The sequence below is a fragment of the Vombatus ursinus genome, unplaced genomic scaffold, assembly GCF_900497805.2.
Source record: "Vombatus ursinus unplaced genomic scaffold, bare-nosed wombat genome assembly UNPS02007284.1, whole genome shotgun sequence".
In the NCBI taxonomy this organism is placed as follows: domain Eukaryota; kingdom Metazoa; phylum Chordata; class Mammalia; order Diprotodontia; family Vombatidae; genus Vombatus; species Vombatus ursinus.
In genome coordinates, this window is record NW_020947062.1 from 10251715 (window position 1) to 10322253 (window position 70539).

A 70539-nucleotide genomic window follows, 5' to 3' on the forward strand; every position below is an offset into this window, starting at 1 on the left:
TTCTCCAGGGCAAGATAATAGTTTGTTAACAGTTATGCATATAGCTGTTAATAAAGTGAGTCACTGGCCGCCTCAGCAAAGCCAGGGACCAGAGCATGATCAGTTTATTAATTAGACTAGCATTAGCCAATAAATTGGGTCAATGACCAAAGACCCTCAGTAAGGGTGACATAGGGTCTTTTAAACCTGTGTGTCTTCTGATTGGCCTGACCAATCAGATGACATCATTTGGACCTCTCTTGGAAAAGGGTAAGACAGTCCCAATGGGTAAACATTTTAATGAGCTTAAGAGTTACCTTAATTCCTCCCTATTACTTCCTCTTTGGGAGAGGGGAGTAATCTTCAGGTGACAGGATTGGTCTGCAGATATGGGTATAGTCTACAGTGGCTTTGATTGAATACTAGGATGGAGGTACAAACTAAAATAATAGAATTGAGACTCCAGTGACCAGAGGCTACCTGAGTGAAGGGTGGAGGCAGTTAAAAGACAAAAACTTGACCTTTAGGCAAGCTTCTCCAGAATGTAGGCGATGGGTAAAGTTACAGGGTAAGGAGTTTAGGCTCACATGACATGGGAGAATATTAACCGATGCCAGCCAAAATTAGAACAAAATTTTAATTTTATAATTGGAAAGAGATAGTGGAGTCCAGAATACCTGTTAGGAGGCTGTTGCAATAGTTTAAGTAAGTGCCATGTAGGTGGCACAGTGAATAGAAAGTTGGCCCTGAAGTTAGAAGGATCTGAGTTCAAATGTAGCCTCAGACACTTACTAACTCTGTGACCCAGGGGAAGTCATTTAACCCTGTTTGTGTCAGTTTCCTCATCTGTAAAATGAGCTGGAGAAGGAAATGGCAAATCACTTTTGCCAAGAAAACCCCAAATGGGGTCATGAAAAGTCAGACATGACTGAAACACAATTGCTGTATGTATTTCTGTAGGTATTGAAGGCTTGCTGAGATCATTATCCGGCTGTGACATAAGACAAAACTCCACACTAAATTTCATTTTATTTCTTTAGAATCACTATTCTTTTGTTTTAACCACATTAAAAAAAAATCTTCAATACTTCCATGTATTTTAAGACTGAGGCTAACTAAATCTTAAACTTTTAAAAAGCTTTGGAAAGGTGACTAGTATAGAGAAGAGAGTCTTAATTAGAGCACAGTATAGTGGAAAGAGCATTGGATTCCAAGCTAAAAGACCTGAATTCTGCCACTGGCTTATTCTGTGAATTTGGTCGAATCCGTTTCTGTTACACTTATCCAAGGCTTCAGTTCTGTTGCCCATTAAATACGGAGCTTAGACTACTTAGATTATCATTACTAGATGATATCCGAGTTCTCTTTCAGCTTCAGCTTTCTAGAATCAGTCACAGAATTGCAGAGCTGGGAGAGACTTCAGAGACCATTGAATCCAACCCATACACAAATCTATGTACCAAGTGCCCACCACCTCCCCCTCAGTGTCTGTCAAATCTCCAACAATTCTTTGGAGCAGGTGCTATTTTTTTTTATAAATGAGGCTTGAAAAGGTTATATGATGTCCCAGGGTCATACAGCAAATAAGTGGCAGAGGGGACTCAAACCTGGTTCTGCTCACTCCAAATTCACTACTCTTTCAACTCTCTAGCTACCTCCCTTTCCCATTCACTCACCATTCCCCAAACTTCTCCCAGTTTCCTACCTCTGCAGCTTTGCTCAAGCACAATTTCCTTTATCTGAAATGCCCTCTCATTTTCCTGTCTCCACCAGTACATATACCTCCACAAAACCTTCTCTGTTCCATTCCCAGCCAGAAATGATCTCTTGATTTCCCCTTCTAAACCCATAACAAGAGTAATAGTAATAACTTACTTTTATAATACGGGGTTTGTTCATGTGAAGCTTTTCTCATAATGCTATAAATGAGATTGTTGTTGTTAAGTCATTTCAGTTGTGTCCAACTCTTCGTGACCCCATTTGGTGTTTTCTTGGCAAAGATACTGGAGTGATTTACCATTTACCTTCTCCAAGTCACAAAGAGTTAGACACAACTGAAAAGACTGAACAACTATCAAACATTCAAATACACAAGCAAGGAGTTAGTGAAGGGGGAGTAAAGTGTGAGAAGACTAGAAAGGTAGGAAGGGGCAAAAAGGCCAAATTATGAAGAGATTTAAATGCCAAACAGAGGAGTTTATGTTTGCTCCTGGAGGTAATAAAGAGCCACAAGAATGCATTGACTAGAGAGATGATATACATCGATGAGATTACATTCATTAAAGTGAGTAAAGGGATGAATTAGAGGGGGGAGAGACTAGAGATAAGCAAACAAAATAGAAGGTTGTGATATAATAGTGCAGATCATTCCATTAGTTCCTTTCAAGAAGGAAGGTTCCCTATCTGTCAAGGGAAAAGGATGTTCAACTGTGATAGTCCCACTACAGGTAGATGTTAGAATAAGAGTGGTATGTAGTATATCAAAAAATTCCATTCCTAGCTTTACCAGTGACTTTATGTCTAAGCAAATCAGTATTCCCTTGTGAGACCGCAGAATCCTCCTATATAACATGCTGGACTGGGTCATCTCAAAGGCCCTCTATTCGGACTGCCATTTTATAGTTCTGTATCAAATGGATCAGACTGATTTTTAATTATCAGAAATCCTAGGACCCAAGCAATTAGTGTATTCGATTCATATATTTCCATTGGATCTAGAGCTGGAAAGAAGCTAAAGGTCATCTGGTCCAATTTTCTCATTGTACAAAGAGAAGGAAGCTAAGGTGACACAGAGATTGTGATTTTCCCAAGGTCCCATTTGCATTTTCAGGCACTCCAAGTCCCCTTTTGATTTGTACTTCGTACATAGGCATCTACCCTTTGTTTACCTCCTTGAATCCCTTTACTCAAAGAAAAATTAGTTATAATTAAAATTTGGGAGTAATAATGGAAGGGGGAGGATATTTATTTCCATGGTAAAAATAGTCTCTCATTTGTCATTGCTGCTGATGTCCATGACATTTACAGGGATAACCAGCCAAAACACAGAGTAACAGCTGCAGCTATGGGTGGAGAGTAGAAAAAAAAATGCTCATGAAGCTGAGTGATGGGAGTGTGAGATAGGCAGGATGCAGTTAAACCAAAGGAACAAAAAGTAAAGTTGCAGCTAAAAATGTATGAGATATAGGCTGTCTAAAGTGATTGTTTTAGCTCTGTACAACTTCGTGTTAATAATGGTAACCCAGATTTACTTCTTAATATATTGATTTTCTTCTTCTAGTAGCAATTTCCTACCCTCCCTTTCCTGTCATAAGCCTTTTCCAGAAAACCACAATAAAGGTCTTCCCCCAAGTGGGACCACTGTCCTTGCTCAGATCTCTCCCTTCACCAAAGGCAGTGATGACCTGGGTTCATTCTAGTAGAGGTGTCTCTTGAACTGAACCCAGGCTCTGACAGGTTCTTAAAAATGTTATTTGCCTAGTATGTGCAAGATAGTGGGCTACAAATATAAATATGGAATACTTCCTGAACTGAAGGAGCATATGGTCTACTTGGAGCTAAGAGAGAGAGGCCGTTTGGCACAGTGGAAGGGGCACAAGTGTTTAAGTCAGATGGCCAGGGTTCAAATCCCACCTCTGACACATAATGACTGACAAATCAGTCTCAGTTTCCTTATCTGTAAAATTAGAGAGTTGGCTTTAAATAGATGATTGTATGGCCTAGAGTTAAGTTCAGGGTCTTTGACATTTGGACAAATGACTTTGTGTCTTACCACTCCCATTCTAAAAACGGGGATGATAATAATAGTTGTACTGTCCATCTCATGGAGATCAAGTAAGATAATGTAAGCACAGTGTGTTATGAACCATACTGTGTTCTGTAAGACAAGTCAGATATCTTCTTTCATGGTTTGACTCAGCTGCCACCTCATTTATGTGACTTTCTCTGATATGGGGGATAAAAGGATGGGTATGTGGGAGATTTTTTCCAGTGACTCCAGCACAGCTTTTGCTGTCATACCCCAGTAACAAGGTATATAACTGCTGGGACTCCATGCAGAAGGGTCAAGTTGGAAACTTGCTCATTGGAGGGAGAAGAATGGTGTGGGGAGATAAGGATGGGTGTAGTTGTGCTAGAGACAAGCTCCATGATGGGCTACCATGGAGAGGTTAGAATACTGCTCATCTTTCTATCCTCCTGTTGATCACATAACAGGCAGATCACCTGTTGTGTTCAGGCCACAACTTAGGTGCCCCCTGCTTTGGAGGCCACTAACAAGGGCACTGAGAAGTTTGATGACTTGCCCAAGCTTATACAGCCATTGTTTCAGAAGGTGGGACTTGAATCCAGGTCTTGCTTGCTCCTAGGCTGGCCTTGTCCCCATTGCCACTTCCAGATTCTCCCCTTATTTCCATCACTCAGTAATCTCTCTTCTTTGAAGTTCATGCTATTCACATCTGCCATCTAATCAAAATCCTGATAGCTGTTTTCTGCAGACCCCAGGTCACTCCCCTTTCCTTCTTCAATGAGTTTGGTACATGGCTCACAATTTTTCTCTTCTGTGCAACTCCTGCCTCATATTAGGAGACTCAAATATACATCTTGACTCCCTCAAACACTATATAGACTGATTTTTAATTATCAGAAATCCTAGGACCCAAGCAATTAGTGTATTCGATTCATATATTTCCATTGGATCTAGAGCTGGAAAGAAGCTAAAGGTCATCTGGTCCAACTTTCTCATTGTACAAAGAGAAGGAAGCTAAGGTGACACAGAGATTGTGATTTTCCCAAGGTCCCATTTGCATTTTCAGGCACTCCAAGTCCCCTTTTGATTTGTACTTCATACATAGGCATCTACCCTTTGTTTACCTCCTTGAATCCCTTTACTCAAAGAAAAATTAGTTATAATTAAAAATTGGGAGTAATAACGGAAGGGGGAGGATATTTCTCAACCTACTCACTTCCCATGAGATACTATCTCCACCCCACCTCAGCCACACACAAAGATGGCCATGCCCAGAATCTTGCTGTCACCTACAAATGTACCACTTCCATGTTCAAGAATTCTGAAATCCCCTTATCTGACCACAACCTATTGACTTTTCACCTCTTCCTCTGCCTTCCCATATAAAACCCTACTTTGTCCACAGTGTGATCTCCAACCCCTTGATCCCTCAATTCTCTCCCAGATCTCCCCTGCAGTAGCCACTCTCTTCTCTCTTCCATGTCTTGATGAACCTTGGTGAACCTTTTCAACTCCACACTGTTCTCTCTTGAACCCCTACCTCTCATCATATCAGTGATTATGCCCAGCCAAGCCTCAGCCTTAGATCACTCCCACCATTCATCACCTTCACTCCTACACATGTGCTGCTAAAAGAAAGTGAACTTAGCACATAGTAGGTGCTTAGTAAATGTTTATTGATTGACTGGATTTTGATCAATTATGTCACATTGCCTCTTGTATATTTATAAATATGAGTTGCTGTCAATAACAAATTCCAGAGTATTGTGGCTAACTGAAGCCATGAAAATCACAAATTGAAATACATACATAGCTCACTTGACAAGAAACCCAGCTTTTTTTACTTTTAAGACCTATGCTCTTTCCAATGTCATTTTAGCTAGCATCTTCAGCCTTCTTTTACCAAAGTAGTAATAACAAATATTTATTAAACTCCTGCTACACATAAGAAACTGGAGGTGCTTGAGACACAAAGACAAAAATGAAACAGCCCCAGCTCTCATGCTTATGTTCTGTGGGGAAGACAATATATATACGTAGACATATATGCAAAATAAATACAAGATAATTTTAGTGTAGGGAGAGGCATTAGCAGTTGTGGGGAAAAGAAAAGACCTCATGTGGCATTTGAGCTGAACTTTGAATGAAACTAAGGATTCTGAGAGGCAGAAGTAAGGAGCAAGTGCATTTCAGGTTTGAGGGACAGGAAATGTGAAGGCGTGGAGACAGAAACACAACTCATAAATGGTGGACCTGGAATTCAGTCCCGGGTATCTGGTTTTATATCAAGTTCTTTTTTCTACCATACTAGGCGGCCTCCCTGTTCTGAGAAAGAATTGTTCTTGGAAGATTTGCCATTCAAACAGACTGTCTTTCAGTTCACTTTAGCTAACATTTATTAAAGGCATACTTTTTGCAGGTTATTATCTACTTAAGTCAGAAATAGGTTGTTAGAAGCCTGTTAGTCATACGCATTTCTTTCTTCCTGTTATCTGTAATGAACAGCATTTTGGCCACACATTCCTTATCATAGTTTATGTGCTGTTGGTGTAAATTTTTATTTTCTTATTGGGGAAGTTGAGGAGGGGAGGGCAGATCGATTTCAATTCATATCATGGGGTGATTGTGCTGGTCTGAGCCATCAGAGTGCTCATTGTGTCATCTGTGTCAGTCCAGTCAGACTGGAGGTTTGAGTCTGAGTCAAGGAAGGGGAGTACACATGCAGCTGATCGAAGCTCTTTTTTTCTTTTCTGGCATGGATCCATGAACTCTCATTGCCACCCCTGTCCCCCAGATGAGTTCCAAACACTGGAGTACATTTAGGTGTCTGCTTCTAATGGAAGTTAACAGCCCTCTCTTAAGTGGCATAACATTCAGGTGGGCTGCCTGCTGATAGGAAATTCAGAGTTAGAGCTTTATCTACTGCTATTGGGATTTTTCTCCAACTTTGACCAGACTTGAAGACTCACACTGTCCATGAGGAGGTGGTACAGTAGGCTGACAATGTATAGATTTTTAGTTTCTAATCAGCATGCATCAGCAAAAGTTACAGTGTGAATCAGTTAGACAAGAATCACAATTTTCTAATCAAAGGCAAGCATCATAGAACTCTTGAATAGAATCTTTAAAATGCAGCCATGCTTCTGCGTTACAAACAAACCAGCCAAGGTGTAAAATTATGTCAGTCAGATTACAAAAATATAGCCTCTCTTTTAAGGTAGGGTAAGCATTACATTAGGCTCCATTTGCTGAGGGGTGGAAGGGTGTTATCTGCACCAGATGGAGGTTGCAAGCACAAAAAAGGAGCAGTTCCAAGAAATATCTAGGGCAGAGGCTCATGAATGGGGGTATGCTCAGCCATGAAACACCCTGTTGAAATGTGTTTCATATACCACAGGGGCCTGTAATGACCAGGTTTTCAAGAATATTACATCTTTAGAATCAGAATATAGGAGTTTGAATGAACTAGAGATTACCTAGTTAAAAGTCCTTTCATTTTACAGATGAAACAGCCGAGGTCTAGAGAGTTAAAGTGATTTGTCCAAGGTCATATAGCTAGTAAGTAGCAGAACTAGAAATCTAATTCATGTCTTCTTAACTCTGAGTCCAGTGTTTTTTCTCCCATGTTGTACCGGCCGTGCCGACCTTGTGCCAGCCGCGCCGAACACTCTCCTCCTATAAGGAGCAGGCTGCCAGAGTCATACTTACCAGTCTTCGGAGCCTACCCGGGTACACACACAGAGACGGACCCATCGGGAGGCTGCCAACACCAGAGCTTTATTCAGAGGCCATCACAGCAAGCCATCACAGCAAGGCCAAGCAGGAAGGCCAGAGCAATAGAGCAGGAGCAAAAAGAGCGTGCGCTCCCGACGCCACCGTTCCTAAGTACCTACTTAGCCCCTCCTCCTCAGCCCGCCTACTAGCCAATGATTGTAGGGTCAGATACCGGAAGGGGCTGTCTGAGTTTAGCACACCAAGGGGGAGGGAGTCTGTAGGAGGCTAGGACCGGATACAGGAAGGAGGTGTCTGGGATTAGTGCATAGACAGAGTACGTGACCTAGGAAGTCAGACTCAGATACTGGGAGGAGGCGTCTGGGGTCAGTGCTGCACAAAGGGACCCAGGAAGTCAGGAAGGTCACAGGAGGCGTCTGGGGTTGACGTTGCATATAGGGAGGGGACTAAGCAAAGGGAACTTATCCTCTGCCGTCCCACTCCCACGTGGCACCGCCCCTTGCCTCAGGAGCACATGCTCCGGCTACTTCCTTGCACCCAGTTTATCTCACATAGCACTGCCCACTGCCTCAGGGCTTCTCCGAATCCAGCCCATCCCAGTACACCACAACTCCGCCTACCACAGCCCCTTCCTCGGTACTTCCAAATACCCAGATATTACCCCGATCTTGCCACAACGCTCACCTGGCAGCTGCCAACATCAGACAGTCCCTCACACCATGTCATGCCCTTTCTAGAGCAGGAGTTCTTAACCTCCAAAGAATATACGGATAGATTTCAGGGGGTCTATGTACTTGAATGGGAAAAAAATACATTTTTATTTTCACTAACCTCTAATTGAAATTTTAAATTTCCTTTAATTGTGAATTTCTCTTAAAAACATTATTTTGAGAAGAATCCTTAGGTTTTACCAGATTGCCAAGGGGGAAGAACAATATCACAAAAAAGGTTAAGAATCCTAACTCTCAATCAGCTGCTAAATAAACCCTTTGCATGTAAGTTATATCTTTGATAGTATCTTAGCAATTGACAAAGAACAATCTCTAAGCCCCTAGTCTGAAGAACAGAACTATATGATTTATTCATTTGGCTTTATATTGCACTCCTGTAGTGATGTCTTGAGGGCATGAGATAATTTAGTTTCCTCTCTCTTGTGAAATTAATATTTAAAGAAAATCTTATAATTTGAAAAATCCCTTTTATCTCTGAATAGGAAATCACTTTATTAATCCCTCATTCCTATGTAGTTGGTAGGTATTCTATACCCTTCACTGTACAGATTGGTACACAGAGATGTAGAGTGACTTCCTCAAGGTTAGCCAGTTTATTATCTATGATTACTATTTAATTTGTCAGATAACTACTTAAAGATCAGAGTTCTTTAAAAGTAGAAGGACTAACTCATAAGATACAGAGCTCCCCATCCCCTAGAGGTGTATAAAAGACTGGATAACTGTAGCAGGAACACTGTCTAGAAAAATTCTTGCTTAAAGTAGAGATTGTGGTAGATTACCCTCTGAGATCCATTCCAATTTAAAGATTTTTTGAGTATACAGTCTTTAAAAAAAATATATGAACCACATTTAAATATCTTATATACATTATGTTCACAGTTGTTTTATATATGTGTGTGTGTGTGTGTGTATATTTATATATATATATATATATATATATATACACATCTTTGCCTTTACCTTTTAAAGATTGTAAGAGACAGTAAATGAGAATGACATTTCTTTATATAAACTTTGAGGACTAACAGTTTAATTTTTTAAAAAGTTGGTCCTACTGCACAAAGTGCCTTGCAGACTACAAAAAGTTTTGTTTACCACAACCCTATGAAAATATAAATATTATCATCCTCATTTTAAAGGTGAGAAAACTTAGGCTGACACAAATAGGTAAGTGTCAGAAAAGGGACTTAAACAAAGATAATCTGACTCCAAGGCCGTTTGTTTTCCACTATATCATCGTGCCCTTGGTTTTATCCACAGACAGTGATCCCATTCCATCCTGCCCCCTCTGACAGTTTGTTTCCTCTTGTCATCTCCACTCTCTCATTTATTTTCAATCTACCTCACAGGTAAAACTTCATTTTTAAAAAAATTTGATCAGTTATTGGGATGTAGATTCTAATGCCGGCAGAGCACAAGCTTTGGTAGACCTTGCCAAGCTGGAAAGACTTGAAGAATGGGTCTATCAAAGGACTATGTATCTGCTGCCTAGCTAAGTGTAGACTGACAGATCTTGTGGTTGGCTCCTGGATGATGACTTTTTCAGCCACACCCACTCATGAAGAACATATAATTAAACAGAGGGGGTTGAAACTTTTTTGGTGGAGGGAGGATCGACACTGGCAGAGTCCCAAATCCTTGATGTATTAAAGTAAATATTGACCCCTGTTCAGTAGGTATTTGTTGTTTCCTAAACAGATATGCTTTATTAGCTCGAAATAGACCCTCAGAAGCTTGCTCACTTTACCTGAGTGATAACTTCTTCTTAACTTCCTATTTCTATTGAGGGCAATGCTCTTCTCTCCATTACCTAGATTCGTAATTTTGGAATCATCCTTAACTCTCCTCTCCCTTACTCCCCACGTCTAGGTAAACTGTGATGGCTCACTGATCATAACCTCCATGGAATCTCTCCTATCTATTATGTTCTCTCTGATTGCACATCTCCCACCCTCGTTCAGACCTTCATCTCTTCTCTCTAGGACTATTGCAATAGCTTCTTCATTGGTCTTTCTGTTTCCAGTCTTTCCCTTCTCCAAGCCATCCTTCATATAGGGGCCAAATTGATATTCTTAACTGTCTACACATGGCTAAACAGTTCTGATTCTGTTACTCACTTGCTCAGGAAACTTCAGAGACCTCCAAAGGCCTCATGATGGAAAATGCTGTCCACATCCAAAGAAAGAACTATGGAGTTTGAATGCAGATCGAAGCCATACTATTTGCTATTTTTTTTTCTTCTGTTGAGTTTTGTTTCCTCTTTCTGGTGGTTCCTCCTATTGGTACTAATTCTTACTTACAACATCACTAATGTGAAAATATGTTTAATAGGAATGTATATGTATAGCCTATATCAGATTGTGTGCTGTCTTGGGGAGGGTGGTGGGGAGGAAGGCAGAGAAAAATTTTAAACTCAAAAGCATATGGAAGTGATTGTTGATAAATCAAAATAAATTAATTTTAAAAAAGAAAGAAACTTCAGAGACTAACTAGTTATAAACTAGGGGTTTTTAACCTTTTTTGTGTCATGGACTCCTTTGGTAGACTGGTGAAGCCTATGGATACCTTTATCAAAATAATGGTTTTAATACAATATAACATATAGGATATATACATATAATATAATATACAATAAAATATATAGGATAATCAAGGAAACAAATTATATTGAAATAGAGTTATCAAAACATTAAAAATAAAAACAAGTCCAACATACAATTTCCTCTGTCATTTCAAGTCCTTACAGTTTGGCTCTGATCTACATTTCCACACTTATTTCACATTATTCTCCTTCATGCATTCTCTATTCTAGCGAGTCTCCTACTTGCTGTTCCCTATATGTAACTTTTTATTTCCCACCTCCATGCTTTTGCACTGATTGTCCTCTATTCCTATAATGCATTCCCTCTTATCCTCTGCCTCTTAGAATCCCTAGATTTCCACAAGACTCAGGGTACCCTCTTCTGAATGAATTAGTTGGTTAATCCATAAACATTTATTAAGTACCTGTTGTATGCCAAGTACTGCAGTTAGTACTGGAAATACAAAGAAAGGCAGAAACACGGTCCCTACACTCTAGGAGTTCATATTCTAATGGGGGAGAACAATGTCTAAACAACTATGTACGTAAGATGTGTACAGTGTAATTGAGGGGTAATCTCAGAGGGGAGGCACTTGCAGGACTGTGAAGAGGAGGGGGAGACTGGGAAGGCCTTTTCTAGAAGATGGGATTTGAGCTAAGTTTTGAAGGAAACCAAAAGATGGAAACTAGGAGAGAAAGCATTCCTGGCATGGGGTTGGGAGATGAAGTGTTGCATCTGAGGAACAACAAGAAAGCCTGTCATGGAATTATAGAGTGTTTGGAGGGGAGTAAAATGTAAGAAGACTACAAAGTTGTAAAGGGCTTTAAAAGCCAAATTGGACATTATATTTGAACCCAAGTGTAATAGAGAATCACTGGAGCTTTTGTTGAATGGGGTGGAGGAGTGGTGAGTGACATGGTCAGAGCTGTGTTTTAGGAAGATCACTCTGGCAGCCGATTGGAGGATGGACTGGGGGGTGGGGGAGCCGTGGGACTTGAGGCAAGGAGACCAAGCAGAAGGTGTTTGTAATATTAAAGTGATGAGAGCATGAGATGGCAGCTGTGTGAGCGGAGAGAAGAAAACATCGAAAGTTGTTATGAGTGGACAGAAGGGGACATAAGTGAGATGTTGTCAAGGTAGAAATGACAAGACTTGGCAACAGATTGGATATGTGAGTTGAGTGTGAATCAGGAGTCAAGGATGCCAGAGTTTCAAGATTGTGTGACTGCGAGAGTGGCGGTATCCTCCGTAGTAATAGGGAAGTTGAGAGTGGGAAAGGTCTAGGAGGAAATATAATGAATTCTGTTTTGGATACATTGAGTCTGAGATGTCAGTCTGGGGAGACAGGGTAGAGCTGGATAAATAGACCTGATAATCATCTCTCTATAGCGATCGAATCCATAGGAGCTGATGAGATCCTCAGGAGACATAGGGTAGAAAGAGACAAGAAAAGGGCCCAGGATAGAACCTTGAAGGGGGGCACCTACAGTTAGTGGACTTGGAGGAAGATCCAACGAAAGTGACCGAGGAGTTGTCAGACAGGTTGGGGGAGAACCAGGAAAGAAAGGTGTTCAAAAAGCCTAGAGAGGAGAAAAATATCCAGAAGATGACAGGCAGTGTCAAAGGCTGCAGGGAGGTCAAGAAGATTGATGACTGAGGAAAGTCCATAAAAATCAGGGAAGTATTTTCTTTAAGGGAAAAACTATCAAAAGAAACAGTTCTGTTCTAGTGTTTAATTTAAAATTACTGTCACATACCTTTAGAGCTGGAAGGGCTCTAAATTATCTAGTCCACCCTTTCCCACTTAGAAATGAAGAAACTGAGGACCAGACAGGGAGAAGACAGTCACAGTCGGGAGCAAAGTAAGGACACCTCCTGACTTCACTGCATTCATCTGCCATAGGTGTGATAAGTTTTGAATTTTGTGGAATCCTAAAATGGTATAATTCAGAGGTATAAGAAAGTTGGGATATGGCAACACTGAGAGGCATTGGGATTGGCTACTGTCTGCAGCCGTGGACAAGCTTCCTTCACAAGAATATGTCAGGTCTAGAGTTAGAAGAGCCCTTTGAGATCATCCCACCCTGAGCCTATGTTGTGCAGTGGAGAAACCTGAGTGGTTAAAGGACTTCTCCAGTGTCACATGGGCAAGAAGTAGCCCAACCGGCATTGTAGCCAGGTCTTCTGACTGAAAATCCAGGTCTCTTTCCTCTACCCAAAAGGCAGCAGCTGACTTCACTAGCATTTCCAGAAGGGCACATGGGGTGGCTGCCCTCATGCACATGGTTTGGTGGATATAATGATTAGCTATTATTTGGGAGTAACAATAGAGAAAGGGATAGAAATAGCTTTGTGAAGAGCTAGTTTTTGGACAGATTCAGAGGAGTAACTTGCAGAGCAGAGATGGTCAGACATCAGTGTCCACAGTTCTGGTCTTGGGTTATCATTGTGGTATGTAAAGGAATGTCCACAGAAGTCTATGTTGTCCCTGAGACTATGAGTGACAGTGAAACTGATCAATATCAGGACCAGGTAATCATTGCCTAGCTTTATTGTACCAGCTGAAGTTTCTCCCACTTCCTGACTCCAACATTCATAACTTGGACAGGATAACAGAAAGTCATTAGGAATCATCTGACCAACTCCTATCATTTTTCAGTTGAATAAACTGGTATCTGTTCCTTTTCAGAGAGGGAGGCAAAGGAGTTTTAAGTCCCTGACATGAGAACATTTTCATCTACATGTGGTTTTGTGTTAGGGCTATTTGAGTTAATAACTAATATTTATAATTTGAATAAATTACCTCTAATATGTTAAATTCTAAGTTCATGAAGTAAACTACTCCTTAACGAAAGCCAAAATAACAAAAAGAAAACTCTACTGAAGCTACTCCTGATACAAATTTTATTATTATTATTTCTAACAATAATGATAAAAAGAAATAGCTTATATTTGTATATTGCTGAATAGTTATGAGTTGTTTTGTGCATGGTCTCTCAGAAGAGTTAGCAGCCCTGAGACAACAAGGGCCGTGCTGTGTTGTACATATTTTTATTAAAGTTTAGTCTGAAGTTGAAAATGTACCAGCTTCCTCTATCTAGTGAGCAAGTCATTTACCCTTCTTACACCTGTTTCTACATCTGTAAAATGAGGAGGCTGGACCGGATGTTCTCTAAGGGCCCTCCAGCTCTGACATTCCATGGTTGTGTGTGATCTCTCTTTGTGTGGGACAAAGCATCATGTGGTGGAGAGAACATTGGAACTGGGATCAGAAGACTGGAGTTCAAAAGGCACCTCTGGCCCTTTGTAGATGTGTAACTTTAGACAAGTCCTCTCAACTTTTTGTGCTTCAATTTCTCATCTTTAAAAATGAAGATCATAATGATAACCTGGTTTTAGAAAGTAGTTTACATACATCATTTCATTTGATTCTCACAACCTTTTGAGGTCATCAGGTGATAATCACGAATTTCCATCTTGGAAGGTTCTTAAGGGTCATATTTTCCAACCCCTTCACTTTATAAATATGGAAACCAAGACTCAGAAAGGTTGTGTGTCTTGCCCAAGGCAGTGCAAAAGAGTGTTGGACTTGGAATAACAAGATTTGAGTTTGAATCATAGCTCTGCCACTGACAACCAGCTGACCTGAGTCCCCTTCTAGCCCTAACTGTGATCCTTTGATTTAATATAGGTAGTAAGTAGATTAGCTGGGATCTGATTACAAATCCAGCATGCTTTCCACTGCATCACACTGCCACTGGAGATGTTATCGCCTTTTTACAGAAAAAAAGACAAAAACTGAGACCCAGATAGTAAATTACCAGTGATTACCCAGCTAACCAATGTCAGAGGTATAATTTGAACCCAAGACTTCCTGACTTTTAAAAGTCCAGCACTATGCCAAACTGTCTCACAGGACTATTTGATGAAAGCATTTTATAAGTCTTAAAATTCTGTTGAAAAATGAATTATTATCTCTATTCCTTTCTCTTACCATACTAAAATGTTATGCTGCCATCTATAACTTGATATTATCTTTTGGGCTGCAGTGGGTTATGGTAGCCTAGTCCTGCTACTGTTCTTTACCCTAAGCTCTAATAGTCACTGTGTAATTCTTGTTCATGCTTCCAGCCTGTGGGAATCAACTTAGTTAGTGTCCATTCCAGTCCTAATGACCAGATGTTGTGGGCAATTGACAACAAGTGGAATGTCTATGTCCGAGTTGGAATCACTGAGGAGATGCCTGTGGGAACTGATTGGGAACATGTGCCAGGTACCATAAAAATAAAATGTTTTTTCACCCTGATTCAGTTCCTTCCTTCCTCCCTTGCCCTCTCTGCCTCACTCACTGTGGCCCCACCACCCTCCCCCCTTGTGACCTTGTGACACGAGTCATCATCTATGTTTCTGGTGCCTCAGGTGCTGGGCGGCCTGCACCAATACCTGACACCCACCCAGCGTTTCCCCAGAGACACACACACAGTACACAGTGAAAGTCCCATGTGAGCTCTGGACACCTCAAAGCTTCTGAAAAAAAAGATGCCTCACCTAACTCCCTGCCCTCCGTCCATCCAAGCTGTGTAATGGCAGCAAATGCCCCAACCTATAGCATAGGTCTGGGAGTCTGCTCAGTCTTCTGCCTGCTGGCAGCTCCTGAGCAAGATCAAGGTGGAGAGAAGTCTCCGGGTCATTGTTGAAAGCCACCTTGTCCTGCCTCCAGGATTTTAGCTGCCCTGGCTGTGTTAACAGCTAGATTTTCTGGGATCACCTGCCAGGTTATTTTTAGCACATTGTTAACATTTGTAATGTAAGCCCCTGTGTTCTGAATATATTGCTGCTATCCTTCCTCCTCTCCACCTCTCCCCTTCCCCATTGTTACTTATAGTCTGCCTCTGAGTCAAGTGACAGATGTCTGAAGAAATAGCTGTTTGATTATCATAGTACGTCTTACCTAATCAAAACCCAGTTTGTTTTATTTTAGGAATCGTGTAGTTATATCTGTTTATTTTTGTCCCGCTTGAAAAATAGTTATTCCTGGTCTTATGTGAATCCTGAAAAAGATAATTGCTTTCCAACTGCCTAGAAAATGTGGCATTCTTGATAGTGAAAATTTCTGAATAGTTGAGGATATAGAAGCATCAAAGCCTTGATTACTATTGTTGTTGTTTTAATTAGTTCAGACAGCAATCATAAACAACAGAAGTATCATAGGATCCAGAGCTAGAAAGAACCCTGGAGATCATCTAGTTCATCTCTTTCATTTTACAGATGAGGAAACTGAGGCATAGAAAGGTAAAGCAAATTACCCAGTTTCATGTAAGATAATAGCTGAGCCAGGATTTCAACTTGGATCTTTTAAAAAAAAAAATGTGTAATGGCAAAGAAGTGGGTAATACTTTAATTTAACCACCCAGGTTCATAGATTTAGAGCTGGAAAAGGCCATCTAGTCCAGCATCCTTATTTTATAGATGATAAAACTGAGAGAGGTTAATTGACTTGCACACAGTCACACAGGTTGGAATTGGCAGGAAGCCAGGTCCTTTGACTTCAGTCCAGCACATTTTCTGTGGTATAACAGTGCCTCTCAGTTATCATAAGCATCTATCATTTGCTGGGTTGAGTGAGGTTTGGAGGGCTATTTATTCCCACATTACTATACTTTCTATATTATTGTATTTGCTTTCTATAATTTTTCTATCTTCTCCCTCAACATTCACTAAATTTCTCCCAGCAGTCAGTGCACTTGCCTCTAGCAGCCCTTCCCTCAGCTCTTAGTTCTAAGCTGCTGTGGTCTGGGAAACCAAATAAGCAAGCTGGTCAGAACTCTATGTCAAAGAAACATCAGTAGATTCTGATTGAGAACTGAAGGAGCTAGCCCACGAGTCATACATGTGAGCTTTAGTTCAGGGATTTTATTAGCTATTTTAGTTGCAGAGAAGTCTTTTTTCTCCCTTACTTCAGGACTGTTGGCTGAGTTTCAGATAGGTTTTAGATGCTCTAAATGGGCAAGACTCTTGAATTTTTAAGTTGTTGCTTTCCTCTGGTTGTAAATGAAAAGAGAGAGGCTTTTTATGCTCCTTGAGGACAAGGATCATGGTTTTTCCTTCTAATGTATTCCCCATAGCTCCTAGCCTACTGCTGTGCCCATAGTAGGTCCTTAATAAGTGTTTGATAAATCTCCTAATCTTTGTCCTTACTACTTTAATCAAAAGGATGTTACTCTGAGTCAGGAGACTTGGGTTCTAGGCCTACATTTGCCGCTAACTAGCAGTGTGACTTTGACCAAATGAATTCTCTTCTTTACGCCTTAGTTTCTTTATCTGTCAACTGAGAAGGTTGGAATAGATGAGCACTAATATCTCTCTAGTTCTGATATTTTGTCTTCTATGATACTAAAGTCCCTTCCAACTTTGACGTGTTATGGTTCTGTGATTCATTAAAAGACATGAGAACAGGGAAGCAGTCTACAAAACCAAAGACATCTTCCTGAATTTTGTGTCAAAGGGAAAACTAATTCTTATGGAAGAGAGGTCCCAGATAACATATTAAAGCAACAAGTTATTGTATGTCATGGAATGCATCTGCTTTAGGATTACAGGCCTCTCATCTGGCTGTGAGTACAAGGACAGTTTGGGCACACTGTTCGAATGGTGATGTGGCCCGACGATATGGCATCACTGACAAGAACCCTGCAGGAGATTACTGGAAGAAAATCCCTGGGAATATGTCATGTTTGACAGGCAAGTCACTGTGTGTCTGTGTAACTTTGGAAAACCTCATTAAAAAACAAAACAAAACCACACACATTGGTAGGCCTTTTTTCCCTGGGTTATCAAAGCACAAATGAATGGGTACTAAAGACAGAACTGTAGAAAAAACAGGAGAGACTCCCATTTATCTTCACCTTACCAAAGTCATCACACCAAAACAGCATCATTTGTATACCCAAGGTTGTGGCCCTCTTCTTGCCTCCTATCCCCCACCTTCCTTCCTTCCTTCCTTGAGTTGAATTTATAAAATCATCACCCTGTCAGGAGCCAATCATCAAAATCTGGATGGTCCTTTGTAGTATACATAATTAGGTCTGTAGATTGTTAGAGCTAGAAAAACTTTGGGTTCGAATTCTAACTGTATTTGTCACTATGTGTTTGGCCCTTCTGTACCTCACTTTCTTCCTGTTAAAAGTGAGAGGTTGAACTAAATGTTCTCTACAATCCCTTCTGTCTCTTAAGTTCTAACATCCTCTCCAAGCCTCTGTGTGTGTCTGCACAATGAATACCTACCCTGCTGGCTTCGTGGGATTGTTGTGAAGATCCATTTATACAGTTCTTTAAGATATACAAAGCACTTTCCTTACAACAACCTTATAAGTTAGGGAGTAGAGGTATCATTGCTTCTGTTTTGTGGAGAGTAAACTGAGACTCAAGACAGAAGTGATTTGCCCAGGATCGTACAATTAATAAGTGTCAGCCAGGCTTCAAACTCTAGTCTCTACTAACTCTAAATTCTAGTACCTTTTCCACTACATATTTGATCTTTGTGAATCAAATAAGGTAATGAGTGTCAAGCTTTTAATACTCAGTGTTTTATAAGTATGATTTGTTAATGTTACTATTAGGCTCTAAATTAAAACTCACTGTTTTCTTTTCAGTGACCCCTTTAGATGAACTATGGGCCATTGGTCCACTAGGGTATCTTCTTCAGCGTCTTACAAAGACCTTCAGCCACTCCCACATCGTGCAGAAAACAGGCAGCACTTCAGTCTTACTTCATCCTGATGACTTTGAAGATGAATGGGAAGTTATCTGAAGAGACTTTCATGAAGGATTTCTCGGGAATTCCTATAATTGGCACAACTGGTTTCAGTCAGCTCCCTTTTGACATGTGACCTATTAACATCTGACCGTCCATCCGAAGTGAATCTACATGTTTCAGTATTTCTTTGGAAGCCAACAACTGTGGCAAACTGAAATTAAACTCCTAATTGTACCAGCTCATTCTGAACCATTAACTCAGTTAATCTCATTAGTTGTGACGACAGCTACTTTTCAACCTCATTCACACTAACATCTATAAATATATAGTGTCTTTGTGAGAGGGGCTTCTGTTGTGTTCAACACATTGTCAGCAAATCTCATTGTTGGATAAAGTGAAATTATCTTAAGTTCTTGTCATCGAAAATTCAGGTTAGGCTGCAACATAATGTCTGTGTACATTAGATGAAATTTCAACTCTTCAGCACCAACAAGAGTTAGTAAATGGAGATAATAAAGTAGAGTTTGTTGTTTTTTTTTTTCCTTCCCAAAATGATGGATTAGGACCAGCATGATCAGTTTCCTATTATAAACATGTAATGGCCCTAGGGCCAAATGGAGGATCAGGTTAATGCTCTTCGACCATCACAGCTTGTTCAGATAATGGCTTCAATTACGCTCCTAAGAGTTGATTCTCCTCGTCTCAGGCAGACACTCAGAGTTGTTGCAAAATTGATAATCTCAACTCCAGAAACTCCAGAGGGGGCGGTAGGTGGAGATTAAGTGCAGCAGGCTAGGATGGGTGAATGGACTCACACAAAGGCCTAGGATGGTGTTCTCCCTGACTGCACTCAGGGCAAAGTAGTGGTCTTCTCATTCCCATAATATAAGGCAATTGAAATAATAATAAGGCACATAGATGAAAATGAGATACACAAGTATATGTAGATGCTTGAGATGTGTCCCACAAGCTGAGTTAGTAATGAGATGGGGAGATGTTATCACTACTGGGAGTATAGCTATGTTAGCTAAATTTAGCAGTGTCTTTAAAGTTATATTTAACACATGTTGCCTGTGGGCTCGATGAAAACAAGCAACATCCTCAGTCAATTAATCATTGCCATTCTTTTGGTTTTGCTATAAGCCTCTCTGAGATACCTCATTCTTTAAAAAATCAGTACTAAAGATATGGAATAGAACTCTTATGTTCAAAAATGGTAGTGGACTTTCCCCCTTCTACTTTAGGTGTATCTTGAATCTGTGCTCCCTTATCAGCCTTTGAAGGAGCCAGTTTTAAGAATGGCAAGCGGGAGCTCAGCATCGTGCTGTCAGCCCCAAGAGAAGGGTCTTGTTATCCTCACCACTAGGCCCCTGCCTGGGCAGCAGGCTGTTCCCCATTCAGATCCACACATCAGCACAGTGAATCTACAGAAATGTTAACAGTCCTTCAGCATGAATTCTTGGGAACTGCTCCCTAGCATCTGTGTACCCCAGCCAAACTTTATGATAGCCTTGTGTCCCATGTAGAGCCAGAGTCTCTGCTCTTCCCTCTCCCTCCACCTTTGAAAATATCAGTAAACACTAATCCCAACCAAGTGAGAGGCTTTTTGCAGGTTATGGTTTGGGGCCAGGTCTTCAGCCCATCCCTCAACATCTATTTTATGTAAGTGTGTCAGGATGTATAGGATTGGTGGAGATACAACCCTGAGGCATACCACAGAACGACCCGGTTAGAGAGAAAGGAGTTTTATGTTAACAGCTGAGGAAGAATCTAAACCAGAGGTGTCAAACATGTGGTCCAATACTCCCTAATGCTTCCAGAACCAGATTTAAATGTAATTGGGAAATGTTTAACAAAATAAATAAAAATACAATAAAACAAAGATAATGTTAGTTTGTGGTTTTCTAAGTCAGTATGCAACCCACAGGGATCCATTTCTATTTGAGTTTGACACTACTGGTCTAAAAGATTCTTTAATGTGGACACTTTTATATAATACTTTGTATTATAGCCCCAGCCCAGGTGCAAGTTCTGTACTATATTATACACTGTGCCTTGCTTGGTTCATAATGGATATGGAAGCCCTTAAGTCATGGAACTTCTAGTGCAATCCAAATTGAGTCTGGTTAATAATTATAAAAGTCCTCTAGCTTCATTGCTCTAAATAGAATTTTTATTTGGGTTTTAACTTTTGCTTGTGCTTTGAGAGTGCAATAAACTAGACTTTTTCAAAACTGTATGTGTCAGATGTTTCAGTTACATGGTAGAAACCCTCACAGTGTACTGCGTCAATCTTGGATGGATTGGTTTTCCTTAGCATCCTTGGGAATAGACTTTTAGACTTTTCCTCCCTATGGAAGAAATACACTGACTATGAAGAGAGTTTTTAAGACAGAGGAGCTTAGAAAAGTAGAGATAACACTGGACCAGGAGGAAACAGAATGTGGGTCCTGATCCTACCTATGTTATCTCATGATGTGACCTCAGGGAAAACCCTTATGGTTTTTAACCCTTGGACCTCAGTTTCTTTATCTGAAAATGAGATTGGTGTGTTAGTGTAAATTCCTTACAATTCCATTTGTTCTGTGATTGTACAATTCCAGAGCTCCTTTTACTCCTAACATTCTTTGTTCTATGATTCTAACTCCCCTCTGGTGTTCTAATATATATTAAACAGTTTCTTAAGGGGAAAATAAAGTTCATTGGTTTGCTGAAGGGACGGCACAAGCTTGGTGTTAATGTGGCAATGGTAGTGTCAGAGTGAAACGTTTAATCTGGTGTTTTAACATGCAGAGAATTCACACAGAAGGCAAAACACTCCAAACACTGTAGATAGGGCTGACTCTGAAAGCATGCTAGGCAGACTCCCTGGAGGTCAAGCCAGTGCAGTGTGGTAATAATAATAAGAATAGCTGACATTTATATGTCAGAGGCAACATGGTATTGTGGAAAGAGGGCACAGGACTTGGAGTCAGAAGCCACAGGTTTATGTTTTGGCTTCCACATTTCCTAGCTTTGTGACTGTAAACAAGTCTCTCAACCTCCCTAACCTTCCATTTCCTTTTCTATAAAATGGGAATGATAATGCTTTCACTACCTCCCTTACAGGGCTATTATCAGGAAAGCACTTGGTCCATCTTAAGTATTATACAAATATTAGTTGTTATGTAGTGTGTTTCATAATGACAACATACTTTTCACATAGATTCATTTAATCCTCACAACAAACTTTGAGTGTAGGAGTTATTATCCCCATTGTACAGATGAGGAAACTAACTCAAAAAGGAGAGATCATTTGCCAGTAAGTGAAGAGTCGGGCCTATAAACCAGAAGACAAATGTGAAGTTGCCCTCTGATATTACCCAGCCTTGCTTTCCACTATCTTTTTAATGTTTCTGACCCTAATGAGTTATGGCAAGTTATTTATACCTGATGTCTCAGTTTCTTCACCTGAAAGATAGGTGTAATAAAATTCTTGTATATGGGGACTGTTGTGAGGCTTAAAAAAAGAGAACAAAAAATGAACTTTGCTAACAAAAGTGCTAGTAGATGGACTCCAGGCCTGGGGTCAGGAAGACTCATCTTGCTGAGTTCAGATAGTCCCAGACACTCAGTAGCCGTGTGATCCTGGTCAAGTCACTTAACCCTGTTTGCCTCAGTTTCCTCATCTATAAAATGAGCTGGAGAAGGAAATGGCAAACCACTCCAGTATCTTTGCCAAGAAAACCCCAAATGGGGTCACAAAGAGTCAGACACAATTGAAACAACTGAGCAACAACAGTTTGTTGCAACCCTGGTGAGTCCAGGTAGAAGAGATGAAGTTACAAAGATTCTGCTCAGTGGTCAGGGTTAAAAACCTGGTGATCAAAAATCCAGAACCAAACTATACTTAAACTTGGCTTCAGTTTACCAGCGTCATCCCAAAATGCTACGGCATAAGGCACATCCAGAGGATTGTCCCTAAAGGTACTTTGTTTCTAGTCTTTGAGGTCTTCAAGTGCCACTGACTGCATAGAATTCAGTATCTCTGGGATTTCTTGGGACATCTCCCTCTTCCCTCCGACAGGTAGATTACATCTGGTTTGAAAACTGTTAGTCCTAGACAGACCAATTTCCTATAGTGCTCCAGTTTCCTATAGGGCACTGCCCTGTAACCACCTTCTGAAAAAAACGGATTTCTCATCTACTCATTACCTTGTTTCTGTCTTTATATGAATCTTCCCCAGCTTGACCTGACCTGGCCCCAGATTCTATCTACAGTGTTCTGAGAACTAAAGCTTTGGTGATCATGAGTGCCCAAGCATAGAAGGATCCGAATGTGTTTGGCTACCCAGGCCTTGAGGAGGTGGAAATAATTAAACCAGGTTGGCTGGAATGAAGAATTTATGGAAAGGTGTAATGTGAAATGAAACTGGAAAGGTATGTTAGAGCCAGTTTATGGAGGCCTAATTCCAAGCTAAGGGTTTTATATTTTATCCTAGAGGAAATAAAGAGCCACTTAAGGTTTTTGAGCAGAGGAAACAGTGGGCACTAATTGGAAGATTATTTTGGCAGTTTTGTGGAGGATGAATTTGAGAGGGGAGACCAATTAGAATGCTGTTGAAATAGGCTATTTCACTAGGAGAAAGGTAGTAGCAGTGAAACTTGGGGAAGAGGATGGAGGAGAGATGTTCTGGAGGTAGGATCAACAGGACTTGGAAGAGTCTAGGAGAATAGAGTACCAGTAGACAGTACAACAGATCCAGACCTTGCTAACCTTACCTTTACCATGAGTTGTTTGGATGGTCTAGGTCTGAGGAAAAGAGGGAGAATTTGTTTAGCAGTCCTTGAAGATATCTTTCCCTTCTAGGGGAAGGGGGGGTCTGATGGCCTATTTAGTTGCTTTATGTTTCTGTATTTATGTCCTATGTATATCTACGTAGGCTCCTGCGAGTCCTATGTATTTTAGGCATTTTTTTGTGGTAAGTGAAATAAATTCTGTCCCATTCCTAATGGCCATATTGTAAATTGAGTATCTATACAGGAGTGGGAACCTCGTCAACCACATTTGGGGAAATCTAGGTACGAGCCATACTTTGTTTTGGAGATGATCCTGGATTAACCCCACATGGGGGCTAAGCCAGGGAGAGAAAGTGACCACTCAAGGGTCAGCCTGAAGAACTGAATCTTATTCACATGAACCCAGAGTCCTGAGGGGTAGGTGGGGTGGAGGGAAGAGGAGGTGAGGATGGCTGAGCCAGGAGTGTTACAGGCTTTGTGTAGGAGGGGTGACCTGAACTAAGCCTTGAAGGAAGCTCAGAGACATTGGTGAGGACGAGGTGCATTCCAGTCATGTTTGTCTCTGCAAACAGGTTATGGGAGATAAAATGCCAAATCTGAGTGGGTGAGGGGGAATAATGTAAATTGTCTAGAAAGGTAGGTTGAAGCCAGATTGAAGGTGGAGTGGCTAGCTCACCATCACACAGTTAGTCTGGAAGCTCAAATTTGAACTGCAGTCTTATGACTCCAAGTCAGTACTCTTACCACTGTACTGCCTCTCATAATAGTTATAAGAGCTAGCATTTATATAGCACTTTAGGGTTTGCAAAGCACTTTGCAAATGTCTCATTTGATCTTCAAAACAACCTTAGGAGGTAGATGTTATCCACATTTTACTGATGAGGAAACTGAGGCTGAGGGAGGTTAAAGAATTTGCCCAGCATCACACAGCTATTAAGGTATTTGAGGCTATATTTCAATTCAGAACTTATTGACGCCAATATCTGTCTATCCTGCCTAGATAACTCTCAAAGATGGCGGGGATTTGGATAGGCAAAGGGTAGAGAAGGAGCCATCCAAGAGAGATTGAATGGCTCCTGTTCTTGTTTAAATCCATTACCCGGATCCTGGAGGTGGCGAGAGAGAGTTGGATAGGTCCAGAAGGGCAGGTCTGCCTCACCCCAGGAAAAGGAGAATGGGTGGTACCCTTGGGCTGGCTGCCTGAATTGCATTCCTGCCAGGTTACAGGTGTGTGTAGGAGAAGAGGGTATGAAGGTGATGAAGAGATGGATACTTTGTCCACCTCCTTCCTGACTCAACTTGAAGTGGTAATCCTGAGTCACCATCCTTGCCCTTCTTTGCCTAGGCCACCTAGCCTATAGCTGGCCTGGCATGGTATTGCCACTTGGGGCTGGGCTATGTCCAAGGGCCAGGGTGGGACTGGGGAAAAGGCCTCCTGGCTCAGGTTCCATCGAGGAAATGTGCCCAGGTGCTCAATGGAGAAGTGTGGATTACAAGGTTGAGCCAAACGGAAGAGAAACCACATTGTATCCTTGAGGACACTGATGGACACTCTCCCCACTCCCCCACCCCCGACCTCCAACCCTGGGAAAGTAAGATCCACCTAAGGCTCAACAAAACAAATCCTTGGACCCTGTTTTAGATGGAGACAATAATCAGGGGAAAAGGGTTTGGCTCAGAAACCTGGGAATAAAGTTGGGGCATCCAAAAAGTTGAGACTACCAATATGTGTAGGGGGCTAGACAGTTCTTTCCCAGTTCCTTAAGCTCCTCAGCCTCAGCCTCCCTCTTGAACACTTTACTCTCTGTAGACTGATGTGGTAACCTTTAGTCATAGATAATTAGGTTTGGCTTAAATGGGGTGGGTGGGGGAGGATGGATGACAAGTATGGGAGGAGTGTGATTTTAAGTTGTTTCAAGTAGCAAGGCACCAGAAGAGAGTAGCGTTTCAAAGTGAAATAATCTGCTTCAGAATTAGCCCTCCCCACAGAATTTTTCTAAGTGAGTATGCAGACTGACCCCTGACCCTAGTCATATACTAGCATCCAGGCACAGACTGCTTTTTGCCCTTAATCATACACGCACTCCCTGATCCTAATCACAGGTGGAACTCTAATTTAGGTCACAGACTAATTCAGCTCCAGACTCACCATGATCCCGATCATGAGCCCATGACCCTGATTACACTCTGAGCCATAACCCCAACCAGAGACTGAACCCCAACTCTGGCCGACAATCCTATAAAAGCAGAGACTCAGAGACCCGGGGAGTGTAAGGAGCAGATCTCTTGTACCCTTTTCCCTCCCCTTCTTCCCCCTCCCCCCAAAAAATGAGGTTCAAGATTTCTTTCTTTGCATGACAGGTTAAAAAACATTATGAAACTTGGTGTTCCAATTTTCCTCTGACCCCTACCACCTCCTCTGTCTGTTTACCATGAACTTGCCTTGTCTTCCTCATGGCCATGTCTGGTTTATACCAGAGCATCTGTCTAATGTGCCATCTGTCTAATTCACCTTATGAAATTAGAACATTAGCTTATCAGAGCTAGGAGAGACCTTGGAGCATGGCACATAGAATGTCAAACCTGAAAGGGACAGACACTATAAAATGTTAAGAGGTGAAAGGAACCCAGAAATTACCAAGTCAATCTGATCTCCCTGGTGTGCCCTCTATCAGAGTTCCTGCAGTCTTCTGGCTAGAAGAACTTCATGGTATTTCTCTTTGATTTTACTAAATCATTTCCTTCTCCAGTGCCCTTTATCATCTTTACTAGGGATTTTCTTAGAGCAGCTGCACTAGACAGTAACCTTTCCTGTCACCACCCGGCCAAAGTCTGATTTTGTTATTCTTCCATTACACTTTCCACTGGTCCCACTGCTGACAGTATAAAGTAAAAAATGTATCCTTTAGTCTGGCATCCAAGGTCTTTTATGTTGTGGCTCCAACGTACATTTCCAGGTTTGTTTCACTCTATTATCGCTTCATGCATTTTACTTACCAACCAAACTGGACATTTAGCTGGTCCCTGATCTTGTCCTGCCCCATTCACCTCTTGAGTACCATGCCCCACATTCCTAAAACACTCTGTCTACTCACCTCCACCTCTTGAAATTTTTTCCCTTTTTTCAAAACCCAGACCAGGTACAATATATTCCCTCCAAGTCTCCCCTGATCGCATCAGCTAGAATGAGGTTTATTAGTCCCTTATCTCTACTGGGCATTTTCTTACATAGAAACATTTTATGTCAGATTTGGAGCTGGGAGGAACTTGAGAATTATAGAACATAGAATGTTAAAGTTGGGAGGGTTCTTGGAGATAATTTAATCCAACATCCTTCCCCCCAGAGAAGGTCAGAGAGGTGAAAGAGTCGGAGTTGAAGTCCAGGGCCCTTGACTCCAAATATATTGTTCTTCTCTATCATACATGGTTTCTCTTTTAGAGAAGTCTTCCCCACTACTAGATTTTAAACAGGCTTTTTAGTATATGGACTGTTTTCATATTTGTATCACATACCATACATGCAGTAGATGTTTAACAACATTTGCCAAATTAAATTTGTTGGGAAGACCAGACCATATACAGGGTGAGAAGGGTGTACCAGGTGCTCCATAAGCCTTAGAGTCAGGACCCACTATAGGGACAAAGAAGGGGTAAGAGGTCATCTTCTGTTCCATTTCCATGATTAGATTATTAGATTAGATTAGATGGAAAGACTTGTATGGACTAATGCTGAGTGAAGTGAGCAGAGCCAGGAGAAGGTTATACACAGTAGCAGCCCCCTTGAGTGAGGACTAACATTGATAGACTTAGCCTTTCTCAGCAGTGCAAGGATCTAAGATATTTCCAAAGGTCTCATGTTGGAAAATGCTATCCACATCCAAAGAATGAACTATGGAGTTTAAATGCAGATCGAAGCATACTATTTGCTATTTTTTTCTTCTATTTTGTTCTGTTTCCTCTTTCTGGCAGTTCCTCCTATTGGTTCTAATCTTCCTTACAACATGACTAATGTGAAAATATATTTAATAGGAATGTGTAGACATATATATATATCGCCTATATCAGATTGTGTGCCATCTTGGGGAGGGAAGGGGGAGGAGGGAGGGAGAGAAAAATTTAAAACTCAAGGGTGGAGCCAATATGGCAGGATAAAAGAACAATTTAAAACTCAAAAGCTTATGGATGGGGCAGCTAGGTGGTGCAGTGGATAGAGCACCGGCCCTGGAGTCAGGAGAACCGGAGTTCAAATGTGATCTCAGACACTTGACACTTAGTAGCTGTGTGACCATGGGCAAGTCACTTCACCCCGATTGCCTTACCAAAAAAGCAAAAAAAAAAAAAGGCTTATGGAAGTGATTGTTGATAAATCAAAACAAAATAATAAATAATAAAAATTAAAATAAAAAAACTGGACAGAAGGGGAATAATGAGGGATCTCTATGACCTACACATGATACTTCCCCTGGATAACTGAGTTGGCTATGTGTGGATCATTGATCATATATATATATATATACATATATATAAGAGCTTGTTGGTTCTTCTGCTGCTAGGATACAAAGAGCTGAGTGATCATAAAAGTAGACTAGGTCCTCTGAAAGGGCAATAGGATATAATGGAAAGATACTATATTTGAGTTCAGAATAACTGGGTTTGAATCCTGAATCTACTTTCCAAAACAAAGTACCTCCTTCGTCCTGGCTACCACTCCATGCTATGGTGTAGTGTGGTATGTGTACCTCAATTAGTATAGTATGTAAGCTCTTTGGGGAAGGACTATATTCATTTCTGTATTTGTATTCCTAGTGTTTGGTACATCTTATGGCCTTAATAAATGTTTTTTCATTCATTTATTCTACTACATCCTCCTCTCCAGCCAAACTTGTAAACTAGTTTTGCTCCTGTCCCAAACATATCTTGTTCCTCTCCCACCTCTACACTAAGTTCACACTGTTCCTTGAACCAGAATGCCTGCCTTCCTGAATCCTATTTAGCTTTAAATTCTCAGCGGGTCAAGGTCCTTCTCTTTCAGCAAGACTTCCTTGGGCAAGGTAGTCATCTGTTCTCTGACCTCCCATAGCACTGACTAGCTGTACCTTTAACTTGGCACTGAGCACATACAGCCTGGGATTGCGATTACCTTTTTCTGGGTATGAATATTTTCTTCTCCTACCATTCTGGGAACTCCTAGATAGGACCTAAGATTCTTCCTTCTTCTGTGTCCCTCATAGAGGACATAGGGATGGAATGAGCATATGTTAAAAGAAGGATGGGGGAAGGCTCAATGAAGACATTTTGGTTATCATCAAACATAGAACATGAGTGTCACAGCTGGAAGGAACTTTAAAACGATGTAATTTAAACCGTTCTTTTATAGCTTATAAAATCCAGGCCCAGAAAGGGAAAGGGACTTTTCTCAAGGTGTCACAGGAAGTCAGTGGCAGAGGAAAGGCTAGAAGCCAGTCTCCTGACTCCCAGCCAGGGACTCCTTCTGCTGAATCTTGCTTATGTCCAGAATGGCTGTCTAGACAGAGGTGGGAAGAAAAAAATGGACACACAACCAGTAAAACCAGTGATTCAGAGAGCTATGACTGGGTGGTGCCCACAAAGCTCTTGATGAACTCCCACACAGTCCCCCTCCGTGACTCAGACTAGAGGTTCTTTTAAGCCTCAATCTTCCTCCTTTCCCAGGCTCCCTCTTTCTCCAACCCTTTCCCTACCTGTCCCTTCCTTCTCCTCCCCACCACCTCCTTCTTTCTTCCTCTGCCCCTCCTCCCTCTTTTTCCAGATGAGCAGGACCTGGAAGCCTTCAGAGAAAAGGCACCACTGACATAGACTCCCAGTGTTTATTGGATCCCTCCTACTACAGTAGCAGCCTTACAGCCTCCATTACATTTCAGTCCCCTAACAGCTGGTGTGAATCCCCCCTAAAGCCCCAGTGACGACTTGTCAGCTGTTTGGTTTTTTTTAAACAAAATATAGAGTGCATTATAGATGTAGATATAGATCTCCATACATATGTAAAGTGCCAGAGACAACTCTGAAAAATAGTTTTCATAAAACAAGTGCTTAGTACCTGCCTCCAGTAGAAAGATATCCCATGATATCACATGCATTCCCATTGCACACATGCACCCAACAAACACACACACACACACACACACACACACACACACACACACACATGTCCATTGCAACACTCCAGTAGCAGCTACGATGGCGGACGTCTGTCCACTTGAGCCCCTAACTTTTCAACTTTAAGTCCAAGGGTTGGAGGAATGGCAGGAGAGGCAGTTCATCCAGGGCTTCGGGGAAGCGCCGGGGTGAGATGGACCTCACGAGGGCCTGCATGGCCCGGGCAAATAGGGACGGTGGGGCCAAGCCAGCAAGCCACTGAAATTTTTCCTCCCCAAGAAGGCGCTGCCAGCGGACCCGGTCACCTAGCAGCTCCCTCTGCATGGGAGATGCGGAACCTGGGGGCATGTAGAGGAAGAGCAAGTCAAGCAGGGCCAGAGGATCACCAGCTGTTGGAGCTGTGGCTGTGGCTGTTGCGTCCTGCCCAACCCGCCGGAGCAGCAGGTCCAAGGGAGTGTTGCCAGCACCATCACACAGTCCAGGGGAAGCACCATGGCCCAACAGTAAAAAGAGGCACTCGGGTCGGGCCAGCTCACAGGCAACATGCAGAGCAGTCTTGCCTTCTTCTACACGGCTACAGCCCCGGCGGTCCAGGTAGTGGGCACGTTCCTCATCTGGGAAGTCACGGATGGTCCGCAAGATGCGGTGTAGGATATGTACACGGTTATATCGGACAGCCAAGGCCAGGTGTGGTGATGAAGACTGACAGCAACTGAAATTGCGGCTAGGTACTGCCAGCGCCCCCCGGGGGAACTTGGCCAACAGGTAGTGGGCGTAGGGTTGGTGGTCGTGTACCAGGGCATATAGCAGAGCTTCAGAGGGTGAGTAGGTGCTGGCTCGTCCACCTTCCTCCCAGTGGAAGGCCTCTGTGGCCCGCATGTCCTCCAGGAACCACACGGGCAATAAGTCTCTCACTGCCTGGTAGAACGCAAAGGATGACTTCTTGCATTGCTTCTGGGCCCGGGACTGGGATGGCCCGTCAAGGCCACCACCCTGTCGCTTGACATCCCAGGGCATGGCTCGGGGCTGGTGTCACAAAGGGAGCCACAGGGCACCCACGGCATGAGGGCTGGGAGAGTGTGGACAGGCCTGATGGAAGGAAAAGACACCTGAGTCAACTGGGTAGCATTGTAAAAACCATCCTCCCTTCACCCTGAAAATGGCCTTGAAGCCCTACCATATATCTACCTTCACAAGAGGCTTTACATAGGCAAAATGGCAAGTGTCTATGTAGTAATATCTGAGGGATACAAAGAAGATTTCCCCCCCACCGAAAAAAAAAATCCTTTCTGTGCCTAAAATTCCACCATTAAAGACTTTATTCATATATAGGTTCAGTCTCATCTCCCTTCAGTTCCTCTTTTAAAAGACAATTACTCAAGGAGGAGTGACACATTCAGGCCCCTCCCACAGTAAGGCCTGAGTTCATCACAGGGTTAAGGCTTTGGATGGGGCACTTAAATGAACTCACAAATTTACAACAAAACTGGCTTCTGTTGTCAATGAAAATTACATGCCTGGAATTGTCTCCTTTCTACAATTTCCTCTAAGCTGAGTCTTTTCTTTTATTAGGTTTTATTAGATTGTAAGCTCCTTGAGGGCAGGGACTGTCTTTTGCCTCTTTCTGTCTCCCCAGTGCTTAGCACAGTGGCTGGTACATAGAGGCATTTAATAAATGCTTACCGATTGATTGAAAATAGTTCCCCCAAATTCCACCTCCTTCAAAATGCTTTCCCTTATCAATCCAAGAAGAGGAGATGTCTTCTAAGCCTTGTTCAGTCCCATGTTCCCCCCCCATAAATACAGACTATAAATTCTTTTGTTGCCTGTTTCTGTTGGTTCAATGTTTTCAGACTGCAGTATACCCCCTTACCCCTTTACCCATTTGTACCTCATTTATACACTAGAAAGCCCCTCTCACACATGAGCTCCAAAGACTGAAGCTGGACGTTCCTGGCTCAGGGCATCCCCAAGCTCCGAGTCATTCTGCCAGGAAAGGAAGTGGCAAGGGAGGGAATAAGTATATGGCACCTACTATGTGCCAGGCACTGTACTAAGTGCTTTACTATCTGCCATGTTCTTCATTTAAAACAAACATTGAAAAGAGCCACTGTGACTCACCTTTCCTCTAACCAGCATCTCATCATCTCATTCCTCTGGTATATGATGGATGCTGATTCACTTAGCCATGTGATTATGAAAAGATCCTTGGACTGGGAGTCAGGAAGCCTGGGTTTCAGGACCACCCATGTCCCAACTTTACTTTGTGTGTGCCTTTGATCAAGTCCCTTACTCATCCCTGAGCCTCAGTTTCCTAACATGTAAAATGGGAATAATAATTCCTATGTCCCCACCCTAGTTGCTATGGGAGGATGGGAAGGGCGGTATTGTAAGGCTGGAAAGATTTACAGACTCACCCCAAGTGAACAAAGTCCAGATGTGGACTGATCAAATAAGACATCATGTCTCTATGAACATAACCTGAAATCTGAGATCAAGTTAGCTTTCTGGCTGCCAAGTCATAGTGCTGATTTCATATGCCTACTAAGACCTACCAGATTATTTTCACACAGACTCTCCTCTTATCTAGCCACACTCCCTCGGATTGTATATAGATTCTAAAAATCAGCTGGATTAAATCTATATTTGCCCTTCCTGAATTTTCCCTTGCTAGACTAAGCCCATCATTCTCATCAGTTGAGATCTTTTTGGCTCCTGTGACATCCAGTGTATGAGTCAGCCCTCCTGGCTTTCAATCATATATCTACAAGTCAGATAAGCCCACCAGATATCCGCTTCATTCAAGTCACTGTTAAAAATTCTGAACAGCACAGGGCCAAGGAGAGATCACCAAGGCATCAGAAACCTTCCAGCTCACCTTTCCAATTACCCTTTAAGCCTGCTCATTCAACTAGTTGTTAATGTACTTAAGTAAATATATTATCATCTATCCCACGTCTGTTCATACTGTCCATAAGGATGAAAAGGATAGATATTATTGAAGTCTTACTGAAACACGGAACTGTGGAATTCCCTCTACGCCCCTAACTACGTTTGCTTTTATTACTTTTGTTCTGAACCTAGGACTTCATGGGTACAAGGATACTCAGACCTTCCTCATTCCAAGACCAGCCTCCTGTTCACTACCTTATACCTCCTTGCTAACAGTTTAGTTAACCTATCAAAAAACTTTTTTAAAATGAAACAACATTGGTTTGGCATACCTTGTGCTCTTGATCTCATACTAGCTCCTAGTAACTGCACATGTCACCTTCTAAACGCTCACAAATTTTTTCTTAATTATATCTTAGAGTTGTTCTGGGAATCAAAGTCAAGCTAACTCAGTTTATAGTGTGAAAGTCCTACCCACTTTCCTTTTTTAAAAAAATAATAAATCTAAATAAAAATTTAAAAACCAAGCATTTTCCTATCTCTACTCCTGTGGGGCCTAACTTTCCACAATTAAAAAAAAATCAACTAAGATACTCAACAATCTTAGAATTATAAATCTGGAGCTAAAAGGGACCTCCCAAAGGTCACCTCCCGCCAGGCCTAGGTGGATGAAGTGACTTGCCCAGGTTAGCACGTCTCAGGGGTAGGATTTGAACACATGTTCTCTGACTGCAGAATACAGCATTCTTTCTATTGCACCATTCTTAAGGCCTCATCCAGCCCTGATGTCATGAATTCAATTCATGACAACTAGATGGTCTCTTGTCACACACTAGGGAGAGAATCAAAGCACCCCGGAAACAGGGACTTAGAAATGACCTAGATTCCAATCCTGCCTCTGGTCTTTACAATGTTGTGTGATCATGGACAAGACATTTCTTTTCCCTGAGCCTCATTTTCCTCATCTGTAAAATGGGCAGAGCAAAACCTACTTCACAGGGTTATTGTGAGGATCAAATGGGAATGTACATAAAAAAAAATACTTCACAAACCTTAAAGTACTATATTAATGTCAAGGATTATTATTACAACCACCATCTCCTCACATATCTTGGATTACAGCTCCTTGTTGACCATTCTAAGATTCCTAGAAATTACTATTTTTTTGGTAGGGAAAAGAGAATAGGGGCGAAAGTCTTGCCTTGTCTCAGCATCTGTATTCACCCCATTCACTCGTACCAGTGCTATCCCTTTCTTTGTTCTTTTGTCTGGAATGTAGCTAAGAAGCCCGTCCCTCTATGATCCTTGAGGATAACCACCCACTTTAGGTCATTCTGAGCTTTAGTGTCCTCAACACTTCTCATTTATTAGCTTTCAGGTACACCTGCCCCTGCTTCCAACTTCTCAACACGTCTTTTCAAAACATTAATGATCAATGAGTCTCCTATGCATCCACATCAGTCTCTTTAGACAGCTTCCTCTTTTCTTACTCATTACAAGCTTATTTTTGAAGCATCTTTAAGGGTCCCCTTACTGAGATTATTCCCTTTCCACTTGACTTCCCTGTAGAATGTTAGGCCATAGAGTAATGACAGTGGACCGGTATGCAGCAATTTAAGGTTTGCAAACCACGTTAGTATACGTTAATTATACCTTGATTAATTCTCACAAAAGCCATGCTTAGACTAATACAGGTGGTATTATCCATATTGTATAGGTGAGGAGCTGAAAGCCCCCAGACACAGCTTGTAAACATCAGGAGAAGGATGAGAATCCAGGGTTCTCCTGACTCTCACAACAGTGCCCTTTCAATTCAACAGCTACTTATGAAGGGCCAGTAAGGCAATACTGCAATATATATTGTATACAAGGCAATATGCTATGAACTGTGGACACAAGGCTCAAAATGCAACAGCCCCTGCCTTTAATGAGCTTACGTTCTTCTGGAAAGACACAATGTAACATCCACAGTAATAAGTAAAGAGAAGATATTTTGAGGAGGGAAAGAGCATTAACAACTGGAGGAAAACAAACAGCTTCAAGAAAGTGGCCGAGAAAGCCTTGAAGGAAACCAGGGATTCCAGGAAGCAGAGGTGAGAAAGGGGACCCTCGCCATAGACTTAATCTGTGCAAAGACACAAAGAGGAGGAATATCCGATCTGGCTAACAGTTAGTTAGACAAGATTGACAGGAATATATTGTGTGTGAAGGAGGGGTATGATGAAGTAAGTTTGTAAAAGTAGGTGGGAACCAGATTGTGGAGGAATTTAAACCAAGTTGAGTCACTGAAAGGTTTTTTTAGCAAGAGAATGACATGGTGAAGACCTGTGCCTTAGGAAGATGATTTTGGCAGCCATGTGGAGAATGGACTGGAAAAAAGAAAGAAACAAAGAGACCAATCAGGAGGCAAGACAAGAGTCCATGTGGCAGCAATAAGAGTCTGAACCATGTAGGGACTTTGTGAGTTGAGGGAACTATTAAGGACAACTCAGAGGTATGAACCTAAGTGTTGTTCTCAAGGGGGAAAATAGGGACATTTGAAGAAGAGCAAAGGAAAAAGAGAAGGAACTCTGTTTAGGATATGTTGAGTACAAGAATGAAGCCTTTAGATTTTGAGAAGGCAGATCACCATGGATGCATGTCAGACTATGCCAAGGATAAAGTGCTGGGTCTGGAAGTCAGGAAGACCTGAGTTCAAATCCAGTCTTAGCCACTTCCTAGCTATGTGACCCTGGGCAAGTCACTTCACCTGTTTTGCCTCAGTTTCCTCATCTGTAAAATGGTGGTAATGATAGCACCTACTTCCCAGGGTTGTTGTGAGGATCATGAAAGATAATAATTGTAAAGCACTTAACACAGTGCCTGGCACATAGTAGGCACTATATAAATGTTAGCTATTACTGTACTGTTGTTGCTGTTGATGTTGTTATCTCTTCCTCTATAAAGAACTCTAAGATAGAAAATAGATCTTTCCTGTCAGGGTTGTTTTCCTAAGAGTCACATCCTTCACGTTTTGGAGGATGAAATTATCAGTAAGGCAAATCAAGAATGTATAATTTGTTCTGATTTAAGCAGAGACTAAATGTCTGGGCAGTTGAATTCATCTGTAATTCCTGGTCTGAGCAGCCTCTAGGGAATCTCCCAGAAGGGGCAGCAAATCTGAAAAACTGACATGGACGGGCAAAGCTAGCTTGAGGCTTCTTGGCTGTCACTTTCTCTGTCCTTCCAAATCAATTTCACCTTCTCTAGCAGATTCAGGGACAAAGGAATCCAGAAGCCAGGTATGCCTTCACTTCAGCTTCGACTGAAGAGTTTGACAGAAATGTCCAGTCCATGGTCTTCATTAACTACTTCCAATTAAAGTAAGCTAGGGTTTAATCAAAAGCCACCTAATGTCACACCTGACTATTGGGGCCCCTCCAAATCCCTCACCGGTGTTAGTACTTCCCCCCTACCCAAGATCTCTAGCCTGTTCCCTGGGGAACCAGCTGCCTAGAACATAAAATGTCAGGGCAAGAAAGGGTCTTCCGATCGCCTAAGATCTCATTTTAAAGTTGAAAGAGACCTTAGAACATAGGACGTAACAGAATGTCAGAGTTAGAAGGGCATTAGTCCAACTTCCCAAACAGATAAGAATCCTCTCTGGACAAAGAATTATCCAGCCTCTATTTGAGGTCTTGTCCCTTTGGAGACAAGGAGTTCACTATCTCCCTAGGCAATCTGATACGTTGTCAGATAGCTCCGATGTCACTGATATGTAATAAGATTAAATGTGTATATATAGATATATATAGATAGATATGTAGATAGATAGATAGATAGATAGATAGATGTGAAGTGTTTTGTAAACTGCAAAGCCCTCCAAAATGTTAGCTATTATCAAGAGTATTATATTTTTTTTGGACTGGAACTATGATTTTATTAGTGTGCGGAGCTCCATGATTAAATTCTTCTGCCAATATAGATCTACAACTTTTAGTCTAGAGACAGCTAGGTAGCACAGTGAATAAAGCACTGGACTCAGGAAGACCCAAGTTCAAATCTAGCCTCAGACAAATTTACTGGCTATGTGACTATGAGCAAGTCACTTAAATGCCTTCTGCCTCAGTTTCCACATCTGTAAAATAAGACTAGGATAGTTAGGTGGCACAGTGGACAGAGCTCTGGGCCTAGAGTCAGGAAGACTTATTTCCTTGAGTTCAAATCTGGCCTTAGACACTAGCTACCCCCAAACCTTGGGGTTTGCCTCAGTTTTCTCATCTGTAAAGTGAGCTAGAGAAGGAAATGATTAACCACTCCAGTATCTTTGCCAAGAAAACCCCAAATGGAGTTCCAATCTGACAAGACAACAGAAAAGACAGAAGAACAAAATAAGACTAATAATACCATCTATATCTCAGAGTCACAGTGAAACATTTTGTGAACCCTTAAAGCCCTACAGAAATGGTAATAAGGTGCCTGTGGCAGAGAGGTGGTGATTTGCCCAAGGTCACACAGTCAATATGGATCAAGAGGCAAGGCTTGAATCCAAACTATCTTAACACTATGACATGTTGCTTCTTTGGTAGCATTATTATATGGAAATAGAATCTTTAACCTTTAACTTTTAACCATTACTTGTCTTGTGGAACCAAAAAAGGTTCAATCATTCTTGCACAGTAGCCTTTCAAATATTCAAATACTGCTATATTATGCTCCTATTTTTGTTATTGTTGTTCAGTCCTGCCCCACTCTTCATGATCCTATTTGGGGTTTTTGTGGCAAAGATACTGGAGTGGTTTGCCATTTCCTTCTCCAGCTCATTTTATAGATGAGGAAAGTGAGAAAAACAGGGTTAAGTGACTTGTCCAGGGTCACCCAGCTAGTAAGTGTCTGAGGCCAGATTTGAACCCAGGAAGATGAGTCCTCCTGACTCCAGGCTCAGCGCTCTGTGCACTATGGCGCCACCTAGCTGCCCTTGGCCCCTACAATCCATCCCCAAGTCTTTTCTTCTTCATTTTCTTCTCATATAGGTTGATGGTCCACAAAAAAACTCATTATCTATTTATTACCAATCACTCAGGCTGGAAACCTTGCTGTCATCCTCAAATGAGTCAACTCCTCACTTTCACTTACCCAACAAATCCGATCCATTATCATGTCTTGTTTCTGCCTTCAAAACATCTGCTGTATGCATCCTCTTCCCTCTACTCACATAGCTACCACACTGGTATAGGCCCTCATCACCCCACACCTAGAGTATTACTACCTACCATTACTGGCCTTCTAATTATTCTCTCCCCTACTCCAATCCATCCTCTCAGCTGCAAAAGTGACCTTTCTAGAGCATAAGTGTGACCGTATCATTCCCCTACTCAATAAACTGCCACGGCTCCCTACTACCTCCTTGATCAAATACCAAATCCTCTCTTTGGCATTTAAAGCCCCTCACAACCTGGCTCCTTCCTACCTTTCCAGTCTTCTACTAACTCCCCTCCTTCATGCTTTCTATGATCCAGCTAAAATGGCAGTGCTTCTATCTCTGCCCTCCAAGCCTTTGCATTGACTGTCTCTCTTATCTGGCATGCTCTCCCTCCTCTCCTAAATCTGGCTTCCCTGGCTTCCTTCACGACTAAACTCAAATCCCACCTTCTGCTGGAGGCCTTTCCCAGTTTCCCTCCCTTACAGCTAGGGCCTTCCTTCTGAGATTATCTTTTATTTACACTGTATCTTGCAGGTGCGTGTACTAGCATGTTGCTTTCCCCATTAGAATGTGAGCTTTTTGAGGGAAGGAGCCAAATTTTTGCCTTTCTGGTATCCTCAGCACTTAGCACAATATCTAGGCACATAATAAGAGCTTAATAAATAGTTGACTGACTGGTTCATTTACCACTCCAGTTGCCCTCCTCTGAAAATAATATAATCTGCCTTGTTAATATCTTTCTTAAAATGTGATACACAGTATCTCAAATATGGTTTAGCCAGGGAGGACGATATTACTTAGTTCTACTCGATGGAAACATGGGAAGGAGGAATTGAAGAGACAGAGGGCATGAGGGACCTGGTAGGGAGGAAGGCACAGAAGGGTCAGATGGAGATGGGGATAGAATATCAGGGAAGAATCAGGGTAGGTTACGTTGTGTGGAACGGAAAGAAAGTCTTGTTCTTTTATCTATTTAAGTGTCTATCTCTAACCAGATTGGGGGTTCTCTGAGGGCAAGAGGGCCAGGCCTTCCCTAAATTCGGTATCCTTCTTCCAATCCATCCCACACTCCAACATTACCAGAGTTCTTTCCTTAAAACATCATTTGGGGGGGCAGCTAGGTGGCGCAGTGGATAGAGCACTGGCCCTGAAGTCAGGAGGACCGAGTTCAAATCCAGCCTCATACCGAACACTTGTCACTTACTAGCTGTGTGACCCTGGGCAAGTCACTTAACCCCAATTGCCTAAAAACTAAAAAAAAAAAAACAAAAAAAAACAAATAAAAAAACATCGTTTAGAATGCAGCACTCCCCTACTCCAGAATTTGCCAAAGTTCCCTATTTCATACCATGGGCAATCCAATGATCGATCATAGAGTTGAAATGGACCTCAGAGAGTATCTTAATCCAACCTTTCTCATTTTAAAAATAAGGAAAGTAAGGCACAGAGGAGTTAAATTGACTTGCCCAAGATCACACTGGTACTAAATAAAGCCAGAACTTGAACCCAAGACCTGGGAGTCCAAATCCAGTGCTTAAAGTTGAATAATCTCAATCTGCCTTTCAAGCTGTCTCCAAATCTGACCCTCTTTAACCTCTCCAACCTTCTTTTCTCCTAATGCCCTCAGTGAAGGGTAGGGGCCCTTCGCTGCCTGGCTTAAACTCGTACTCCCAACGTTCTTCCTATGTGGAATGCCCCCTCTCTCTCCCTATTAATCCTACCCTGGGTTTAAGGCCCAACTCCAGTCCTACATTCTCCAAGAACCACCCTGACCTACCCTGGTTTCTGTTCTCTGGTACATTTAAAGAGTTTTTGTCTTTTTTTTTTTAAACCACATCATCTAGCACTTCATCGGTGTCTAGTCAAGCCCTATCTCCCAGGTCAGACTGAGGGTTTCATGACAGCACAAGCCTGGATTGCTGCTTCTACTATATCATTAACTCAGCAAACATTCTTGGAGCACCTACTGTGTTGCAATGTTTTAAATCCAGCCATAAATTCAGTCCTGACTGTCCTTACGCTGTATCTTAACTCTGACAAGTGATTTTGTAGTTGTCTAAGTGAGAGAGTATGGATGGTTGAGTTCTGCCTGCTCCCATTGCTAGAGACATGGCTTAGAGGCCAAGTCCTACTAAGAGGTGGTGGAGCAGTGCAGTTTCCAGTCGAAAGGAATATGTGCATACCTGTTTGTTACACGATACATTATAAATGTTATATACAGCTACAAATGTATTTGCTGTAGCTATCATTACATACAGATATGTATGCTTTAATTCTTTTTCAAATATTAAATTATATTGGTGTTATGGCATCCCCGAGGAAGGAAATTCCCTCTCCCAATGCAGATCTGCCATTATTTTGCAACTTACAGTCTTAAAGACTGGGGCACTAAGGGGTTAAGTGACTTGCCCAGGGTCATATAGCTACTATGTGTCTATGACAGACTTTGAATCTTGTTTTCTTGACAGCAAAGTTGGCTTTTGTTTTATGTGTGTGTATATATGTGTGTGCTATACGATATGCACACTATATAGATAAACATTACGTCTCTATGGTATCTTGAGGCAATACTGCAGTGAAAAGAAGACTGGAGCGTCATGGGTTCATACTGCCTGACACTGTGTACTCTAGTATGTGTATCTCACAATTTCCCTGAGGCTCAGTTTCTCACCTGCAAAATGGGGATAATAATATTTGTAATAACTATCTGATCTTACAGGTTTTTAATAAGTGAAGATATAAATGTGAATGGTTATGTTTTATGTATCTTTTACAAAAAGTACCTTATAGAGACACAGGTTATACACAACAAAGATATAACATGGCATTTGTATTATACACTTCAGTGAATCAATGATCTCATCCATCTAGGTCCTCCCTCTAGCAACCCCATCAATTATCCTCAAAAAATCCTGGAGGGGGGGAGGGGAGGTCAACCAGAGTTCTGGGTCCCTTCTTCTTCCAGATCTCTGACATTACTGGATACCGGTGGGGCATAATGGACATTATTGGCATCCCTCTGTGCCACCCACTTTCTTTGCCTGATATGGATATGTTAAAATGGTGTGCAGGTTATATAGATATACTACCTACATGGTGTGTGTTACACAGATATCAGTGGGGAAGGGGGAGGGGAAGAGGAAAGGCTTCTGTCATTGAATCATTCATTTTCCTGGCCAGTTTGAGGAGGGGGAAAGATTTTTCTAGCCAGGAGCTCCCCCTGCACCCCGGGAAGCATAAAGCTCACAAAACCAGCAGGCCGGTCTGCGGATTCCTCTCGCAGGGAGCGTGGGGAGAAAGGGGAGGGGGAGGGGAAGGATCGGTTTCGGCTCTGGCTCCAGCCCGGGTCTCCGGATGAGCTCCGGGGACAGAAGGCTCGGACAGGGACGGGGTGGGGGGATAGGGGTCTTGGGGAAGGGGTACTGTAGGGTTGTGGGAAAGGGCTAGGGCTAGGAAAGGAGCCGACACTGGGCGGGGGCTGTGCTGAGGCTGAGTCTGCTGTAGTGGCGGTCTGGAGGTGTGTCTAGCTGCCCCGGGGAGACAGAGGTGAGCTGTCCAGTGAGTGTGCACCCATGCATATATGTGCCTGAGTGCATGCATGTGGACACATGTGTTAGCATGCACGGATGTTACCGTGCACATGAATGGGCGCCGAGGGCAAGACGCAGGGGAAGAAGGGGAGTTGGCTGGGCTCCGGGGAAGGAAGGTACCGGGCTCCGTACTCACAGTGGATGGTGGAAGCGGCAGTAGCGTCTTCCCTTCCCGGCCCAGTCAGGCACTTCTCGGCTCCCAGGCACTGCCCCGCAGGGTTCCCTTCGGCGACCCGCGCGTCCCCAACCGGCTCTGGCCGGCCCCGGCATGCAGGGAGAGGCGACTCGCCGCTGCCGCCTTTAACGCCCGGTGTGTACTGCAGCCCCGGAGGGTAGGTCAGGGCCCCGGAACTGTCCAGCGGCCGCTGATTGGTCCCCGCCAGGGACCCCCTCGGCTGCCCATTGGCCGCGGCCCCGGGGACGGGGCCCTGCACCATTATGTGCGTCACAGGGCGCGGGGCGGGGATGGGGGAAAGAGGAGAGAGGTGGGTGGAACGGAGAGGGAGGAAAAGTTCGGGGAAACTTGTCTGGCCGCCGGGAGGCTAGAACGCGGGCGCCTAGGGGAGGGCCGGGGCTCCGCAGCCCACGGGAGCCCTGGGGAGGTGTAAGCTGACACTGTGGTTGGGAAAGTTGATCTGCTGAAACGCTTCAGCTTCCCTGGCAGCCAGGAGTCCTGCCCCAGATCCCGCCCTCCTCCCCCCAAATGCATATTGGAGTGCAAGGTCCCGTGGTGTGCAAGGTCCCCAGACTCCCTGGCTCCCCCCTCCCTGCACGCAGGGGGCTTTCCCAAGATAACGCAGGGGCTCGGCTCCCCCAGGCTAACCCCGGCACGCGTAACTGGGAGCTCCGAGAAGAACCAGGACACAGGCTGCTGGCCTCTACTCCAAACGCCGGCGCTCTTCGATTGTTTTTTTTTTTCCTCTCTCTCTTTTTTTAAAAATAGGAAATGCTCTTTCTTCGATGATTTGTAGACATTTTTGCCGCCCCCCCCCCCAGGTGTCCATGTGTCCAGGCCTTGCAGGCAGCAGTGCGGTGAACTACAAGTATACAGACCCGGGCATATCCAGTTCTGGAGCGCCACCGGCTAATCTGTGACCTTGGACAAGCCCTTTCTTCACTCTGGGTCTCAGATTTCTCTGTAAAAGGAGGGGTTTGAACCAGACGATCTCTTTAAGTTTCTTTGCAACGTCAGCATCTGGAATTCTAAGTTCTGGGGGTCCTTCCAGCTGTGACATTTTATGGTTCTAAACTTGTCCTGGATTCCTCTCCCAGTGTTCTGGCTTGAGAAAGGAGGAGGAAAGAGAGTTGAGAGGAGTAGTTGTTTGCCTAGTGGCCAAGGAGAGTGGAAGAATGGAAATGGTGAAAGAGGAGGGCAGCTACACAATAGAAGTGGTCTTCTCTCCTAGGAAACTCAAACATCATCTATACACACTGAAATCAATGAGTCATTAAATACCCAGCTATACAAAGGCGAAAAGGAAAGTCCCTGCCTTTTTACGTAGGGGAAGGTGAAAATGTACACAAAATACAGGTAGTTAGGGGGAGGCACTAGCGACTGAGGGAGGAGGGAAAGACCTCAAGGATCAAAATAGTGAGAAGATTCAACTCTGCCTGGTGACAAAAAAGTCCCAGCCCCTAACCTTCTTAAAATGTCTGACTTTCTCCAGGTCAATGTCTCCTCCCAGCTCCGCTGTCACCTCCTCCCCCCCCCCCCCCCCCCCGCGCTTGTATCCCCAGTAGAATGTTTGAACTTCAAGAAGCCTTAGAATACTGGACATGGAATATCAGCCCAGAGGCAGGACTATGCTTGCCCTCTCCAGGCTGCTTTTCGTGAATGAGCGATTGATGTTCTCCTCTCAACTCCCCCACCCCCAACCTTACCAACTCTCGCAGATGTTTTTGGTTTGTGAGCATTTCCTATGACACACTCTGCTAGTTACTGGAGAAAGAAGAAAGGTGGAATAGAAATAGAAATAAGTTTGTCCTTCGGGAGTTAAATCAAATCCCAAGAGAACCAACATATTTATCCCACTGGTCAAAGTAAACCAGAACAGGTGGACGCTGAGGTCCGAGATTTTGAAAGTGAGTTTCACACCACACTCTCCCCTACCTCCTACCCCTTAATGAGAATTCCGGCAATACGAGGTTTTAGTCCTGTCTACCTAATTAAACCCTATGACCATCATTCAGGAAGCATTCAGGTGAGCCAAGCTCTGGTGCCTTAGGGGGAAAAATCTCAGCAAGCCCTGAGCATTTTCAGCATGGCAGCTCAAATAATTAAAGCGAAGGAGTTCTAGGGTAAAGGCAAAGAATTAAATTAATCCTATCCAGGACAGCCTTTCAGAAGATGTGAGCAACTCCTACTGGGCTAGCTGCCATAAGGGGGGGGGGGGGAGAAGGGGAGGGGAGAGAAAGAAGATGTCTGTGGGGTCTGTGATGTTTCCAAAAAGTCCCTACTGTGGTCAAGTAGAATAAACTCTGAACTTGGCATCAGACTAGGAGTTTGAGTCTTGGCTTGATGGTAAACTATTTGATTTGGGGTAAGTCTTGTTGCCTTTCTTAATGTGTCTCAATTTTCCCATCTGTAAAGTAGGGGTACTAATTGCACCATCTACCTCACAGGGTTGTTGAGAGCTTTAGAAACATGGACTTCTACAGAGCAATTTGATTTCATGGTGAATTTATCAAATTTGTACTGTGTGCCAGGTGCCTAGGAGTGCTAGGTGCTAGGGATACAAAGTAAAAAAAAACCAATCCCTGCCATCAAGGAGCTTATATTTTACTGGATCATAGGATTAGAGTTGGAAGAGATGTGAAACATCACACAGTCCAACCTCTTCATTTTACAAATAAAGACTTTCCTCTTATTCGTATTCATATTCTCCTTTCTATCCTATTTGTGATTAGATGTTTTCAAAGGTCTCTTCCAACTCTAAAATCTAGGGTCCTATGAGATCTTTGTGTAGAAATATCTTCAATTAAGCTGAAGAACATGAGAGAGGAAGGGGAAGACATTAAGTGCCAAATATTAACTCACGACAAAATTAATAGAGGAAAGATGAGGGGTGGGGGTGAGGTGGGAGAATGTATCTTCTGCTCTTTGGAAGTCTTCTGCAGTAAAGGACCGGCAAACTATAGCACCCTTGCTTCAATAGGCCTTTGTTGAGGTCTAGTGCCTGCAAGGCCCCAGAGCTAGACATAGTTGTGGGGAGTCTGATATCAGGAAGACGGGCATTTAAATTTTAATAGGAGGTCTCTGTACATGTTCTAAGAAGCCTAATTGCTCCCTGGGAGTTGGGGACCTGGAGCTTTGGCATTCTTCTCTGGAGGGATTGATGGATAAGTTCTTCCTCCTTCCCCTAATGGCCCTCAATCTGGGCTAGATAGATTAGATAATCTCCAAGGCCTCTTCCAGCTCTGATATTCAACATCCTATGATTCTTTTTATAAAAATAAAATGTTATTGCTATGTTTTGCTTTTGTTACGTATTTCCATTTTATCCTCCCACCCCCTCCCAGAGAGCCTCTCCCTTATAATGATGAATTTTAAAAAGAAGAAAAAAAAAAGCTCAACAAAACTAACCAACATATTGGAAAAGATGACATTCTATGCAGTTAACCATAACCACAGTCCCCCACCTCTTCAAAGAAGGGGGGAGGGACAGTTTCTTTTCAGGAGTGTTATTTATTTATGGTATTTCCATTGTACAGCATTTGTTTATTTGGTTTTTTTTTTCCCTACCTCCCAATATTCTCCGATTCCGTGAATGGACATTTGCTAGACCAATTCACAGAAGTATCCACCCCTTGCTCTCCAGTCTGTTATGTGGTGAACCAGTATTCCTTAGGAGAGTAAGCTACTTTGCTTTCTTTGATAACTTAGATTTCAGAGTCCGTGGTTTCAGATTCAACCTTGGTCCATTTGACTACTTCTTCAAAAACAATCAAAACCACCTTCAGCCCTAAATAGGGTTTGTACTAAACAGCCTTTGGATAACACAAATCCCTAGGCTTTCCAAATCTGTAACTGGGACACAACTGGAGATATCAGGATTTAAAGGAATAAACTCATCATTTAATCATCAGGTATGCTTTACCAGAAAAATCTCAGATTTTGGAGTAAGGAGACCTAGGTCCTCATAATGAATTTTCAGTTTCACCAGACAGGCTGGTTGCCCAGTGGATAACAGTGTTCCACTGCTAGGCCTGGAGTCAGGAAAATATGAGTTCAAATCTAGCCTCAGACACTTATCAGCTATATGACCTTGGGCAAGTCACTAAACCTTTGTTTGCCTCAGTTTCTTCAACTGTAAAATGGAGATAATAGCACCTACCTTCAATAGTTGTTATGAGGATCAAATGAGATATTTGTAAAGTGCCTAGCATATAGTAGAAGCTATATAAACAATTATTCCCTTCTCCCACCTTTCACCAAAACTTCCACATCTATTTTTCAGTATTTATATCTAGCCATGTGCCCTCCATCCTATTTTATCTTTGGGCAGTTTTTTTTTTAACCCAAGTGTAGAACTTTATGGGCAGCTAGGTGGTACAGTGGATAGAGTGCCAGGCCTGAAGTCAGAAAGACTCATTTTCCCGAGTTCAAGTCTGGCCTCAGACACTTACTAGATGTGTGATCCTGGGCAAGTCACTTAATGCTGTTTGCCTCAGTTCCTCATCTGTAAAATGAGCTGGAGAAGGAAATGGCAGACCACTCCAGTGTCTTTGCCAAGAAAACCCCAAATGATGTCATAAATAGTAGGACATAATTGAACAACAACAGCAAAGTAGGACTTTATTCTTTTAAAATTTTAGTTTATGAGATTAAGCCCATTATTCTAGTCTGGCAAGATCTTTTTGGATTCTGATTGTCATCCACCCAATATGTTGGTCATCCTTCTTAGCTTTGTGTCATCTGCATATTTGATGATTCTGCTGTCCTGTGCCTTCATTCTGCTCACCTATAACGATTTCGAGCAGGAAAGAGGCTGGATGCCTGAGACTCTTTCCTAGAGACCTCCCAGGTCCAATTCAAGTTTTTTTTTTAATTTAAATTTTATTTTTATTTTCAGTTCCATATTCTGTCCCTCCCTTCAGTTTAACAGACATTTATTTTGTGCCTATTATGTGCAAAGTACTGGTAGCTACAAAGGCAAAATCTGGGCTGGGCTGGATTGGGGACAGATAAGAACTTAGTATGTTTTGATTGAAGTCTCCCTGTAGAGCCCATTCTAGTGTTTACCCTAAACGGCAAGGAATTTACCACTGTGTCTAACCTCTTTCCCTCCCGCATTTTAAGTCATTTCTACCTGCCTCTCAGGAAATAGTATTTCCTCTGAAAGTCATTGCCCAGTTATGCCTCACCCTTCCAACTTTAACCCCTCCCAACTTTTCTCAAAGGCTTTGGCTCTCTTATATTTGCACTCCATAACCAGAAAGACCCTCCTAATTCCCCTCCCCCTTCCACTCTCCTCTTTCCCCTTTCCCCTTTCTCCTTCATAATCTACTGAACCTTTGTAGTGAGTCAGGGGCAGAACCAACCTGCCTAAGTGTGAGTAATTCAAACATGCCTCACCCCTTGATAGCCATCCCAGGTCCAGTCCTTCTCTGATCCTGGCTTTGAAGTTCAGGCAGGACTGAGGAGTAGACATTTGCTCTGGCCCACATGTACCACCTCCCCCACTTTCCACAGCTTTCTCAGGCTTTGATAATCAACTCAACATTAACCTTTGCTACTGTGAAGGGTGTGATAATTATGGCTTTACCCAGAATGCCTGTGATTCTGATTAGTAGGCTGCCTGGGCCACAGCTCTCTGACGACCACTCCCTGTTCCCTCCTTCAAATCCACTTCTGCCCCGTTCTCTAATGTCTTAACCCCATTATGTTTCCCCACCCTTCCACTGTGACCTATGAAACCCTGTTATATTGCTAATAAACTGCCCTTCATATTAGACCTATGTTCCCCCTTTTTTTTTATGCTACAGGGTATCAGGAAACTTGACAATATGACAAGTATCTGTTGAATGTGGGCCCTTTGGGAAGCCCTAGGCACTAGAAGGTTAGGGACAGGGAGGAGGGATGAGGTAGGGAGAAGGAGAAAGGGGAGAAAATACAAAGAAGGAGAAAATACATCTTCCTCGATGTCAAGTACTTTACAACTCAGTTGAGCAGGTCCCTTAGGGCTAAAAGAGCTGTATCTTACAATGGCTCACCAAATGTAGGACGACTGATTTTGAAGTCAGAGGATGTGAATTGAACCCTAGTTCTGCTATTTACTGCTATTTATTACTTGTGTGACCTTGGGGGCAAGTTAGAGATCATAGAACACAGAGTAAAACCTCTCTTGGCCTCCGTTTTCCTATAAAATGAAGGGGCTGGACTAAATTATCTCTAGAGCCTCTTTCAGTATTAAACTCTATGACCTTATGATCCTATGTATGTGGGGGCAGCTTGGTGGCTCAGTGGAGAGAATGCCAGGCCTGAAGTCAGGAAGATATCTTATCTGGCCTTAATCTGGCACTAGCTTCGTGACCCTGGGCAAGTCACTTAACCCCACATGCCTCAGTTTCCTCATCTGTAAAATGAACTGGATTAGGAAATGGCAATCTTTGCCATCTTTGCTAAGAGAACCCCAAACGGGGTCATGAAGAGTCACAAAGACTGAAAACAACTGAACAAAAACAACATGTGAGCCTTTTATAAGGACTTGTAGGAAAAGGGTGTCAGCAAGGGGTGAAGTATGTCAGCTAAGGACTTCCTGGAGATGTTTTGCTGTGGATCTTGAAATCTCTAGGGAAGGGCAGAGGACTTCATATCCAAGAAAAGAAGGCTGGCAAACTCCCCTTACAGTCTTCATCCCTCTCCATCTCTGACTCACTGCAGCTAACTCTGCCTTATCTCTGTATCTGATACCCAAGATCCAGGCATCAGGATTTCCCTCAAGCCCTCTGATTGTCAGTGAGTTCAGAGAAGTAATGGGTATGTAGAAGTCCTAGGCTCTGGTTGGCACTCCACAGGCAAACAGAGCCCTGAGCTGGGAGTCATGAAGTCTGGCTCTGCACTGAACTGTGTGACGTTGGGCAAGACAGAAATCATAAAAGACAGAAAGCTGGATTTGAAAGGAAGTTTTGAGTAACAGGACATAGAATATCTGAGTTGGAAGGGGCCTTTGGAATCAAGGAATGCCAAACCTGGAAAGGGCCCTTAGAGAACATCTAATTCCATCCCATCAGTTCACAGAAATCAGAGCTTCATTTCTTCAAAGCTGAGATGTGATACACAGAAGTGAGGCTGGGCTACCTCTTTTTACAATTTTCAAAAGTGCTTTTCCATCCATGCTCTTATCTGATACTGGATAGGAGGGAGGCAGGATGAGGCTTATTATTATCCCTGTTTTACCAAAACTGAGACCCAAAGAAGAGAATTCTTTTCTTTCAGCTCAGTGAATAAAAATTAAAAATTCCTGGTAAGTTTTCATGTTCCATAATGGAATGGAGATAGTGAGTTCCCTATCCCGGAAGATTTCAAGAAGAGGCTGCATAGTCAGTTGTTGAGGGGTTTCATGCTCAGGTAGGAAGTTGAACTAGATATCCTTTGAGGTGTCTTCCAACTCTGAGATCCTGTGGTTATATGTGAATAATTTGCCCAATATGAGAAAAAAAATTCAGTACCCCACATTTTGGGTAGCTAAGTGGCACAGTGGAGAGAGCACTGGGCCTGGAATCAGGAAGACTCCTCTTCCTGAGTTCAAATCCAGCCTCAGATACTTCTTAGCTGTGTGACCCTGGGCAAGTTACTTAACCCTATTTGCCTCAGTTTCCTCATCTGTAAAATGATCTGGAGAAGGAAACAGCAGACCACTCTAATATCTTTGCCAAGAAAATCTCAAATGGGATCTCAAAGAGTTGGACATGATTGATCAACAACATATTCTGGGCATAAGCCTAACAGAGGCAAATTTATTAATGAAATAATACTAATTCACAATATCTCTGCTTAGGAAAAAATCCAAAGTCTTTTAAAACCTCTTTGACACTTCTCCAGGTTTCTTACATCTTCCTCTCCTTCTCCCTGCCCCCTACCACCTATCAAGTCATCCAGAGACACTGGCGTCCTTGATGTTCCTCAAACAAAACACTCTACCCAACTCTAGGCATTTTCACTGATTGACCCCCAAACCTGGAATTTTCTCATTCCTCATCTCTGCCTCTTGGCTTCCCTCACTTTCTTTTAAGTCCCAGCTAAAATCTCACCTTCAACAAAAAAAGACTTTCTGGTTCCACCTTAATGCTACATAACTTTCCTCTGTTGATTATCTCCAATTTATCCTTCCTATATCTTGTTTGTACATAATTGTCTGTACATTGTCTCACCCATTAGACTATGACCTCCTTGAGAGCAAGAATCATCTTGTTTTTCTGTGTGTCCCCAGGGATTTGTAAAGTGCCTGGCATATTTGTTGTTGTTGTTCGGTTATTTCAGTCATGTCCAGTCTTTGTGATTTCGTTTGGGGTTTTCTTGGCAAAGATACTGGAACGGTTTGCCATTTCCTTCTCCAGCTCATTTTACAGATAAAGAAACTAAAGCAAACAGGGTTAAGTGACTTGCCCAGGATCACACATCTAGTAACGCCAGATCTGAACTCAGGAAGACGTCTTCCTCCAGGCCCAGGGCTCTATCCACCTGACCCCCACCCCCCACTCTAATTGCTTCACAATGCTCTTCAACTGCTTTCATGGCCATTGAAACAAATTGTTCTCATCCCCCACCCCCATTCTACCAGGGGAAGTCTTCACATGCTTGGGGTAGTAGACATCATCCTAACTCACTGATGGGCTTGAGGCCTGTCAGTTACCTAAAACATGGTTTAGCTCAGGCCTTCTTAAATTTTTTCCACTGGTGACCCCTTTTTGCGTTTCAGCAGGGTTTGTTAGCATTGCGTGGTCTGAGGGCATGCAGTGCAAAATGTGAATGCTTTGTGTTCATAACCAAGGCTGCAGTGAAGTTGCTTGACTCAACAGGGTCAAGTGACGACAGAAACACCTCAGATTCATTAAGTGTTTGATTTTGAATTAATTTTTGGTCGGTGCACATTCAGAAACCTTTTACTGTTGCCAAATTTTTAGTGACCCCATATCGGATCGCCATCCACAGCTTAAGAAGCGATGGTTTGGGGGCAGCTAGGTGGTGCAGTGGATAGAGCACCGGCCTTGAATTCAGAAGGACCTGAGTTCAAATCCAGCCTCAGACTAAACACTTGACACTTACTAGCAGCGTGACCCTGGGCAAGTCATTTAACCCCAATTGCCTTAAAAAAAAAAGTCATGGTTAGCCCATCTGTCCAGGTGGTTTAACCAGGGTGTGGCCACTGTACATGCTATAACTTTTTGGAGCCACAGGTGAGAGTTAGGTGAATCAGGTGGATACCAAAGGTAGATGAGTGGCTCTGACACAGATTTGGCAAGGCCTCACACCTGAGGTGCTAATCCTCCCTGAATACCCCATACACCCCTATATATATTGTAACATATAGCCGAAAGAAGGATTTTACAAAGATGAATTCCTGATAGTCCATTCAGAATACTTCTCCATCAAGGTCACATAACAAGTCAGTGACCGAGCTAGGGCTACAATTCAGATCTCTTGCCACAGTGTTTTCTAATGAACTGGTATCCCCCACACCCAAATCCTATTTTCTCTTCCTTCTGGTCTTTAAGTCTCTCTCAATGGCAAGAAGGCGTCACAAGATTAGAGGAGCCTAAATTTAGAAGAGACTCTTAGATACCACTTAGCCGCCTCATTTTACAGAGGGGGAAATAGAATTCCAGATAGGTTGTAACAGGTTCGTCCACTAGGGGGGAGACAGTACCTTGAAGCACCCTCTGTGACTATGTTGTATTGCGTGTGTGTGTGTGTGTGTGTGTGTGTGTGTGTGTGTGTGAGTGTGTGTGTGTGAGCGCATGTGCCTCTTCATTGGCTAAGATACTTCTGAGCCAGTAGAGATGGATGTAGCAAGTGGAAAGGAAATACGAGTTCAGATAGTTGTAAGACTTCAAGAGAAGTGCTTGATTTTAAAAATGAATTAATTATATAGTGGAACAAACTAAAATTTACATGTGAAAACTAAGACACCTCAACAACAACCATTTATTAAGAATGTTTGATAGATTTTTACTTTGAGACAGCTTCATTTATGTCTGATTAGGACCTTTAACAGATAATGAAAACATTTACCTTTATGTCCTAGACAATAGAAAATAACTGAGGTCATTGTGAAAGGTTATTTTAGTGCCTCAGCAATTGTTTGATGGCAATAACTTAAAGAAGAACAAATATCCTTTCTGTTCATCTTTACCATCTTTTAATATTTTGGGTATCTATAAAAATAAATGTATTCCCTGCCAGAGACAGAAAGAGAGAGAAAGAGAGATTGAAAGAGAGAGAGAGAGACACACACACACACACAGAGAGAGAGAGAGAGAGAGAGAGGTGTTTGAGAGAGGGAAGTGTGAACCTTAGAACAGGGAACAGGAGATCTCCCTGTAACTACAGATATGTAGGGACATAGTCCCCCAAATGAGCTTGATTTCAAGGGCTTCAGACCTAGAGAGCCCATTTATTTTAAATTATTCTGTTGTCTACTATGTATATATTCTCCAATTTCTCTGTTAGCTGTTTCTTTTGATAAAGAGATTAATTAATTAACTAACTATGATAGTCTTGTGTATTCAGAGTTTGGTGGGAGGGAGCTAAACTTGGCAATAATAAGCTCAGCATTACACTCCCCTTGAGAGTAACCAAGAAAGAGGCTTTTATCCTGAGCCCTAAAACAGCATGCCCCTAGACTACCAGTATTTGAGGGGTGGCAGATGACAATTCTAGCCCACCGCCCCTGTTGGAGATAGATAAGGAAGGGATCAATTCCTCAGACATATCCCTACTTAAGCCCCGCCCCCAAAGTTGTACATCTCAGTCTCTTCAAGGATATGAATGGGCTAGACTTCAGATCAGATGGGAAGGGAAAGGGAATAGGCATTTATATATTGCCTATTATATTCTAGGCAATGTGTTAAGTGCTTTTTTTTTTAACAAATTTTATTTCATTAGATTCTCACAACAACTCCAGGAGGTAGATGTTATTGTTATTCCCAATTTATAGTTGAGGAAAATGAGGCAAACAGGTTAAGTGACTTGCCCAGGGTCATACAGCTAATAAATAAATGTCTGAGGCTACATTTGGCAGGCCCAGAGCTCTATCTATTTCACCACAAGCTGCCTCTATCTATGCTACATGTGAGTAGATCCATATCTATATTAGTTAGCCCACACACATATCTTACAGAGGTGAAATGAATTAACCAAAGTCACAGAAGTAGTAAATAACAGAGCCAGGTCCTCTGACTTTTAAACACCTTGATTTTACCACTACATTAAGCTGTTAAACTAGACCTTTGGAATGCTTGTCAGTGGTAGCATCTGCCACAAGGATAATAATAGGCTCCTCACTCCTTCACTCCACATATCAAATCTGTTGCCAGATCATTTCATTGCTGCCTTCATGACAAGTCTTCCCTCCACTCACACAGTTAACAACCTAATTCAATCCCTCATCCCCTCACGCCTAGACTATTGCAATAGCTTGCTGGTTGTTCTCCCTACTTCAATCTGTCCTCCACTCAGCTGCTAAAGTGACTTTCCTAAAGTCTGATTATATTACCCTCTCCCCTCACCTCAATGAACTCTATTGGCTCCCTATTATTTCCAGGATCAAATATAAACTCCTATTTAACACTTAAACTTTCTTTGTCTGGGTGGGGGACTTAAAGGACAGGCATGTGACCACTGGAGAAGAGAGTCTGGCTTTAGGAGAGGAAAAAGCATAAGAAACATCAATGCTTTCCTGCACATTCATCCCTACCTCTGTACTCCCTTTCCCCCTGCCAACCTCCTAGAACAGAGGAGATTCCAGAGACTTGGGAATTCAATCCAACAAATATCTTTTGAGTTCCTGACCCTGAAATAGTAGGAATAAAACTGGATCTGACTTGGATAGACATAAAATAGAATTTTTGACCTTTCTACTTATTACTTCTGTGTCCTTGGGGAAGTCCTTCAACCTCTCTGAAGTTCAATTTCATCATTTATACAATATGGGTGAGTTGGGATACCTATATCACTACTTCATATAGGTGTGAGGAAATAATTTTGTAAACCTTAAGGTTTTATATAAATGAGGGTTAGCATCCCTGTGCTGGCAGCTAGGTAATGCAATGGACAGGGTGCCAGGACCGGAGTCAGAAAGATGTGAGTTCAGATTTGACTTCAGATACTTACTAGCATGTGACCCTGGGCAAGTCACTTAACCCTGTTGGCCTCAGTTCCCTCATTTGTAAAATGAGCTGGAGAAGGAAATGGCAAACCACTCCAGTATCTTTGCCATGAAAACCCCAAATGGGATCATGAAGAGTGGGACCCAACTCAAGACCAACTGAACAAGTGAACATCCCTATGCAGGTGATTCCCAGATCTACAGATCTACAGATCTAACTCTAATCTCTCTCCTGAGTGTACCAACATCATCAATTGCCTTTTGGACATCTTGAACTTGATGTCCTGTAGGCATCTCAAACTCAACATGTCTGAAACAGAACTCATTGTCTTTCCTCAAACCTTTCCTCTTCTGACTGTCCCTGGTACTGTCCAAGGTACCACCAACCTCCCAGTCACTCAGGCTTGAAACCTCAATGCCACTCTAGGCTCCTCACTCCTTCACTCCACATATCAAATCTGTTGCCAGATCATTTCATTGCTGCCTTCATGACAAGTCTTCCCTCCACTCACACAGTTAACAACCTAATTCAATCCCTCATCCCCTCACGCCTAGACTATTGCAATAGCTTGCTGGTTATTCTCCCTACTTCAATCTGTCCTCCACTCAGCTGCTAAAGTGACTTTCCTAAAGTCTGATTATATTACCCTCTCCCCTCACCTCAATGAACTCTATTGGCTCCCTATTATTTCCAGGATCAAATATAAACTCCTATTTAACACTTAAAGCTCTTCATAACTTGACCCCTTCCTACCTTTCAAGCCTTCTTATTTTGAATGAGGTGTTAAGGAGGACTAGCATCTCTGATGTGAGGCCTTGCTAAGTCCTTTTCAGGGTTGCTCATCTACCTTTGGTATCTACTTGATTCACCCAACTCCCACCTGTGGCTCCAAGAAGCTGCAGCATACACAGTGGCCATACCCCAGTAAAACCATCTGGGCAGATGGGTTAAACTAAGTTGAGGGTAACCAACAGGCCTCAAGACCATTGGTAAGTTAGGAGGATGTCTACCCCAAGCACGTGAAGACTTCCTCTGGTGGTATGGGGGAATGAAAACAATATAGTTCTAATGGCCATGAAGGTGGCTAAAGCAGGTACTGTAGAGCCTTTACAGCTTGGTCAGACCTCAAAGATGCCAAGGTCTTCCATTGCATCCTGGACCATTGCCAGTTATCCTGACTTCCATCACTCTACTGGACTTTGATGACTTAGGAAGAGAGAGTGCGGCTGATGACTTTGTGCAACTGTCTCACTTAAATCCAATTTATGCACAAGTTAAGACTTCACCTGTAATGTCATTGGTCCTCTTTGAAAATGAAGGACAAGTGGGGCAGCTAGGTGGTGCAGTGGATAGAGCACTGGCCCTGAAGCCAGGAGGACCTGAGTTCAAATCCAACCTCAGACCAAACACTTGACACTTACTAGCTGTGTGACCCTGGGCAAGTCACTTAACCCCAATTGCCTAAAAAAAAAAATGAAGGACAAGCAACAATAACCACCTTACTCCCCTTTATGAACTCTGTGGTCCAGCTACACTGGTAGTTGTTCCTCCAACTTGATTGTCCCCCATGCCTGGAATGCTCTCTCTCTTCATGCCTCTTTGTTTTCCTAACTTCTTGAAGACTCAGCTCAAAGCTGACCTGCAGGATGTCTTTCTCAGTCTTCCCAGGTGCTAGCTCCTTCTCTAAAATTCTCCTCTACCCAATATGTATAGTTAAAGAAATAATCCAGTAACATGGAGAATTATGCACAGGAACAAGTCCTTTCTGCAGTTGCAAGGAAGAGACCAAAATTTAGAATTCTTTTTCTAAAGAGTAAGTTTCACACAGAGGTTTTTATTTATCTATATGGACCTAAGTATGTTATCAGTTGGAACAATTAACAACTTGCAGAGGATCCAGGAACATTAAAGAAGGTGGTCCTTATTTCCTGAAATTATCTCACACTCTTATTATCAATAAGATTTTGTATAGTTAAGACAAATGGCCTCCCTAAATTAAAATAACAGTTTGGGTTCTTGCTTACGGCTCAATTAAGAATCACAACTTTTTACAACTTTATCATTTCCCCTTTTTGAGGATATTTTAAATCCTCACGTCTTAATCAAACATACTTGTTCAAATTCAATTTTCTCCTTATTTTGGGCTCTTAACATTTGTTGGACCATAAATTCAGAATTGTGCTGGAGCTGGCACCCACTTCTCATAAGGGCCTATTGTTAAATTTTTTAGTGTGAGCTTTTACACCTGAAATCAGCAAACACTACAAATCACAGCTTGATTTATTGTTTTGTTGGTTTTCTAGACTTAAGAAAGTAATGGAGAAAACATTAACAATGCAGATTAAACTTAAAAGTGTGTTGGGCTTTTTTGGGAGAGAGGAGAGAGCTGGTTAGTGAACATTTACCAGCACACCCTGAATAATTCTGGCTTCAGGTCATGAGAGGGAAGGGGGTCATTTAGGCAATGGAGTGTGTAACAATAAAAACATAATCTAATCCACGAATGTGGTGGCTCAGTGGATAGAGAACTGGGTGTGGAGTCAGGAAGACCTGAGTTCAAATCCAGCTGACACTTACAAGCAGTGTGACCCTGGGCAAGTCACTTGGCTTCTTTTTGCCTTAATCCACTGAAGAAGGAAATGGTAAACCACTCCAGCATCTTTGCCAAGAAAACCCCAAAAGGGATCATGAAGAGTCAAACAAGATTGAAAAACTACTGAGCAATAACAACCTGACCATCACTGAAAACATCTATCCCTTGTAGCCATTAAACTCATACAAAGTCTCTAAAAGTTTTTATATCTTTTCCTTTCTTCCTAGTTTAACTGCTTCTGATTCTAAAGTCAATCATTACAAATAAATAAAATAATCACTTTCTGGAATTTTATAGAGAAAGTGCATAGATGCTGTTTCAATGTACTGAGCAGCTGTGCTGATTTTTTTTCTTTTAAAAAATACTAGAGGGGGGACAGCTAGGTGGAGCAGTGGGTAGAGCACTGGCCCTGAAGTCAGGAGGACCTGAGTTCAAATCCAGCCTCCGACCAAACACTTGACACTTTTTATCTGTGTGACCCTGGGCAAGTCACTTAACCCCAATTCACACCCACACACACACACACACACACTATTTATTATGGGATGACTTTCTGGGAAGGGGAGAAGGAGGTATGCTGGAGAAGACTATGATGATGTAAAAAACAAAAGATGTCAATAAAAACTATAAAAAAAAGAATGTATAATAAGTTTGTTCAAAACTAGAGAGGCATTGGTTACAGTTAGCCTTGGTGGGTTACATCAGCTGTTTGACTGTAGATCCAAGGTTGACCAGCCATTCTCATGGTTTGGGGTCTCTGGAGGGATCCTTTCCTCAGCAAGTAGACTTCAGGGCTGGTCTCTCTCCTTGATGGCTTGAAGTGGAAAGTGTAAGCCTGGTAATGAAAGTTTTCATAGATGATAGCAAATCACAAATTCATCAGACACAAAGGTCTGAAAGTGATCTGCTTTTTTATTACCTTGCCATCTTTATATAACAAACAGTTGGGGGAGTAAGAATCTGTGGTGTGCACCAATCCATTTGCAATTTGCCCAGTTTTCATAGAGTCTGTAATTATCTAGGTGATAGAGTGGAGGGAGCTTGATGCCTGGAGTTAGGAAGATCTGAGTTCAAATCCAGCCTCAGATTTACTAGCTGCATGACCCTTCCAAGTCACTTAACCTCTGTCTGCCTCAGTTTCTTCATCTGTAAAATGGGGATAATAGTGGCACCTATCTCCCAGGGTTGTTGGATCAAATGAGATTATATTTGTAAAGTGCTTAGAAAACCTTAAAGCATTATGTGAATGATAGCTATTTTTATTATTATTATGGTTAATTTGCCCTACGAATCACTTCTCTACTGTAAAAGGAAGTTTTACAAGCTATTCCCTTAACAGATTGTCAGCAATTACAATTTCCAGTTTGGCAGAGGGAGGAGAGAGAGATGTATCTCTGGGAGCTGATTTCCTAATTACTTTGGGTTCAGGTTTAGGATTCACAAAGATTTCCCTTGTTTTCATACAAATTTCTATAGCTTCCTCCCTCACAGAGCTCATTGATATGGTTTTAGGTTCTATTAAAGGCTGGAAATTCACTTTTCTTCAAAGAGCTAAGTAAACTTTGTTATAGGGTGTCTGCCAACTAAACAGATAGCAGTAGGTCCCCAGCTTCCCTGGGGATATCATAGGGTCTGGGCCAGTTTATCTTTGTGGCTGGTGTTTCTTATCAGATCTGGAGATACCATAGTGAATTTGTAGCATGAAGCATGAACTCAAGAGGCAGGCTGCAAGCCACAATTTGGTCCTGTTGTAGTATAGATAAGATCTCTTTAAAGTCTTTGGAGACAAAGTTTGCAAATTTGGTTATAGTAATGCAGTCGATGTGCCTGGAGTGAGACGGCTAATTCTGTTGGAGGTAAGTCAATGAAGTCTACTTGGAAATGTGGAGAAAGGCCAGGTACCCTTGGGTGTAGTAGGATAATCATTACAACAGGAATAGGTTTCCCAAGATTATATTGCTGACAAATAATAGCATTCAACACCTTCCCTTTTGTGGTGCATGAAACAGTGAGGATGAAAGAGAATGAGACTCAATCATGTGGCCATTTCCCAAGGGAATCAGAGTGCAGGTTGCTTCCATCCTGAATTATTGCTTCTTCACTCCTACAGATGGAGTATCCTTGAGTAGAGACAGGCAGGAAAAAGAATGGAATGGTAGAAAGGAGAGAGAGGTGCTATGTGCATTGAGAGAGATGACTAAATTAGCTGTTACGTCAACTAGCAGAGCCAGCATACCTACTGACCAGAGAGAAGGGAGAACTCCCAGCAACAAGGTTAAAGTGGGCACTAGAGTAAGTATTCACTGGAAAAGATCCCCTGGATCACTGGGTCATTATTAGTAACAACAATGGTAATAGCATTTGCATAGCATCTAAAGATTGTGAAGTACTTTACAAATATTCTCTTATTTGATTGTCACAACAAATCCTGGGAGATAGGTGTTGTTATCCCCATTTCACAGATGAGGAGACTAGGGTAGATCGAGGTTAAGTGACTTGCCGAGGGTCACACAGCTAGTTTTTAAGTGTCTGAGGCTAGATTTGAATTCAGGTCCTCCTGACTTCAGGAACTGAGGTCTATGCGCTGCAGCAGATAGCTGCCTCTGCACTACCTCCCCTACTTGTTTTCAGGTTGGGGAAAGAAAAGATGTCAACCATGATCTGAATTCTCTCAGTGCTAAGGATTTTTAGTATCTCAGAAAGAATATGACCAATACAGGTAACTATAATTCAGCAGAATCATAATTTGCATTTAGAATTATGTCCCAAATAGGCAAGATAAAACATTATTTGCTTGAAAAAGCAGGGGTCAATGTACAGTGTATCCAGCTGTGGTTGATCATGCCAATATGAACTCTGAAGTCTCTATCACAGGTCCATATGACCAGCTGAGAGGGAGATTAATCTAAATTTTTGCATCAAGATAATGTATTAGAGAAACAGAGACCCTAGCACAGTTTCCTGATTGGCATTAGCAATGGGGATACTGTCTACATATGGCCTAGTGACAGACTTCTCAGGACCAGGCTTGTAAGTCCTGATGTGAGGCCTGGCTGTACGGAAAGGGGCTGCCACAGAACCGCTAAGGAAGTCTAGACTAGGTCATCTGAACTGAATCAAACTGTAAAGCAAGTAAGTTCTGGGAAAAGACGTGAACAGGGGTGGAAAGGAAAATGAATCGGTGGGTTCTGGGCACATAAGATATTTTGCAGTTAGAGAGAGAGAAGTCTCAGGACTCACAAAAGCTGAATTTGGCACAGTTACCTGGGAATAACAGTCATTAATGATGCCCAAATTCTGAGCACGAGGGTTTGTTTTCTCCAGTTTTACTACAAGCAAAATAGAGCAATTTCCTGGGTACAAAAATGTCTTGAGCTCTAAGGTCATTGATGACCCATCTAATGCCTTCCACTGCCTGTTGTGAAAGAGAGTGCTGGACAACAGAGGAAAGGAAAATTCCAGTTTTTACTCAGGAATTGCACTCTTTCAAAAGGCCTGAATCCACAGGTCCTTTTGACCAGAAAAACTGCCTGACCTAACTCAGCAGTTTCTGTTCTTATGAGAACTAGGTGTAGTCGAATACCCAGCTTAGTGCAGTCATCAAGGAGAATTACTTGGTATCATAGCCTTTAATTTGCACTGGAAGACCCTTTCCAGTAAAATCATACCAGGATTTTCAGAGAGGAAAAAAATATACTGAGGTAAAAGGAGAAAAAAAAAAGCTTTTCTTCAATGTCCACAAACCCCACACTCCTGGCTGTTATGCAGACTTAGGGTCACAAGAAAGCATAGAATGTTACTCCAGTATCAATCAAGAAATTTCTCTCTGTCCCGGAAACAACAGTCCATCCATGGGGATCAGGGAGGGGTTCAGAAAGAGAAAGAAAAAGATCAATGGGTCCCCAAGGTTCCATTATTGGATGTTTTGGCATATAAAAAGTTAAAACTCAGTTCCATCACAAATTAAAAAGATTTGTATCTGATTTGTTTTTGAGCTTCAAATCTAGTCCCTTTTTATTATCAATGAAACAAAGTATTAGAGCCAGAGAGACCTTTTCTCTTACTACTTTTTGGAGGGTGAGGCAACTGGGGTTAAGTGACTTGCCCAGAGTCATGAAGCTAGTAAGTGTTAAGTGTCTGAGGCCAGATTTGAACTCAGGTCCTCCTGACTCCAAGGCTGGAGTTCTATCCACTGCGTCACCTAGCTGCCCATCTTATTATTTTTATATTTTAATTTTTCCAGTTTTTCTCTCCATGAATGGACAGGCCTGGAAAATATAGATAGTAGACCTGTGATCAGTGATCAATTGGATAATTCAGAGAAGTTTCATTACTGAAAATTTCCATTACTTACATTCCATTACATTACATTACATTTTTAAAATGACTCTAATTTAATTAGGGAGTTATCCCTTTTGTATTGAGCAGGGCTAGGTTTCAACATGTCCTCAAAACACAAAGACAACCCTTATGTCATCACTCATTCAACCAAAACAACAAATTAATGCAAATAAAACATTAACTCTCCTGGAATCCATTCTCTCCTTCCTCATGTGTTGTTTCAGCATTCCAATATTTACCTACTGTCTCTACTGGGTCATCTGAACTAATCTTGCTGCAGAAAGAGATGACTGGTTTAAACAGATTAGGAAAGGTGTTTTGTCTTGTCTTGTTTCATTTTGTTTTTTTGCGACTTTTAGGCCTGACATTTTTCTCAAGCTCACAGCCTGGGAAGAGAAGGGTGAACCTTTCTCTGGGAACTAGAATGTTTTTCTTCTACAACAGTTACAGATATCATGTTCACAAGGAGTCAGTAGTGGCCTTTTAGAATCATGACTGGGTCAAAAAAAGATGGTTTGTGAAAGCCTTCTCCTGTTGAATTGACAGAATCCTCCATTCCCTGGATGGAATTTTTGCACTGGCTTGTTATAAGAATGCTCTGTCACTGCAATGACTCCAGTTTTGCTTGTCATACTATAAAAGGTATTCTGAAAACCCTGGGAGAGTCATTGGGGGCTAGGGACGAAGCTTTGTAAAAGCATTAGTTGTGATGGATTTTCTGGGTCTGGACTGCCAGAATGTTTGTTTGTTTTGAACTCTGACAGTCTTCTATAATGGTTGAAGGGGTGTTCCTTCATTGCCTAGGTTTTTGATTGCAGTGTGTTATCTGGCCCCAATCACTTTGAGGAGGGCATAACCCCATTGCCCTTCCATTCCTTGCCCCCCAGCTGCATTCAGGAGATCTTGGCACATCTTGGAGGTTCTGATCAGTGTAGGCTGCATTGTTTGGTCATTTTGTAGTCATGAGGAGGACTGTCAGTCAACAAACATTTATTAAGTGCGTACTGTGTGCCAGCTTCTGTGCTTAAAGAAAGGCAAAAGACAGTTCCTGCTCTCAAGGATCTCACAGTCTAATTGGGGAAGACAAAAATACAACCAACTATGTACAAACAAGATATAGACAGAATAAATTAGAGTTGTTTACTAGGCAGCAAGCCTGACAGCTGTTGGTTTCTGTCTGCCCAGGTGGATTGATATGCCACAAATGGTTGATGACTTACTTCTAAATTCACCTGGGCTTTCATACAATTTAGGAAAGATTTCTGGCCAGGTGATAATACTAAAAAGTGGCCAGAGTACCTGGATTAGATAATCACTATCTCCTTAAGGATTAGGATATTGACAGAGGGGCTCCTGAATTTTCAAGATGGTTCCTGGATGAAGGTGGAGATGAGAGCACCTTATAGTTTTGTGGTCAATTTGTTTTTTAAGAATTCACTTTGAGGGGTTGTCTGGGAATCAGAGTAACAATTGACTATTTCCTTCAACAGTCAGGCTCATGCCGGTCGGACCCTTTTGGCTCTGAACAACGGTGAAGAGTTCATTCTTGGAGTCTGGCTGGCTGGCGGCTGTTGGACGAGTGGGAGTTGCCTGAAACCAGGTGATCAAAAGGTCTTCACCAAGGTGAACCAAGACTGGAGGGGAGGTAGAAGAGCTCGGCACATGGACCTGGAGGGGGGAGGATCAGGACATGACTCTTGTTTCCATTTCCATTTCTGTTTTTTTTCATTATTACAGAGGCTAGGGATAGTGCTTTGCTGCCTTGGATTTTTCTGCGTCTGCCTCCCACAGAGCCCGTTCCTTTATCTGTTGAGGATGGGAATCCTCTAAATTTTCACAAAAGTGTTTGAGAATTTCATGATCAAAGGATCTTGTGTGAAACTGTAGTTGAAAGAAAAAAAAGAAATTGCAGTTGGTTACTGTTTTCCTTTCTTTTTATAAAATTGTGTGGAATTGAGCCCATAATTATTATCCAGAAAAGTTCCTCAAGGTGTCCTGTAGAATAGCCAAAAGAAGATGGATTAAATAGGTAGTGTTACTGGGTTGTTCCCAGCATTATGCTGGAGCCAGCTGGGACTGGCTTAAATTTCCAATGTGACCATTTGCATTTCAGAAATAAGCAAATGATACAAATCAGGGCTTGACTTATTTTTTTTTTCAGTTGATTGTCTAGACTTAAGAAAGTAATGGAGAAAATGTTAATAATGTAGATTAAACATAGAGTGTGCCATGTGTACTTTTTTTTTTTTTTTTTTGGAGACCTGGTTGTTAAACCAGCATACCCCTGGTTGTTCTAAACAAATTTAATAGTATGCTGCAGACAACAATCTCTTCATTTCCCACCCAGCTCCACTCCTCTTGACTTCTCCATTATGCCCCAGTAACCTCTTCATCCTAGAAGGGATCATATCGGCCCCGGAACTTATACATCATCAGAACTCTCTGCCCCTGGGGCCCCTCTGATTGGATGGTGGAGAGCTCCTCCCAGAATCTCCACTTTAAGAGGGCTCCCAGACCAGCCATCACTTCATTTTCCACCTGGCTACACTGATTTGCACTTCTCCATCATGCTCCTGTGCCTGGTACCTTCCTTCCCTTCCTCTTCTTCAGCTTTTTAGCTTCCTTTTGTGCATTGCCTTCCCTTGTTAGATTGAAAGTTCCCTGAAGACAGGGACCGCTAGATTTGTATTCCCAGTGCTTATTATAGTACCTGGAACATAGTAGGTGCTTAATAAGTGTTTATTGATTAACTGACTGCATGGCTGAAATGGTCAATAATCATAAATGGCAGAAGTCTCGCCAAAATATTAAGGATAGAGTCTGGCCTCCTAGATTGAAACAGAGAAATAGGCCTGATGGCCCAGGCCACAGGAAAGGACCAAGACTGGGAAATCAATTGGAATTACAGTACAAAAAGAATGAACTCGTTAGTACTAGTACTGTGCCTCTTGGGGTCCTCAGATGGATATTGTCATTTCTGACACCAAACTTTGATGAATTAGTTCAGTAATAGATAATTATGCTCAGGAACAAGCCATTTACTCTCACTGTCCTGAAGAGAGACCAGAAAGCTGAAATTGAGAATTCTCAACCCAAAGAATAAGTTTCACAGAGAAATTTTTTATATATCTACATAATTATAAAAGTGCTTTCCATTAAAAATAATTTACAGTTGGCAGAGGAATCAGAAACTGGTGCATAGTTGACTGAAGCTGACCTCGGCCCCATTCCCAGACCCATGAATTGCCTGAGGGTGACCAGCCTCAGCCTCTGACTATTTTTTAAATGTCCTCACTTCTCTCCTCCCAGATTTCTAAGCTTTCTTTTGGACTTACAGTTGTTACTAAACACAACTTCCCTAGTGAAACTGTGGAATGTCCTCATTCCCTAGCACCCGAAGCCCCTCTCCCTCTGCCCTAGTATTTATAAGAACCCTGCACCCAGCTCCTTCCTTGGGTTCCCCAGCAATTGTTGCTGCATGGTAGCCCAGTTGCAACTCCTTGCCCCAATTGAAGATCATAATTTTTGCTGTATTGGCTGTCTTCTTTTTAATTCAGGTTAACACAGGGTCTCTTTAAAGCACAGCTGTCCTTCCCTCCTAGAGCAGTTCTTCTTCCTTCCTGTGTCCTGGACTCCTTTGACAGATGGGTGAATCCTATGGATCCTTTTTCAGAATAAAGTTTTTAAATGCCTAAGATAAAACACACTAGGTGACCAAGGAAACCAGTTAGATTGAAATAATGTTGTAATGTTTTCCCCCATGAAAATATAAGGATGCTGTGTAATCTATGGATCTTTAAACTCTGCACAGGTTAAGAATCCATGTCTGAAAAGTATCATATTCATGTTATCAGAAAAGATGTTACCTAGTTAGGACAAGGAGCCTCTTAGATTAAAATAAGATTTTAGGTTCCTGAGACTATCTGCTATCTCTTCAAGGTAAAAATTAGAGCTTTTTATAACTTTATCAATATCTTGCATATACTTAGTCATTTACGTGTTCTCTCCCCATTAGAATATGAGCTCCTTCAGGATAGGGACTTTTCTTTTCTTTTCTTTTATTGGTATCCCAAGAGCTTAGCATAGTGCCTGGAATTTTTACTGTTGTTGTTTAGTCTGTTTAGTTGTGTTTGATTCTTTGTGACTCCATGGACCCATAGCATGCCAACACTGTCCATGGGGTTTTCTTGACAGAGATACTGGAGTGGTTTGCCATTTCCTTCTCCAGCTCAGTTTATGAGGCAAATGGACTTAAGTGACTTGCCCAGGGTCACACAGCTAGTAAGTGTCTGAGGCCAGATTTGGACTCAAGTCCTCCTGACTCCAGATCCAGTGCTCTATCCACTGTGCCACCTAACTGCCTTGCCTGGAACATACTAAGCACTTAAATCTTTGCTGCCTGATGGGAAGATGTCATCCTTTGATGAAGAGATGACACACCAAGGCTACTTGTACCCTTGTTCCTATTCCCTCCTATCTTCTCTAGAAAATAGGCCCCACATCTATCCTCTTTAATCTTTCCCTATTGATTCCTTCCTAGCTGCCTACAGACATGCCCAAACCTCCCCCATCCTGAAAAAACTTTCACAAGACCCTGTCATCCCCTGAAACTATTGTTCTATATCTCTCCTCCTTTCACTGTCAGTCTCTGTAATCTGGCTTTTGACCTCATCTCTCATCACTCCCTGTAAGGTTGCCAATGATTTCTTGGTTGCCAAATCTAGTGGCCTTTTTTCAGTTATCATTCCTTCTTGACCTCTTTGCAGCATTTGATATGATTGACTATTCTCTTCTCCTGCTGTTTTTTTTTTTTCTTTCTGGGTTTTCATTATGCTGCTCATACCCATAAAGGCTCTGTCCTGGACCCTCTTCAATTCTTCTACACTCTCTTGGTGACCTCATCAGCTCCCATAGGTTTAATTATGATTTCTTTGAAGATGATTCCTCGATCTACATATGTATCTATATTTATCCTCCATCCTCAACCTATCTATCTATCTATCTAGATATCTATCTATCTATATGTCCAGCTCTGGTGTCTCTCCTGAGTTTTAGCTATATACTTCCTTTTTTTTTTTTTTTTTGGTGAGGCAATGAGGGTTAAGTGATTTGCCCAGGGTCACACGGTTAGTGTCAAGTGTCTGAGGCCGAATTTGAACTCAGGTCCTCCTGACTCCAAGGCCAGAGCTCTATCCACTGCGCCACCTACCTGCCCCTTAGTCATATACTTCCAACTGGAAGTTTCTTAGGCATCTGAAACTCAATGTATCCAAAACTGAGCTCATTATCTTTCCCTACCAAAGTCACCCCTCAAACAATTGGTCAACAAACATTTATTAAGCATTTACTATGTGCCAGACACTCACTATTCTAAGTGCTGGGATAGACCCTGCCCTCAAGAAGCAAGAATTCTAATTGGGAAGGGGAGACAATATGGAAATAACTATGTGCATACGAGATAAAAGATAAAGACATGATAAAAAAGAGATAATCAGGGAAACTACATTATGCTTAAAGGTACCATAGGGAAAGAACATGTAGCAATACTTATTATATACCACCAAATAGTGTAGTCTGTAAATACTTAAAGGCAAAATTAATTGACTTACTGGGAGAAATGGCTTGTAAAATTATAATAATAACGGACCTCAATGGACCCCTTTCAGATCTAGACAAGTCTAACCAAAAGATAAATGAGAAGGAAGTTAAGAACCTGAAAAAAATAGATTTGATAGATAACTGGTGATTACTAAGTAGGAAGAGAAGCTCTCCATAATGAGCTAATATGGTGGCAGTTGACACTCAAGATATAAATGCAGAAGAATGGTGCAGCTAGGTGGTGCAGTGAATAGAGCTCTGGCCTTGGAGTCAGGAGGACCTGAGTTCAAATCTGGCCTCAGACACATAACACTTACTAGCTGTGTGACCCTGGGCAAGTCACTTAATCCCAATTGCCTAAAAATAAAAAATTAAAAGAAAAAGAAACTTAAAAAAAAAAGAAAAAAGAAGAGAGCAACTCCAAAAATCTGCAAGCAATCCTTATTCTTCCAGTCTACTTCCTGACTTCAGACTTGATATTAAAGCTGGGCTTTGACACACTTCTGGAGGTAAGGTCTAAGCTGATTCTGTTGCTACTTTCATGGGGTGTTATATTGTGTTATTCCAGGATCTGAGGGAAAGCCTGGGGAATTGCAAATTTTCAGTGCTCACAAAGTGGTCTGATCCAGGGCAAAATCTGATTGCTGCCTGCTTGGTCTGAACTCTACAAACTCCTGACCTGGGACTGGGTCTGAGCATTAGTAGACTGTTGGACTCAGACTTATTAACCAACTGAAAAACTCTTGGTACAGAGTGACAGAATTGTAGGATCCCCTTTGATCTGTGTTTCTCACCCTGGTGATTCCTCTGCAGGCTGGACAATATGCTAGGAGTGAGAGCCTGCTTTGTGCCTGAGGTCTGTGGCTATTGATGCGGGCTTCTGAGCTTCCTCTGTCTGGGGCCTCCCATCACTGGGCACAAGTCCCCTTCTCACTCTACCCTGGATCTATGACCTGTGACTGGATAGTGGGTGACAAAGTTGGCACCTGTTCCCATTGCAGCTGCCCCAAAGTGGGTCTGGGATCTTTTCTTTTGTACTGGTATACATCTCTCTGGGCACTGGAGTGCTTGGTAAGCCATGTACTGTTGCCCTGACCCTGACCCCAGTGTCTGCAGATCTCTTCGTCTATCTTCCTATGCTGACCTGGGCTGGACAAAGGATTCAATGTGCCTTTTTCTGAATTTCTCCATTATGATTTTGTCTGGTGCATTTATAAATCTGTTTGGAGGAGTTATGGATAGGGAGTTCAACTACATTGTTTCCTTCCATTCTGACTCCAAACAGACCAGTTTTCAAAGGAAGAAATCTAAACTATTAGCAACCATATAAAAATATGCTCTGAAGCACTAATAATTAGAGAAAGATAAATTTTTAAAAACTCTAAGGTTCTACCTCACACCCATAAAATTGGGAAAGTTAGCAAAAAAGAAAAATGACAAATGTTGATATTGTCATGACAAGTGACAAAAGGCTATGAGAAAACAGGTACATTTAGCATATATATTCTGGTAGAGCCGTGAATTAGTCCAATTATTCTAGAAAGCAATTTGGAACTATGGCCAAAAAGTCACTAAATTGTGCAGACCCTTTCACCGAGATATACCACTACTAAGCCTATACCCCAAAGAGATCAAAGAAAAATGAAAAGGACCCAAATGTACAAAAATTTTTTATAATAGCTCTCTCTCTCCCTCCCCCCCCCTTTCTTTCTCTCTCTGTAACAGCAAAGAACTGGAAATGGGGCTGCCAATCAGTTGGGGAATGGCTGAACAACTTATGGTCTATGAATGTAATGGAATATTATTATTTTGTAAGAAATAACAAAAGGGACAGTTTCAAAGAAACCTGGAAGCACTTATAAAAATTGATGCAGAATGAAGCAAGCAGATACAGGAGAATAATTTATATAATAACAACAATGTTATAAAGAAAAACAACTTATAAAGACTTAAGAATTCTGATCAGTGCATGACCAGCTAGGATTCCAAAAAAGTGATGATAAAGAATGCTACCCCACCTTCAGAGAGAGAGAGAGAGAGAGAGAGAGAGAATTTGTTTTGCTGGACTATGCATATTTTTATAAGGGTTTTGTTTTCATTTTGTTTTAATTCAGTTTTGAGAAAGGAAAATAGGAGGACCAGACAATAAATGTATACATAAAATGCAAAAAAAAAAAAAAAGGATGGATTAGAGTGGGGAGTGACTTGAGGCTAGAAGATCTGTTGAAGGCAGAAGACTATGGAGATAATCAGGTATGAGGTGTCTGGACCTCTGCTAGGGTAGTGAGGGGACATCTATGAGAGATGTTGAGAAGGCAAAGAGGACAAAACTTGCCACCAGATTGGATATGTGGAATGAGTGTGAGGGAAGCATTGAAAATGGCACTGACATTGCAAGCCTGGGTTACTAGAAGGATGATGGTACCCTTAACAGTAAGAAGAACTAAGATCAATATAATGATCATCTCTGATTCCAGAATATTGATAATAAAACATTCTATCCCCCTCATGATAGAAGTGATAAATTTAGGTCATAGAATGAGATATATGTGCAGCTAGATGGATAGAGTACTGGGCCTGAAGTCAGGAGGACTCATCTTCCTGAGTTCAAACCTGACCTCAGACACTAGTTGTGTGACCCTGGGTAACTCACTTAACCCTGTTTACCTCAGTTTCCTCATCTGTAAAATGAGCTGGAGGAGGAAATAACAAACTATTCCAGTATCTTTGCCAAGAAAACCCCAAATGGGGTCATGAAGAGTCAGACAGAACTGAAAAAAACCTGACAACAACAAACGAGACATATATATTTTATATATAGCCAATGACAGAATTTGTTTTGCTTGATTACTCATATGTTATGAGTAATTTGTTTTTCTCTTGTTCTTTTTCCTTCCAATGGGGTAGAGGATAGGAGGGATAGGAAATAAATTTCTGTTCATTAAAAACATTTTTAAAAAAGAGAAGTTAGGGGTCCTACAGATATGGAATGTTGCACATTCAGATGAGTCACTATTCATAGTTTTTCTTTGGTTGTTTTACTTTGTTCAAGTAAGCATTCACAGAGTGGCTGTGTGTGTGTTATCTGTTTGTAATGTAAACACAAAACATGTCAATATAACTTTTTTTTGGAACCCACTAATAGGAAGTTTGGAAGGGAGGTGGGCTATGGGGAAAATAGTGATTTTTGTTTAGAGTATGTTGAATTTGAGATGCCTATGAGATATCCCATTAGGTATGTCTGAAAGACAATTGGTGATGCTTATTCAACCCAGTTGATGAGATCACCAAGCAACATTGTATGGAGGGAAAAAAGCCCAGGAAAGACCCTTGAGGAACACCTGTGTTTAGGGGCATGACCCAGAGGAAGATCCAGCAAAAGAGACTGAGAAGGAAGAGTCAAACAGCTAGGAGAACCAAGAAATAAAAACTTCAAGAGGAAGGAGTGTCTAGGACGAAATAGTTATCGATGATATCAAATGTTACAGGTGGGTTAAGCACAATTGGTCATTCTGAAATTTCCCAGGGGCAGCTAGGTGGCACAGTGAATAGAGCACCAGCCCTGGATTCAGGAGGACCTAAGTTCAAATCCAGCCTCAGACACATAACACTTACTAGCTGTGTGACCCTGGGCAAGTCACTTAACCCCATTGCCTAGCCAAAAAAAAAAAAAAAGAAAAAAAAAAAGAAATTCCCCTACATCTGTTGTACCATCCATCTAGTAATGAGATTCACAAGCTTAGTGTTATCAGCAACTCCTCACTCTCCCTTCCCATCCAAAAAGTTCTCAAATGTTGTTGAAAATCTTTCTGCATCTGTCCAATTCTATCTACTCATGCTGCCATTACCCTAGTCCATTCTCTCACCACTTCTTGCTGAACTATTTCAATAGCCTCCTAATTAGCCTCCTTGCCTTATGTCTCCTTTAATCTTTCCTCCACACAACTGCAAAAGTGATTTCTCTAAAGTATAGACCTGACTATACTCCTCCCCCACTCAGTAAGCTTCAATGGCTCCCTATGTTACCTTTAGAATCATATATAATTTTTTTTTGTCTTTTAAAGCCTTTGCCTACCTTTCCAACAGTGATAACACCTATAAAGATATTATTCCCCTTCTTACTGGAGTACATCTGGACTAGCCTTCTTACTGTTTGTCACACATGACACTCCATATCCTGTCTCTCTGCTGTTCCTTGTGAGATGAATGCACTCCCACCTCACCTTTGCCTCTTAGAAACCCTTATTTTCTTTAAAACCCAGCTCAAATACCACCTTCTACATGAAGCCTTTCCTGATCCCTCCAATTGCGTGTTACCTCTTTCCCTAAATTACTTTTTGTATTTTCTTTTATATACTTCTGTCACACAAGTGGTTTCACTGTGGAGGGCATAGCTAGCTGACCTGTACTCAATCCTTTCTTCTTCCTCCTACCAGCTGTATAGAGACAGAACTGAATCCTTTCTCCTCCCTGGGGGAAAGAGGGTACATTTAGTGTTTATCTTTTCACAAGTGTTGGTTCTCTCTCTCTCTCTCTCTCTCTCTCTCTCTCTCTCTCTCTCTCTCTCT

At 42.1% G+C, this 70539-nt stretch overlaps 2 protein-coding genes across 4 annotated transcripts in view; one reads left to right on the plus strand and one right to left on the minus strand.

Annotated features, from left to right (window-relative positions):
* The window catches only part of TECPR2 (tectonin beta-propeller repeat containing 2), a 145532-nt gene extending 124767 nt beyond the window's left edge, over nucleotides 1–20765 (plus strand). For all 3 annotated transcript variants that reach the window (XM_027849260.1, XM_027849262.1, XM_027849263.1), the window contains exons 18-20: nucleotides 14907–15048; nucleotides 17367–17516; nucleotides 18428–20765. In XM_027849260.1, coding sequence (XP_027705061.1) covers nucleotides 14907–15048; nucleotides 17367–17516; nucleotides 18428–18585 — 450 coding nt within the window. In that variant the 3' untranslated portion in view covers nucleotides 18586–20765. The remainder of the gene's footprint in view (nucleotides 1–14906; nucleotides 15049–17366; nucleotides 17517–18427) is intronic.
* Nucleotides 20766–28878: 8113 nt separating this feature from the next.
* On the minus strand, nucleotides 28879–41489 carry ANKRD9 (ankyrin repeat domain 9). The gene is made up of 2 exons (XM_027849231.1): nucleotides 41246–41489; nucleotides 28879–30534 (listed from the first exon to the last, which is right to left on the minus strand). The coding sequence occupies exon 2, from the start codon at nucleotides 30460–30462 to the stop codon at nucleotides 29554–29556; it is 909 nt and encodes a 302-aa protein (XP_027705032.1). The 5' UTR covers nucleotides 30463–30534; nucleotides 41246–41489; the 3' UTR covers nucleotides 28879–29553.
* Nucleotides 41490–70539: the final 29050 nt, after the last annotated feature.

What these genes read in the sequence shown, in the direction of transcription:
- ANKRD9 (XM_027849231.1), bottom strand. Translation starts at nt 30,462, where the DNA reads ATGCCCTGGGATGTCAAGCGACAGGGTGGTGGCCTTGACGGGCCATCC.